Genomic DNA, 67,451 nt, shown 5'->3' with positions numbered 1-67,451 from the left:
ACCAGATATTAAATTTGGTTATTTCTGAGTGGTGAAATGTGGGTGATGTGTTTTCATCTTTGTACTTGTCAATTCTGATTGACCACTTTATGACAAGCGTCTCAGATTCTTTTTTAAAACAAAAACCATTACTCCTTTAAAAAAAAGAAAAAAAAGGACACATGGTAGAATGAGAAAAGGGAAAAGAAAATCATCCTCTAGTTAAAAAGTAGAGCCAGGGCTTCCCTGGTGGCGCAGTGGTTGAGAGTCCGCCTGCCGATGCAGGGGACACGGGTTCGTGCCCCAGTCCGGGAAGATCCCACATGCCGCGGAGTGGCTGGGCCCGTGAGCCATGGCCGCTGAGCCTGCGCGTCCGGAGCCTGTGCTCCGCAACGGGAGAAGCCTGCATACCGCAAAAAAAAAAAAAAAATGTAGAGCCAGCTAAGAATGAAAGAAAGGACAGTACTCACCTCGGGGATAGGCGAGTTCAGCCCAGGGATTTTCAGGTTGGGGTACGACGGGGGTGGTCCATATCGCTGCATGGCAATCAGCCACGGGGGAGGGACCTTGTGGGCATTCTGCAGGAAAAAGAGGACAGGATACCATCTGCCCAACCCTATACCCTTGTCTCTCTCCTGCCCCAATTCCCAACCCCTTCTCTACTTTCCCAGTCAGATAACTGGCACTCACTGGTCCTACTGGCATCCCCAAGGAAATCCTCAGCTCATCAGACAGATCTCCTGGCTTCTTCTCCTTCAGTCGTGTCTCAAACTCCTTCCCCTGAGGAAAAAGCCAAGCATGCTGTATTGTGGACACCAGACACACGCTGGGAGGTCAATTGCAAGAGGACGTGAGAACAAAGACGAGATGTCCCAATCCACATCAGACACAAAGTCCCACTGAGGGCTACCCAGTTCCCACTCTGATTCTCATCACTTCTTTCCCTGGCTAGAGTAGGGAAAGGAATAAAGGCCAGGAAGTAGGGAGAAAGGCAAGACTCCCAGTGCAGTCACTAACCCACTATGAGAACGTGGCCAAATCTAAGGACAGGCTCTCTCATCTGCTAAATGAGGACGTTCGAGAAGATGATCTCCAAGGTCCTTCCACTTCAAAAACTGCACGGTGATTATTTCAAGCCTCAGAAAAAAAATACTTTTCTCCTACCCTCAATACTAAACGTTTCCTAAAAGCATCTGCCCTTGGCCCCTCTGTTCCTGAACCACCCACAATAAACAATGATCACCTCAAAGACATAGTCTGCATTTCTCTTTCAGAAAACTACCTCATTCCAAACTCTAAGGCTGAGGGGAGGGGCCCCGTACCCGCTTCCAGCTTCCAAACCCCTTTTGACCAAGAGTTACACAGCCATGCCCAAAGGCCCAGCCTTGCCTCCCCGCCCCCTCTCGGACCTCGTAGTACAGGTCCCCGTGGATGGTCAGCTTTGGCTTGGTCTGCCACTTGAAGAAGGCGTCATGCAGTTTCTGGTAGTCAATGTCGATCTTCCCCATCTTGGGCCGAACCTTCTCGCGCATCTTTGACTTCATGGTTTTCTGTTCTTCCTGTGGGGCATGGCAGAAGACACACAATAAAAGGTATTCACCAAGTTCAACTCTTGGTAGGTCTAAATCCCCACTCCCAAAAGAGACAGAGGGAAACCTCATTTGGCTCATTCCAAAAGTCACCAAAATCCTTCCTGCTCAAGCCCCTCAAAATTACATGATCCACGCTGAACAAAATAGATGTAACATATGCAATCAGCCTCAGCTATCTAGGTCAAATATTTTTTAAGCCATCTGATCAAGAGACTGAGCTCATCAGTTGCCTCTGCAGAGAGCTAGGTGACTAGAATCTAACTGGGAGGCAGTTTTCACCATGTGCTTTGGTACCTCCTTAATTTCTGCACTACACGCAACTATTACCTAATGAGAGTATTTAATTAAAAATTTTAAATTCATACATTTCTAGCCACAAGTGCATCAGGGGTGCATCAGGTTCACACAGGGGGCAGAGAACTACAGACACAGCAACCTGCAGAGGGAGGAGTCACCGTGTGCAAATGAGAGAGTTGGCAAAGTGCAGGCAGGGGGACAAGGAGACAAAGGGGCAAACCGAACCGCACAGAACCGGAAGTCTCAGCGGGGGCAAGACAGCGAGCTCTGAGCATACAGGTGAGGTCTGCCTTTTGTGAGATGTCCTTCCCCTCCTGCCCTCCCTGCCATGTGTGACATGCAGTGCTGACTTCTAAACTGAAGAATAAATAATCAGACAATTAATGTGTAGGTGGGTTTGGGGAGCCAGCTGCAATTTTGAAGCCGGTTGCTGCTAAGGACGTGGATCCCCCAGGGCAGATCTGAACCCCAGCCAGGCCCTCACCTTCTCCTGCAGGGCCTCCCGCATCTCCTGGATGCCTGTGCGTTTGATGAAGTCGGGTAGCTCGAAGGGGGGCTTCTCAATGCCTCGTTTGCCCTGCAGGTACTTGCGCTTAAAACACCAGTGGCGAGGCACGGGCACAGAATTCCGAGTGGCCTTGAGGTGAACCAAGAGCTTGGGGTCCTGCGCAGTCACGTCATGCATCTCCACAACGTCGGGCCGAGCCACAAGCTGGAAAACACAGCAGCATCCCTCTGGAAAGCCTGAACTACTCAGATCTAAAGCTCGCTTGCTTGCTCTTCCTCAAAGGGCCCGTCCCGGGCCTCCTTCAAAGCCCTCCTCCCCACCCCGAGAGCAAACCCCCTGAGAGGTTCCGGGAGCTCCTCGTGTGCTCTCCCAGCTGGGCTCCAGGCCCTGATGGAGCGTCTCAGCTCTCACCTGCTTGAGTTCGGCCACAGTGAAGCGATTCATTCGGCGCAGCTTCTTCTTGGACAGCTTGGGGGCTTCTGGCTTCTTTTCCTAGAACAGGACATTTTTTCTTTTTCTTGGCCTCACTGCACGGCTTGCGGGATCTTACTTCCCCAACCTGGGATTGAACCCGTGCCCCCTGCAGTGGAAGTGTGGAGTCCTAACCACTGGACCACCAGGGAAGTCCCAGAACAATCATCTCTTGTGAGCAGGATTCTTAGGTGTGAATCAGACCGCCCAGCTTACCCTGAAACTAAAGCCACCAAAGGACTTCTCCCCTGCAAGAGTTCCCCATGGCCCCTCGCTGGATGCACCTCAGCTACTCGTCCCCAGAGTCCTTGTTTCCCCAACAGGAGAGCGTGGGCCTCACCTGCTCGTCATCACTGCTATCATCATCGCTGTCTTTGTGCTCCTCCTCAAAGCCCTTCTTCTTGGGGGCCGCAGAGTTCTCCAGTTTGTCAAGTTTCTCTGGCTCCTTCTCCTTCTCCTTCTTCACGTCATCAGTGAGCTGAGGAGGCAGACAGCATGGAAACCCCAGCCCTGGGCCCCTCCCCGGTTCCTGAACCTGGCACTGAAGAGGTGCCCTCCTCCCCTCGTCCTGCCCCATCCCTGCCCCTACTCTGCTAGCTCCGCCCCTTCCGAGGGCGCTCCTCCTTGTACCTTGAAAGCCTCAAAAATCCTCTTGAAGAAGATGAAGTTGGGCTCATAAATTTCAGGCTCTTCAGTCACGTACTCAATTTCCACATCAGCCGCTGGGGAGTCAGAGCCACGGGAGCGGCTTGACTCTTTGTCTCGGTCCCCAGAGCTCTCAGATGATGCCCCCCGCACCCGCTGGGGCTTTTTCTTCTTCTTTCGGTTCCGACGCTTCCGGTTTTTCTGCCAAAACATGGAAAACCAACTGGGTCAGGGAATCCAAGCACCATGCTTGCCTCCCAACCGCCAATCTCACCCAATTTCCCCAAGTGACTGAGAAAAGAGGCCTCGAAGTCAGACCACAAAGTTCTACCCCTCCCAAGCTGTGTGCCTCTGAGTACATTACTGCATCTCTCAGAACCTCAGTTATTTCAGCTCTAAAATGGAGGCAGGCATCACACTCAGAACTCAAAGGATTTAGCCAATTGAATAAAAAATACCTGTAAGACGCTTTGGACAAAGAACTGGCAAGAGACAGCAGCTACTGCTTATTGGACACTTAGAATAGGGGTTATTTTAGGGCCCAAACCCTCTCTCTGACATCCCTTCCAGATCCAGCTCCATCCATACCTCTTTTTTAGATATGGACACTGTGTCCTCCTCAGTCTCTGACGCCGAGTGGCCCAGGGACGAGCGAGTATCTGTCTCCATTTCCTCTTCGTCTGTAAGGGAGGAAGGAGGCCATCAGTCTCTTCACGGTAACCCCTCTTTACCAAGAGCCAGTTTCTCTCTCAAATCCTCCTCGGGGGAGGGAGGAGGGAAGCACACTTGGCTGCAGCTCTGCCGGCTCTGTCCCTGCAGCCCTTGGGACACGGTGACACACTCACCCTGCTGAGAGTTCATCTCTTCCTGGCGGCTCTCCTTTAGCTGCAGGATCTTTTCCAAAGCCTGGGGGATCTTGGGGCCCACAGAGGGGTCATCCATCTGCCAGAGACAACCCAGGCAGAGGGGGTGATCACAGTGCCCTTTTTCCTCCGACTCCTACCTCTTGTACTCGAAAGCCTGCTGGCCAGGTGTTGGGAACAGCAGATAGGGGACAACACCAACTGAATTCAACCATCCCTCAGCATCCCTCAAAGTGAAGCCCAGAACCCTACCCCAGAAACGTCTCCCAGACCCTACTTCCTGCCCTACCTAAGTATGTTTTAAGTAAATATGGCTCCCCGCACCCAACCCCAACCCCAGAAGTTCTCCCATCTTCTCTGGAATCCTTCTCAAAAAATCTAGAAATAGTCCCCTTCTAAAACACACTCTCCTGTCCCTAGGAGGAAATCAGCAATCTCACCTCTCTGTTCTCATCTCCAGGAGGTGGTGGGGGACCACGAGGCCGAGGAACAGGGGCCCCCATAGGCAGGACAGTGGGAGTGGGACCCACTGGAGCAGCCACTGAGAGGAGAAAAAACAAAATCTCAAGTCAGAAAAGACAAATCACACATTTTAAAAATTACCTTCCTTGGGGCTTCCCTGGCGGCTCAGTGGTTGGGAATCCGCCTGCCAATGCAGGGGACATGGGTTCGAGTCCTGGTCCAGGAAGATCCCACGTGCCACAGAGCAAGTAAGCCTGTGTGCCACAACTACTGAGCCTGTGCCCTAGAGCCCGCAAACCACAACTACTAAGCCCACGTGCCACAACTACTGAGGCCCACATGCCTAGAGCCCATGCTCCACAACAAAGAGAAGCCAACGTAATGAGAAGCCTGCGCACCGCAAAGAAGAGTAGCCCCCGCTCGCCGCAACTAGAGAAAGCCCGTGCACAGCAATGAAGGCCCAATGCAGCCAAAAATAAAATAACTAAATTTTTTTAAAAAGAATGATTTGAAAAAAAAATCAAAACATAAAAATTACCTTCCTTGCTTCAAAGTCAGGGTAATGGTTACCCTTGGGAGAGGGGGTGGCTAGAAGGGTGCAGGGCTTCTAGGGTGCTGGTAGTTTTGGTTCTTGGTCCAAGTGCTAGTTGTATGGATGTATTCAGTTTGTGAAAATTCACTGAACTGTACGCTTACAATATGTGCACCTTTTTATGTGATATATACTTAAGTTAAAAATTGTCATCATCTTCCTTGCCCTTCCCTTCCATTTCCACGGTCTTACCTCGAGGACCCAGAGGAGTGCGAACACCAATTTGGCCCATGTCTTGTGGGGGCCGAGGGACTGGCGTGCCCATCTTGGCAATCTCCTGCTGCCGTTCCTGCTCCAGTAACACAGCTGCCTATGAGAGGGAAGTAGGAGTTGGAGACACCGCTTTGGAAATCCATTGGGCAGGCAGCACCTGGCAAATGCAGCCTTTCAGCCAGGTAACTGGCCCAAGGAGAACTGATTAATCAGGTACCACCCGTGTTCTGACATCCTCGCCACACCCACACTTCCAGGCTATTGATCCAAGTGAAGGAGCCCTCTCACCACAAAAGAAAACCCCTGGAAATTACACCAGTAAAAACCCTGAGAAACTTCTGGTTCCTAACAGAGAATTTAATACTTAATAAACACTACCTTCTGTTTTTTAACAAGATTTTTCTTCCCCAAGAGATTAAGTTATTTCTAAGGACACTGAATTCTTTTCTTGTACCTACCCCTCAAGATCTAACACAATCTGGGCAAAGACAGTACTCTGTAAATATTTCCGTATTTGTTGCTGTTAATGCTTATTTTCTAATACTCCTGAGTAACGTATGGGGTAACAACTGATATAATGCGTCTCTGTGGCTGAATGTCTTATGTATCATTCCCTAACTCAGAGCTATCACGTTTAAACTAAATCTGATACAAATAACTAAATTAGCCCAGAGTTCTCTCCAATGTACCTCAAATGATATCATGTAAGACTAGTAGGGGTCAGGAAACCTTTTCTGTAATGGGCCAGTCAGTAAATATTTTAGCCTTTTCAGACTGTCTGTACAGACTCTGTTGTGTATTCTCCGTTTGTTTTTTGTTGTGTTTTTTAACGATCCTTCAAAAATATAAAGACCATTCTTACATCACAGGCCATACAAAAACAGGCTGTACTCCACAGTTTACCAACCCTTGGGCTACATGAAAGAGAGAATTATTTAGGAGATACTGGAACTTAGATGAGGACGAGGTAACCTCCACGGAAAACTTTTTTTTTTTTTTTTTTTTGTGGCCATACCATGCGGCTTGCAGGATCTTAGTTCCCTCACCAGGGATCGAACCCAGGCCCCCAGCAGTGGAAGCGCAGAGTCCTAACCACTGGACCGCCAGGGAATTCCCTCCATGGAGAACTTGAATGGTACTTCTCGTTTTAGACACTAAGCACTAGAAGTGACAGACAACGAATTGGACCCTGAGGTCAAAGGTTAGGATGAGGGAGGCATTACCCGCTTCTGCTGCTCCAAAAGTTCATGTTCCTTCAGTGAATGATCTCCCTGCTTAAAAAAGAAAACAAGCTCATACCGGCACCAATACCCCACAGGCCAGTCTGCCACAACTCTGCTTCCTGGCGTCCTCTTCCAGCCTAGGGCCCAAGTCTTTGGTTCAGACCTTCCCAGAAGCCTTGGCCCCAGGATCCGGCTCTCTCTGAGGCTCCACTCCCCTTTCAGGACCCTGATGAGATCCAGGCTCAGGCCGCCACCTGCCCTACCTGCTTGGCACGCTCCTCCTGCTGCATCAGCAACGCCGCCTGCTGCTGCGCCAGCTTTAGCCGCTCTTCCTCTGACAGCGCCACAGGATCGCCCACCCGGAGAGGAGGAGGGGGCCCCAGGTTTGGTGGGCGGGGTCCAACTGCCATAGGAAAGCCAAGGCCAAGGCCGGGTGGGGGTGGTGGGGGTGGCGGAGGAGGTTGCAGAGGAGGGAGTCCCATGGGGGGGGGTGGCATGGGAATCCCAGAGAGCTGTGGGGAAAATAAGACCGTTAACTAGGCAGCATTTATCTAACTGCAGACATTTGCTGGGGAACTGCTATAAGCCAGGTGCTGGGATGTGAAGTCAAATGACGCATAATTCTTGCACTCAAGAAAAGAATACTCTACAGCAATATCAAGGATATCGAGAATACTCTATAGCAATGTTAACTCTGGGGCACCAACTAATGGAAGCTATCAACTCGCTCTCCAGAAAAATATCACGAACACAGACTTTGCATACAATTTCAGGAGATTCAGGGACACCTCAAAAGGCCATCTAAGAACTCCTCATCCCACACATAGAAGTCCCTGGACCCCAAGTCAGAGCCACTGCTCTAAAGAAAGAGAGTCAAATCCTGGATCAGAAAAGACATGGAAGTTGAGAGGAGCTGGAGCCACTGTGCCCCCAAGGACTCACTAAATATAGAGAGTATGAAATCAAATCAGGGAGTAAGCCCTAGTTTCTCACTGAATAATATGGCCACTGTGTGCTGGGAGGGCAGAGAAGAGGGTGATTACGTTCCACTGGGGGAGGAGTAAATCAGGCTTCCGGATATTTAAGCTGAATCTTAAATGACAGGTAGTATTTGGAGGAGCTGACACCGAGGAAAGAGGCAAGGATCAGGACCAAGGGAGAATTGAAGAGTTCCCAATACTGTCATCACAGTACCTCCCTGCCCAATCGGCTAGTTGCATCCCTCCCGTACATTCCATGTGAGAGCATGGGCTACTGTGAGTAGAAACGGATCTTATCAAGCCGGACAATCTCCTTACCTGAGCTGACATAGGAGGGGGAGCAGCTTTGTCCCCATCTTCACCTCTCAGAACGGGCCGATTCAGGACGATGCCAGTCTGAGAAAGAGAAGGACTCTGAGTCAGCCCAAAAGGAGTTCTTCCACTGAACAACATTCGCTCTGTTCAACAAAATTTACCCAGAGCCTGTCTGCCAGAGCTCGGACTGGACTCTCAGGAAGACCGATATATCTGAGCAGGCAAGAAGAGGCAAAAAGAGCAAGATCCCACTTGCTGTACGGAGATACGTTAAGAACGAAGACCGAGTTGTGAGGGATCATTAATGCCTCCTCGAAAAGCTCGGCCTACCCTGATGTCCCGCCACCAACACTTACCTGGCGGGTGTAGGTCTGCAGCCGCTCCACCAGCTCCTCGCGAGTCCCTGCTGGGCAAAGCACAGGATCAATGGGGTAGGTCAGGCGGAGCAGGCCCAAGTCAGGCCCCCACGACCAGCCTCCACCTCCGCCCCCGAGTCTCCGGGGTAACCAGCTCCGCTTCCCCGCAGGCCTGCACTTTCCCGCTCTTGACCTCCCGTGCTCCTCACCCTGGATCGGAGCTCCGATCTCTGCTAATTTGGCCTGAAGCTCCTGGGCAGCCCAGGCACCATAGTGCCCAGGGGGCGGCGGCGGCGGCAGCTGCAACTCCCCTTTAGGGGGTTCGGGATGCTCGGCCGCCATCTTAGCCGCAGGAAGGCGCGCGACCAACCCGGAAGCTCGGGCCAGCCTCCCAGCCCACTTCCCGGAACTTCCGGCAGCGCTCAAGGGTTGTTAGGCCTTTCCGATTAGGGCCCACCCCCTGCCGTTCTCCAATGGTGCTAAGCGGCCTGGTCGCGAAGCCTTCTGGGAGTTGTAGTGCGCAGGTCACGGTCTTTGAGGGTCAAAAGCCGGGAGGGGAGAACAGTGGCCGGCCACGGCACCGGGAACACTGGGGGCCGGAGCTGGGGCGGGGCTGCGGCGAAAGATGGACCTGCCCGGAGGGCGTGCTTTCATCGTCTCACGGGTCGCAGCACTGACCTCCCGCCTTCCGGCCCGACTCCCTGGTCGGGCGTGAGAGGCCCAGACGCTTACGTTCCGGGAGGACTCGTTCCCCCGGCGGCCGCGCGCTGTGGGCGCCAAGCGGGAGGTTGCAGCCGATGCCTGTGATAAAACAGTGTCTGATTGTCTGCCCGCCCACCCCCGGCCCAGGCATGGATGAATGGGCTGAAAGGGGATCGGAGCCGGGAGCGAAGTGGGCCCTCCCGGCTGAGCTCCAGCTGCCGACCTGGGGGAAGGGCCACACTAAAGCCCCTTTTTCCACCTTCCTGGCCGGCTCAAATGTCATCTCCTCTAAGCTGTCTCCCGCCTTTCCTACCCTGGAGTGCCCGTAACACGTCGAAACCTCCACCATTTGTTTTGAATTCTTTCTTGCCCTTTCTCCGCACTTCCAACTCCAAGACAGGAGTTTTTACTGGCTCGCAGTACCTGGCGTTAAGGAGGCGATCAATAAATGATTACTGAAAAAAACAAAACAAAACAAATGTAACAGTCTTTCTGGCTACAGGATTTGGGTATTTTTTAGTCTTGAAAATAACTCAGTGGATTCCCTGGCTGTCCAGTGGCTAGGACTCAGTGCTTTCACTGTGGAGCCGGGGTTCCATCCCTGGTCAGGGAACTAAGACCCCACAGGCCTCACGGCGCAGCCAAAAAAAATAAAGAAAATAAACTCAGGACCTTTTCTTCCCTCATCCCCACCAGCCTACCATTGCAGCTGACCCTGTCTGCTGCTCCCCTACCTCACCAGTGGCCTGTGCCCCTGAGGGAGGGATGGGCGGGTGCCCCATGCTTGCCCACCTTCTACTTCTCCCTGTCCTGACCAGTCAATTCAGTTAACCTTCCCCCCTCTGCCACTAGCTGTGAGGTCCCTCTCCCATTCTAGCTCTGCTCTCTCACTGACAGCCAGGCTCCCGTCCTGTGTGAGTGTGTGTTGGGTGAGAGAGCTGGGAACCTCAGAATGGTCTCCTTTCCCCCTGACACCCACATCTTTCAGATCTTCTCTCTAGCATGCTCTATTTCACCAACCACCCCCAACAGAGGAGTAGCTGGGAGCAGGGAAAAAAGAATGGGATGTCAGGTCCAGGGAAGGTGAGATTTTGGAGAGACAAAGAAAAGGACTGGACCAGGAAGGTTGCTCACATCCTAACCCAGGCTAGGAAATTCTCTTTGCTCCCACCCAAACCTGGACCTTCCCCTTTTCATCACTACCACCATCCCAGTCTCCTGACACTCCCAGAGGAGAAGCCAAACCCAGAAAGGACAGAAGAAAGAACAGCAGTGCCCTCCCCTCCAGCTTGTCAGCCCACTCAGGCAGCACCATTCCTGACCCAGAGGAAGTGTCTTTCTGCTCCCTGTAACTGGAGAGCCACTGCAGGTCATCTGAGGCCAAAGGCCCCAAAGCATGTGTATGTGCTAGGGAAGAGGTTGGGGGTCTCTGAGGCAGGATAAACTAAGGGCCGATGGGTGAAGATGCAATGTAGCCAGGGCCAGAAAAGGACAGGCCAATTGGGGCCTCATTTTCTCCCAACAGCCCTGGGACCCAGGCAGGATATGACCCTCCTCCAGTTGTGCGGAAGGGAAGACTGAGGGGCAGAGAGACACTGATGTCCCCAAGGGGTCAAACTGGGACTACAAGCAGTTCTCTTGACTCTGAGAGTCCCCATTCCCTTCTCCTTAACAAGGACCCTCACACGATACCTATCTGTGTGGGTCTAGCACGGAATCCAGTCCCCTCCTTCCCATACAAGGCAAGGTCCCAGTTTGGGGTGGCTACCCCAGCTCCAGGATCCTTGCCATACCAGGCCAGGAAGGCAGGAGAAAGCAGGGGTTCCTGAGAACCACATAACTAAATGTGCGGCTGGGGCTCTTGGTGTCTGGTACGACTTTGGGAGCTGCTGCTGCTTGGCTCCCAGGTGGCTGGAGCTAAGGACAAAGAAGGCAGTAGAAAATTCAGGATCCTCACACAGAGTTCACACAGAGCCTTCACATGTATCATCTCTGCAGCCTGAGAACAGCTCCAAGAACAGCTCCCTATTGTAGAGCTGGAAGCATCCAGGCCCAGGAAGTTGCCTCTTGACTCCGGAACTTAAGTTCAACCCGGGTTGAACTTGGGTTCTCTGATTCCCAGCACACAAGTGCCTAGGCAGGGGTCCCGGGCCCATTACAGTTCTGGCCAAGAGTGAGTGGATCTGGACTCCCGGTGCAGAGTAGGAGTGGGTCAGCAGCAGGGGCTGGAAAGGAAAGGGTCCCTAGGGGTGTGAGGACAGATGGGACCAGACCCCAGGCTGGAGGGTATTTCTCTGCTGGAGGTGGAAAGAGGAGAAGGGGGTGGGGGGAAACCATGTAGGTACTTGTACATGTACCTGTGTCTCTAACTCTCCCAGGGCCTACCCCGCCCAAGGGTGACCAGTGGGGCCCAGCAAAGCCGGAGTATCCAGATACCGTCCAGGCCTCAGTTTCCCCTCCTGTAGAGTGAGGGCAAGCAGCTGGCCACCTTGGTGTCCAGACTCTGCAAAGGCTGCCCAGGGAAGATGCCCGCATGCGAAGACGCCACTCGGAGAGTGTTCTCGGGGATCCTGCGAGTCAGGGCTGCCCCCTCCCCTTCCCACTCCTCTTCCCCTCCCCCTCCCCTGCTCGCCGGCCCCCGCCCCCGCCCCGCCTCCGCCTCCGGTGTGCGATGGGGGGCGGGCGGCGGGCAGAGCCAAGAGCAGCGGAGCTGAGCTGACGCTGCCACCTGATCCCATCCAGGCGCGGAGAGGCGAGCGACCAGCACTCTGCTCGCAGGGCCCCCAGCGCCCTCGGACCCTCAGCGGATTTCGCGGCCAAGGTTGGGAGGTAGCGGCGACCACCCTCAACCCGGGTCAAAGCAGAGCTCGCTCAGCGTAAGTACTGCAGCGGGACGGCCTGGGGCTGGAGGCGCGGGGGTGGACCGGACCAGGATGGGGGATGCCGGCTGGGCGGGAGGGTGCCGTGGGGGCCAGTCCCCGAAGAGCATGAGGAGGCGGGCTCTTGGCCCCCTGCAGAGCAGGAGAGGACGCGGGTGAGAGAGAGAATCTGGCCTATCCCTTATGGGGACCAGATCCCAGTGACCGATCCCTGGGGGAGGCTGGGATGCAATTGAGGGAATGGGGGCTGGGAGGGTGGGCAGTAGTGATGAAGAGAGGAGGATGAAGGGAATTCAGAGGCAGGGAGGACGTGGGGGTGGATGACAGGGAGAGGGGACTGGAGGAGGGGGGGCTGACCTGGCGCAGGCCGGGGGTTGGGGGGGAAGAAAGGAAGGAAAAGAGGAAGGTTGAAAAATATTTGATCTCCTGGGCCACTAATTTGCAGCCCGCTCAGCCCTTGGCCCTTTCCTCTTTAGTGCACTGGGCAGTTACCCTACACAGTGGGCTGTGCCATCCTCAGGTAAGGATAGAGTCTCCAGGTCATCCGACGGTCAGATGCGGGTGGTCCAGGCCAGGGTGCCCCCCCCCTCCTCCAAAGGCACCAATATCAGCCCTAGAGCTTACAGGGAGAGAGCAAAGGGCTTATGTGGGAGTGGGTGGGCATCCAGGCCGGTTTGCAAAGCTTTGGCTAGCTAAACCATTTCTTCTTTGGTTCCCTGGAGAAAGGAAAGCAATTTGCAAAACCAGGCAGCAGCCTGAGGTTGATTGTTCTGACTAAAATTAGCACTGATTTTCTGATGAGGCTGGGCACCCTGACTTGTCTCGGACGACTGAGGGAAACTCTGTCTCCACAGAGAAGGCACCGGGGATGCCAGGGAGTAGTCTGAAACATGTGAGGGGCAGGAGCCAGGGCTGTTGCTCTAAATTCTGGCCCCAGCAGACTGCCGCCCACCCCACACCGCCCCGGAGGTTACAAAGAGAAACCCAGCCCCAGGTGGCCCCCTTCCTGGGTGCCAGTGACCTGACTCCATCTCCAGAATAGGCATCACGGAGTGAACTTGCCAAGGGAAGGGAGGCCTCCTCCAGTGTCCGAGCAGCACCCTCTCTCGGGACCTGGAATGTTTAGCCTGGCCGAGTGCCCACCCAGAGGAGACAGGGTTACTGCTTTGAAATACCTGAAGGTCTGTCATGGAGAAAAAACGGTTCGTGTGGTGTAGCAGGGCAGTACTAGCAACCATGAGAGTGGGAGGTGGAAGGGGACAAGGGGAGGAGGGCGCCGCCAGTGGCAGGCTGATCCCAGCTGTCCCAGAGAGAACTTCTGAACAGCCAAGGCTGCTCAGAAACGGACCAGGCTGTATGTGAAGGCGGTGAGCATCCAGTCATTGACCGGGAACACGCAGAAGCTGGTGCCCACCTTGGAGGGCTGGCATCCAGGGGATTCTTGTGGTGATGATACCCTGTACCCAGTGGGCCTCAGACTGGGGTCTGGCTGGCTGCCCAGGGCTAAGCCATGGAGGGGAGTGGGATGGAGGGGGCTACCAAGCACCCCATCACCCTTCTCTATATGGCCTGGCTGAAGCGTCTCCCAGGGAAAGTCCCACTGCAGCTCTCTCCAGGCTTGACCTCTCCTTTGGCTGACCCAGAGGCCACTGAAAAATAGGGTGGTTTCAGTGAGTTGAGCAAAGATGGGAGTAGGCTGGCCCTCCACTTGGCCCCCTTGGGAAACTCCTGCCTGGTCACCAAGTCCTCTAGGCAGGATAAGTGACAGGGAAAGAAGGTGTGCATCTCGAGAGGGCCTTGGCTGTGGCTCCCTCCTGCCGGCAGCCTCACGTGGGCAGCGCCAGCCCTCCTCTGCCCTAGCCATCCTTGAAGACAGAGGGACCTTAGCTTGGTTGCCCTCTGTGGCTGGACCTTTCATACCCCTTGGCTCCGGGAGGATTAAGGCTATCTGCAGGGGTGGAGGAAATCAGGTGATGGGAACTGGAGAGAAGGGAAAGGCGTAACCAGTACACCTTTCCACCCAAACAGGTTTAAATGTAATCCAGGATTAATTGGGGGAAGGGGGGGCTAAAGGAGAAGGATTGGAAGCCAAGTGCAGGGGCCTAGGGGAAGGTCACGGTCAAAAGAGTTTTACCATTACCTCAACCCTCCTGGGACTGAGGTGTCCTAGTTCCACACACATGCACATGCCCATAACATTCCAGGCTCCCCCTCCCCTTTGGAGACGGGTGTGTGCGAGGATGAAGCCAAACCTGAACCTGGAGACTGAGGCTGCTGAGACAGAGAGCCCACCCTAACTGGGGGGCAGTCATTGCTACTGAAGCTGACTTTCCCCTGGAGCTGCCCTTGACCCAAGACAATCATGTGGGGATGGGTAACTGACCAGAAACCAGGCCCTTCTCCTGCCTCTCACTGCTGCCGCTCAGCTGGGATAGAGGCCCACCTCTCCTGGAGAGTCTCAGCAGAGCAAGCTCTGTATTCCCCTCCCCTCTCCCTTGGCCAGGCACCTCTCACTGCAATCGTCTGATGAGGTGGCCAGGGTTTCAGGTGTCTGGGGATGGAATCCAGATAGGGTTCCAGGATTTCAAGTCCTCCTTTCTTTCCCTCGTGGATTTATTGGTCTTGGGCCCTCGGGGCTCAGAAGCATGCAGGATTGCCAGAGTCCAGGGCAGGGATGGGGAAATCAGTTCTCTGTAGAAGCAGCACACATACTGTCTGAGGGCATGGACTTTGGAGCCGGAAGGAACAGATCTGAATCCAGACTCTGCTAATACCACCTGCATGACCACGGACAAGTGACATCATCTCTTAGAGCCTCAGTTTCCTTGTCTGTGAAATGGGAATACCTATGTTAGGCTTGCATCGAGGATTAAATGGGATTAAGTGTGTGGTAGTATAATATGTAGAGAAAGCCTCTTCCTCATGTCAGAGACTCAAGAAAGTGAACACCTGGTCAGTGTTTCTGAGGAGCTCAGCGTCTGGGGAGTCAAGACCAACTCGTTGGCTGAGGCAATGAGGCAAGGAGTCCTAGAGGAGAGGAAACCCCGAATTGAGACTTCTGTGCCCTGAGCCAAGTGCTGGTGCTAAGGCACATCTACAGGGGAGACAGACACAAATGGCCATGAGACAAAGACAATTAGGGGCAGGCAGAAAAGCAGAGACAGGGCTCAAGGAAGGGAGTGGCTACAGCCTGACGGGCTGGCCAGACCCCAGAGCGTGTAATTCCACCCAAGACTAAGTTATCTGGAGCAGTGTGGAGATAGGGTCATGGTAACAGGAGGTAGGAATCTGATCTTCCCTGGCCTCTCTGCTCACCCCACCCTTTGCAGCTCTCCTTTGCAGCAGTCCTGTTGGGGCTCGGAGCCCATCTTCTCTGCCTGCTACAAACCTGTTTGCCTCCTTCTCCTGCCAGGCCTCACAGGAACACTGGCCCTGCTACCAGAGCCCCAGGAGCCCCCATGAGTGCCGGCGAAGGCAGTCCTGGATAGTGAGGCCCTGGCTGGTCCAGCGGTGGGTACCCCATCATGCCACCCATCCTCCAGCGCCTGCAGCAGGCCACCAAGATGAGCCGCAGGAAAATCCTGCTGCTGGTGCTAGGATGCAGCACCTTAAGCCTCCTCATCCACCAGGGGGCGCAGCTCAGCTGGTAAGGGGGCGGGGCCTCGGTGAGGGGGCGGGGCTCGGCAGTTGGGGTCCTCTAGAAGTCAGCTGCCTGGTTAGCGTAGCAGACGGGGAGCTCTCCTCGTTCCTTAAAGCTGCCAGAAGAGTCCATCTTCTAATGGGCTTTGCTCCTTCCCTCTGTTCTGAAAGCGCTTTCCATACATTCTCTTTAGATTCACACAACCTCCCTGGGCAGGGACTTCACTGAAAGGGTTGAGTGAGTAATCTGGGATTCTATTCCAGCTCGAGTCTTCCCTCGGCATCTCCTTCTGAGTGCCTCCCTGTCAGAAGGCAGAAATGTTGAATAATATTCTCCAAAGTGAGAAGGAACTTTAAGACCAAAAAATGAAGTGGGCGACTCCATAAACTGCAACTATGAAGTTCATTGTGGGTAACTTACATACAGGCAGGAAAGAACGATCGGACAGTCAATCCAGAGGCCTCCGCCGCATTCGCCGCGGCACCGAAAGGGGTACAGGGGGGTTTAAAGGGGCCAGAGCTAAAAACAGAATCTGACTATTAGGGAGAAGCACATCCGCGTGGATGGGAAGGATGGGGTTCCTCCCCGCCCCCGGGGGGGTGGGTCTCATGGCCATTAACCATCTGCATCAGCAAAAGACACTCTTGCAGTTTTCACATGGGATGAAGGCAAGCGTAAAGGTTGGCAGGGAACTTATTGGGCTTGGACGCACCCCTTGTTCGTAGGCTAAAGCTCAGTTTCGCAGAAAGGGGAGGGGGTAGGACTGTGGCCCTACGATGGAGCTGACAAGATGGAGACAGTGTGTTTCAGCCACACACTCCCAGAGAAGTGCAAACAACTTCTCACTACTGTTGTGCTGGCCAAGCCTCCTCACTTCTCTGAGCCCATTTGCTCATCTATGAAATGGGAATGATGTATGTGTGACCCAGCCAGTCACCCTGATACAGGATACCATGTGATGACTAGTAGCAACCCTGACCCTGCTCCTGGCTCACTGTGAACCCAGTGAATCCTTGCACCCCCTCAGGGCCTCAATTTCACCATGTGCTACATGGTCTGCCCATGAGAACAGTGTGAATGGGCCCCGTCCCTCTTGCCAGATGATTTGCTGGTCTTCAGGAGCATCCATGCAGACGTTATCCTGAACCCAAACCAGCCACTGATAGGAAGTCTCAATGGTATTCTCAAAGCTGCTTAGAGTTGTCCTTGTTACATGACGCTGAGGATGGCAGAAAAGAAACAGGAGAGTGACTCAAAGTCTGAAGGGAACTCACAGGTCACCTGTAATCCCGAAGGCCCTTGTTTCAGGAATGAGGAAACAGAAATGAAAGCTTCATGAACGCTAGGATTATTATGTTTTTTATACTATCATATTTCTTGAGCCTAGAACGGTACCTGGCACATAGTAGATGCTTTAAAAAAATACTACTTGAATAAATGAATAAGGTTCCAGAGGACTTAACAGAATCACATAACAACAGGTCCCTTCAAAGCCCATGCCACTCACCTACAATGTGAGTAGCCAGTGGAAAGAAGACAGAGAGCAAGAGGATTTGGTGACTTAATCTGAGTTGCCAAACTTATAGAAATGATTTTTCTCCTTCTGTTCCTCAGTTTGTACACCTGTGAAGTGGAATTCCTCAAGGATCTCCAAGGGCCTTTGTCCTTGTGTTATCTTTTATGTGTAACGAAGTTACCTCAAAACTTAGCAGCTGAAAACATTAAACATTTATTATGTCACTCCTGTGGGTCAGGAACCCAGGTGTGCCCTAGCTGCATACCTCTGGCTCAAGGTCTTTCACGGAGTTGCAATCAAGTTGGCTGCTGGGGATGCAGTCTCATCTGAAGCCTTGATTGGAAGGGCTCCACTTATAAGCCCATTCAAGTGATTGGTGGCGGAGCCTTCAGCTCTTCAAGCAGGCTGATGGACTGAGGGCCTCGTTCCTTGGGGACTGTTCCCACCTGGTACCTCCTTGTCCCCTGCATGAGCTGCCCTAGAGAGAGTGAAAGATACCAAGACAGAAAACATAATCTTTTTATAATGTAATCTCACAAGTGACATCCCACTATTTCCGCCCTGTTCTACTCCCTAAGAGGCATCAATAAGTCCCACTCATATTCAAGAGAAGGGAAATACACAAGAGCGTGAATGCCAGGAGGTCAGCAGGGATCACGGGGGTCATCTTAGAGGCTGCCCACCATACGCCTCTACTGTTCTGTGGGTAAAGCCCAGGATGAGCCCTGGCCCATCCCCACCATCCTTGGGGAGAAGCAGGGTCAAGCCGCACCCTTCTCACTTCCTCCTCCCTGCACACCCCCTGAACCCTGCAGGTACCCCAAGCTGTTCCCTCAGAGCTGCCCGCCTCTGCAGGACTCTCCGCCGCGCCCCAAGCACATGACCGTAGCCTTTCTGAAGACGCACAAGACTGCGGGCACGACAGTGCAGAACATCCTGTTCCGCTTCGCCGAGCGCCACAACCTGACCGTGGCCCTGCCACACCCGAGCTGCGAGCACCAGTTCTGCTACCCGCGCAACTTCTCGGCGCACTTCGTGCACCCGGCCACGCGGCCACCGCACATGCTGGCCAGCCACCTGCGCTTCGACCGCGCGGAGCTGCAGCGCCTCATGCCCCCGGGCACCGTCTACGTCACCATCCTGCGCGAGCCGGCCGCCATGTTCGAGTCGCTCTTCAGCTACTACAACCAGTACTGCCCCGCCTTCCGGCGCGTGCCCAACGCGTCGCTCGAGGCCTTCCTGAGCGCGCCCGAGGCCTACTACCGCGCGGGCGAGCACTTCGCCATGTTCGCGCACAACACGCTGGCCTACGACCTGGGCGGCGACAACGAGCGCAGCCCGCGCGACGACGCCGCCTACCTGGCGGGCCTCATCCGCCAGGTGGAGGAGGTCTTCTCGCTCGTCATGATCGCCGAGTACTTCGACGAGTCGCTCGTGCTGCTGCGGCGCCTGCTGGCCTGGGACCTAGACGACGTGCTCTACGCCAGGCTCAACGCGCGCGCCGCCAGCTCGCGCCTCGCCGCCATCCCCGCGGCTCTCGCGCGGGCCGCGCGCGCCTGGAACGCGCTCGACGCCGGCCTCTACGACCACTTCAATGCCACCTTCTGGCGCCGCGTGGCGCTCGCCGGCCGCGCCTGCGTGGAGCGCGAGGCGCGCGAGTTGCGAGAGGCCCGAGAGCGCCTGCTGCGGCGCTGCTTTGGTGAGGAACCTGTGCTGCGGCCTGCGGCGCAGATCCGCACCAAGCAGCTGCAGCCCTGGCAGCCCAGCCGCAAGGTGGACATCATGGGCTACGACCTGCCCAGCGGCCGCGCCGGCCCGGCCACCGAGGCCTGCCTCAAGCTGGCCATGCCCGAGGTGCAGTACTCGAGCTACCTGCTGCGCAAGCAGAAGCGCCGAGGTGGCGTGCGCCCCCGGCCCGAACCGGTCCTGGACAATCCCCCTCCTCGGCCCATCCGGGCGCTGCCCCGGGGCCACTGAGCTCCGGATGGGAGTCCGGACCCTGCCCACCAGGATCTTGCCTAGGGCTGCCTCCAGGTCCCACCCCATCGGGGCCCTTTCTCCTGAGAGGGGCTGCAGCAGTACTTGGGGGCGCAGCTCCCTGTCTGAGCCCATCTCCCGAGGGGGAGCTGAACCCCGCCTTCGGGGAGGGTGCTGTTAGGCCCGATCGAGCCCCGGGCCACCCTCTCCTCCGTCCTAACTGGTTGGTGGCTTTGCCAAGAGGTCTGAGACCCGTGCAGAACCGCCCACCCTGCCTTTTTATGGGGATTGAGGACCCCCACCTGTCTTCCCCAAGTGGATGAGCCCATGCCACAGAAAGGGGCTGAGCCCTGGGGAAGGCTGCGCTGCCTGTCAGCCTCCCCGGCTCTTGCTCTTCCTGCCAGGGGTCAGAGGCCCCCCACACTGTCCGTCTTCCAGGTTCCACCCTTCCCGCAGACCTAAGCTGCTCCCAGACCCCCAGAACCCAGAGTTCTTGGGTTGAGCTTTTTGGTTGGTTGGTTTTCCTTGTTTTTAATAAAATATTTTAAAATGTACAGATTGCATGTCACTCATTAAAAGCCAGATTCCCCACGTTTGAGGATGAGGCAGATGCCCAAGAATAGGTGTGGCTGTTACCATGAGGATGGGGCCCCAGTGAAACCAAGCAGGACGCTGTAGGGCTCCTGGCACAGAAGCCTTTTCATGTCCCCCATTTCTTGTTTGTAGGGGATGCAGACTCCCACCTCCATGACCTTCCCTGAGTTCCAAAGGGCAGATTCTAATCAGGGAAAGGAGGGGATGTGGGGACAAGGGAGGAGAGCCAAGAACAATAGTGCAGCCTTGGGGCAGGTCCTGGTTCACCTCAAGGGACACACATAACAATATCTTTTGAGCTTTATAGAACTAAAACCCCCAATAAATGGAAGATGTCAGCATTCTTCATTCCAGAGAAGACTGCCTGAGGCTGGAAAGAACAAGAGAAGCTCATCAAGAGATTACCTGAGACCAGATTAAAGGAGTGCAGGCCCTGCACACACACTTATCAGCAACCCCGCCCTTGAATCATTGCTATAAAACTCCTTACCAAATCCTCCCAGGTGGGACACAGATTTTGAGGGCAGGAGCCTGCTGTGTCCCCCCTTTGCCTGGAAAGGAATAAAGTTATTCTTTTCTACGTCCCCCAAAACTCTGTCTCCAAGATTCGATTAGGCACCGGTGCACAGAGGCTGAGTTTTCGGCGTCACCAGGCTCAATCACTGCCCTTCCCAGACACTGCCCTTCTCACGACACTCATCAAGCCCTTGATTGACTGGGTTCACCAGACTGGCCACCCCAGCCCCACTCACTTCTCTTTGAGAAGATCTAAATCATGCCTTTTCATTCATTTCAGCACCATGTATTGAGTGTCATCCCCCTAACTTAGGGACACAGGGGAACAAGGCAGATAGGACCTTTGTCCTCATGGGAAAACACTGACAACCCCTCCTTGGGCAGAGCAGAGGCTGGAAGGAGGATCGTTTCAGGTCAGGAGAGGCTTAACTCAGGACTTTATCTCCATTTTGAGTCACTGACTTCACCACTGGTCTTCCTTCCCCACAAGAAGACAACACTGACTCATGAGGACCACTCCCTGCCTCCAATGTCCTTTAGCACAGTAATACACCCAGCACTTTCAAATGAAACCTCCGTTAAGACCAGCAGAGAATCAGGACTTTTCCTGTTACTTTCTTCAGTGCTATATTGACACATCTGGACAAGCAATAAAAACAATAGCTTGGGCTTCCCTGGTGGCGCAGTAGTTGAGAGTCCGCCTGCTGATGCAGGGGACACGGGTTCGTGCCCCGGTCTGGGAAGATCCCACATGCCGCGGAGCAGCTGGGCCTGTGAGCCATGGCCGCTGAGCCTGCGCGTCCGGAGCCGGTGCTCCGCAACGGGAGAGGCCACAACAGTGAGAGGCCCGCGCACCACAAAAAAAAAAACAAAAAAAACAATAGCTAACATGGTATACTATGTGCCAACTGCTGTTGAAGGGCTTCACGTGTATTAATTAATGAGATAGGTACCATTTTATGGATGAGGGAATTGAAACTGGGAGAGGTTAAGTGATGCTCAGGGTCACACAGCTAGAGTTTGAACCCAGACTGATAGTTCCTAAGTGCTCTCACACTGCCACTAGAATAAAGAAGTTCCCACTCCCCAGGCTAGGCTGATGCCCAGGATCTTCCCCAAAAGAATGATAAGTGAAGAAACCAAGACATTGCTGTCAGCTCCTCTTCCTTTTATGTTTCACAGAGACAATCGTTGGCCTGGTTGGGCAATGGAGATTGCAAGGTTTAGTTGGCAGGTTATATGACTCTCCCTGGGCTTGAAAACACAGCACTTTTTACAGTGGCACTCTGGAAAAGGCAAAAGACAATAATCAGAGACCTGCAAAGACATAATTAGGTTTCTGGTGTTAAGCAGCTTTAAAGAATTGTACTAGACTCGGGCTTCCCTGGTGGCACAGTGGTTGAGAGTCCGCCTGCCGATGCAGGGGACACGGGTTCATGCCCCGGTCCGGGAAGATCCAACATGCCACAGAGCGGCTGGGCCCGTGAGCCATGGCCGCTGGGCCTGCGCGTCCGGAGCCTGTGCTCCGCAACGGGAGAGGCCACAGCAGTGAGAAGCCCGTGTACCGCAAAAAAAAAAAAAAAGCATTGCACTAGACTCAAAGTCATCTATCCAAAAACAAGCAGACAGACATGCTGTGGCCCTCAGGCCAAGAAGATGTCTGTCCACTACTGTCCCCCACCCCTGCTCCCCCCAGCCCTAGCCTCTGGTCGTACCTTTGCCAGGAACATCCTTCACCGTGCCCTGTATCCTCCTGGAAAACTCATACATGCCTTTAGATTTGCCTTCATAGGCCTCTCCTGCCTTCCTTCATCCTCAGGCAGGTGGGCCTCTTTTATAGACCTTGCCCCACTTCAGCAAAGAGCACAACTCTGGACTCAGAAAAATCTGGATTCAGGGACTAACTGGAATCATCTGGAATTATCAGGCCACAGGAGAGGGTTTCTCTGTTTGCGGTAGGAGCAAGGGCAGATCCTAAGCAGACACTGAATCAAAGATTAGCCTTCAGTGGCTGAGACTCTGGTCTGAACATCTCTCCAGCGTCAGCCACAACCCAGAGAAACAGGCCCCGGCCCCTGGGACCCCAGTGCCCTGCAGAGAGACTCCTTCCATCTGTGCCCTTTGTACATGTCTCCTCCTTGAGAAGCTCACGCTCAGGTCTGGGACAGATGTGTAAGCAGCAACCTGGGTGACAGTGACTTGACGGAAGCAACTACCTCCATCAGTGCTTTGGAATTCAAACCCTGGCTCTGCCACCTACTGGTTACACGACCTTGGTCTTAGCATTTGAGCCTCACTTTCCTCGTCTGTGAAATGAACCCTCCAGAGCTTTGTGAACAGTAGTTGAGATAAGGCACTTAGCACGGTGCCCGACACATGGAAATGTCCCCAAAGTGGCCGCTCTGGCATCATCAGGGCTCCTTCGAGACAGACACCCTTCACACTGTAGATGTTATAGGTTGGCACATCTATTCCAAGAGTTTTCCAGCAGATGGGAGAACGCACTTTGAGGTAAGGGTGGCTTTTTGCTCAAAGGCACTGTATGGACGAGCAGCAGCTTTGACTTTTATGATTATAGAAGGATGTGCAAAGCACGTGGGTGATGCCAAAAAGTCGGCCTCTGTGCATCTGTGCCTAATAAAATCTTGGAGACAGAGTTTTGGGTGAAGTAGAAAAGAATAGCTTTATTGCTTTACCAGGCAAAGGGGACACAGCGGTCTCCTGCCTCGAAAAATGTGTGTCCCTTGGGCTTCCCTGGTGGTGCAGTGGTTAACAATCTGCCTGCCAATGCAGGGGACATGGGCTCGAGCCCTGGTCTGGGAAGATCCCACATGCCTTGGAGCAACAAAGTCCGTGTGGCACAGCTACTGAGCCTGCACTCTAGAACCCGCAAGCCACAGCTACTGAGCCTGAGTGCCACAACTACTGAAGCCCACGTGCCTAGAGCCTGTGCTCCGCAGCAAGAGGAGACACTGCAATGAGAAGCCCGAGCACCGCAATGAAGAGTAGCCCGCGCTCGCCACAACTAAAAACAAAGAATAGCCCCCGCTTGCCACAACTAGAGAAAGCCCACGCACAGCAACGAAGACCCAACACAGCCAAAAATAAATAAATAAAATTTATATATATAAAAAAAAGAAAACTGTGTGTCCCAACCCCGGAGGATTTGGAAGGAGTTTTATAGCAACAGTTGAAGGGTGGGGTTGCTGATAAGATTAGTGTGTGTGCAGGCCCTGCCCTCCTTTAATCTGATCTCAAGTAATCTCTCTCTCTGTCTTTTTTTTTTTAAATATATTTATTTATTGGCTGTGTTGGGTCTTCCTTGCTGTGCGTGGGCTTTCTCTAGTTGCGGTGAGTGGGGCTACTCTTTGTTGCTGTGCGTGGGCTTCTCATTGCGGTGGCTTCTCTTGTTGCGGAGCACGGGCTCTAGGCGCACAGGCTTCAGTAGTTGCAGCACGCAGGCTCAGTAGTTGTGGCTCAAGGGCTCTAGAGCTCAGGCTCAGTAGCTGTGGCTCACGGGCTTAGTTGCTCCGCGGCATGTTGCTCCGGACCAGGGCTTGAGCTCGTGTTCCCTGCATTGGCAGGCGGATTCTTAACCACTGTGCCACAAGGGAAGCCCTCAGGTAATCTCTCTTTTTTTTTTTTTTTTTTGCGGTAAGCGGGCCTCTCACCGCTGCGGCCTCTCCCGTTGCGGCGCACAGACTCCGGACGCGCAGGCCCAGTGGCCATGGCTCACGGACCCAGCTGCTCCGCGGCACGTAGGATCCTCCCGGGCCACGGCACGAACCCGTGTCCTCTGCATCGGCAGGCGGACTCTCAACCACTGCGCCACCAGGGAAGCCCCTCAGGTAATCTCTTGATGAGCTTCTCCGGTTCCTTGAATCTGGTCTCAGGTGGTCTTCTCTGGAATGAAGAATGCTGACTGACCTTGTTGGGGGTTTTAGTTCTGTAAAGAGCTCAAATAAATTGTTCTGTGTGTCCCTTGAGGCGGAGCCAAGATCCTGCCCCAAGGCTCCACTATTGTTCTTGGTTCCTCGTCCCTTGTCTCCGCATCCCCTCCCTTCCCTGATTAGCAACTGTTTGAATCTGCCCTTTGGAACTCAGGGAAGGTCATGGAGGCTGGAGTCTGTTCCCTACAACAAGAAATGGGGGACACGGAAAGACTTCTGTGCCAGGAGACCCACAGGGTCCTGCTCAGTTTCATGGGGAGCAGAGGAGGACAGGAGTGTCTGCCTGAGCCGTCTGGAGAGGCGCCCTGGAGAAGGTGATAGGGATAGAGTAGGATAATCAAATAGTTAGTTTAGAAATCCCACTAGGGGACTGTAGATAGACAGGGAACTTTAGGGGGCTTTGGGAGACCACAGTAAGTTAATGATCACTGAGGAAAGCAATGGGGAAATCCTGAAACAATGTGGGCTTGCTTGACTCAGGGAGCAGAGCAAGGTGCTTAGCAACAACACTAAGCAATGGAGGCACAAATCATGCCTCAAGACAGTAAAACAATAGTAGAAAAATAATGCCTACATCCTGCCCAGTGATGTCAACAAGATAATGACCTCTAGGGCACACTCTCTGCACTCATAAAAAACAATAATTTAGGGAAAGGTGACATTTCAAAGTGAAAGACCCTCATTATACTGAGACCTGAAATAATTTTTCCATAGTGCCATGACAGTCCCAGATGGGCCATATAGGGTCAAAAAAATATCCCGCCTGACATGTCGGAGGAGTTAATGATGGAAGACTCAAAGGAGAACGAGGAAGAAGGTGGTCTTCTCCCCCACCCCTCTTTTCCTTTGATTATAAAAATGTAACCCACTAAGTACTTGGGGCAGTGCAGCGAGATGCTCACCTGCCCGCTGGTAAGCCTCACAAGCATCCTATTCTAATTAATCACTTCTTATCTATCACTTTGCCTCTCACTGAATTCTTTCTGTGCTGAGACGTAAAGAACCAGAGCCCCTTGGAGTTCCCTGAGGCATCACCTGGCAGTTTCAAAGCTGAGAACAGGGACAGGGAAGGGTGCTCCAGGTAGAGAATGCTGGGCTACCAGTGTGGGAAGAAGCATGCCAGTGTCCGGTTAGGAAAGGCCTTGAATCTCACGCTTAGAAGTCCAGCTTGTTCTGCACCGGACACTGGAATAAATGGAATGGCCAGAGATGACCAGCAGGAGGTGCTGGGCTGTCCCCAGAGGGGAGGGAGTCACCGTCTCAGCCCGTCTGTAGCCCATTCCTGGCACAGCAGTGTACCAGGTAGGGAGCTCTGTTATAGATGATGGAGCCACTGAGAGAAGCAGGAGAAAGGCCTTTAATAAACTGCAGATGCTGCAGGGAGAAGGCACGGTAAGGAGGGACGTGGCACCAGCTAACATTTATTGAGCACTTGCTACGTGCTGGGCGCTTTTCTCCATGCTTTCTGCATTTTAACTTATGTGCTTCTTAACAACAACCCCGTAAGGTAGATGCTATTCTTATCTTCTTTTCACAGAAGGGGAAACTGAGGTACAAAAAGGTGATGGGCCCAGGCTCACCCACACACTCAGGGAGAGCCTGAGCAAGGACCGAAACCAGAATGCAGGCTCCTTGTTAAAGGGCCTCTTTATAAAAGCCCCCTGAGAGTGGTTCGAGTGGGAGGGAGGGGCAGGGAGACACTTTGGGTGTCGGAGGTGAGGAAAGCAGGGATCTGCCAGCGCAATTGGCTGGCGGCGTCTGGGGCTGTGCGAGAGGAGTGGAGAGGGGCTGCAGGGCAAGAGAACCTGAGGAGAGGGGACAGCCCCCCAGGCCATCCAGAGAGGGGGATGCAGGGCAGAAGGGGAGGTGATGGGGGGGACCTGAGCTGGGCTCTTCTGACCCAGCCAGGCCTCAGGAATCTGGCTGGCCATCGTCTCCTTCCCAGGAGTCCCCCAGCACCCTCCAGCAGGCCGAGGACAGGACAGGAACAGCGTCCTCCACCGCCCCTTCAACCCGCACCCCGATCTCGCGGGATTTTCACAAAAGCCAGGCAACAGGAGTGCAGGAGTCAGGCCCTAACCCCCCACTACAAATGGGGAGACTGAGTCCCCGAGAGGGAATGTGGCTCAGAGGCGGCCTGGAGCCAGGGCAGAGTCAGGAGTGGGGACACTCCCATGAGTGTCCTGCCACCGGAGCCCCAGGAGGCAAGGTCCTGGGCCCTCTTTCCCAACTTGGCCTCCAGCCCAGGGCTCCCCTCCTGAGTGTTCCCGGGATCGTCAAACCCACTATGTGCAAACCGAACACTCATCTTCTGCCAAACCAGCTCCTTCTCCAGCATTCTCAGTTTCAGGGACCTGCACCCCAGTTCTTGAGGATGTTCAAGCCCCAATCCTTGATGTTCCCTTCATGTGTCCCTCACCCTTTCCCCAGCACCACCTATCCGTCGTTGCATCCTATAGATCCAGGCGCCTGAATAACTGGCATCAACCCACCTCTCTTTCCCAACACCTTCTGTAGTCCCAGCCATCAGAGTTTCTCTGCTGGTTATGCCAACAGCTTCCTAACTGACCCACCGGCCTCAGGATCCCCACAGCAAACAGACTCCTCTCTGTGTGCAAGCATCCTTCTTAGAGCCATCTGATCTGATCTCATCACTGTTTGAAATGCCACCCCCCTTTACCAGCCCACAAGGCCCAGCCTAGTCTGACCCTCCAAAAACCTTTCACCTGCATCTCCCATTGCCCCTCTATCTCCACCCCCCATCTTGCTCACTCTGGATTACACACCATTTCCTGAATGCAGTGGTATGCCAGGTCTGGCTCTTACTGGCTCTAGAATGCTGAATTTTGCCAGCTGGTTGTTGAACACAATTAAATTGTATTAAAAATTAAATTAAAAATTTAACTAGATTACATAAACTTACTATTAAATAAAGTATATTAAGAACAAAGGTAATAAATACTCACAACTCATTACTTCCTAATTCGTTTACTAGATTTTACTATTATTTCTGCTCTTAAGGTTATGTAGGTCTATTGTATCTGCCTGGTGGAAATCCTAGAGAATAGGATGCTCCTTATTGTCCATTTCTTCCAGACAGTGTTCAGCGACATTACACTGGTAGCATGAAATCAGCCATGGTGCAAGTAGTTACACTGCAAATCAACAAACACTATAAATCAGATCGATTTATTGTTTTGTTAATCGTCTAGACCAGGGATAAGCAAACTACAAGCCAAATCTGGCCCACCACCTGTTTGTGTAAATAAAGTTTTATTGGAACCCAGCCACACCTATTCTTTTCCTTATTGTTCTGTGGCTGTTTCTGCACTACAATAGCAGAATTGAGTCATTGCAATAGAGACTGTGTGGCCCTGAAAGCCTAAAACATTTACCTCTTGGTCCTTCATGGAAAAAGTCTGTTACTCATTAACAAAACCAAAAAATAGCAACCAAAATTCACATCAGAACTACACATGGAGAGATAGGTCTCAAACGCTTCCCAGCACACCACTGCCTGAAGGTGTCAGGACAATTCACACCTCTGTTCTTGGCACATGATCTTCTCTTTGCCCTTAGTGCCTTTTCTTTTCTGATCCACCTGTAAAGTTCCTCACCATTCTTCAAAACGTCCATTTTCCCATGCTCCTGTATTAGTTAGCAATGTGCTGTGTAACAAACCACCCCAAAATCCAATGGCTTTTGAAAATGCATTCTATGGACTTCCCTGGTGGTACAGTGGTTAAGAATCCACCTGCCAATGCAGGGAACACGGGCTCGAGCCCTGGTCCGGGAAGATCCCACATGCCGTGGAGCAACCATGCCTGTGCACCACAACTACTGAGCCTGAGCTCTAGAGCCTGTGAGGCACAACTACTGAAGCCTGCATGCCACAACTACTGAAGCCTGTGTGCCTAGAGCCCATGCTCTGCAACAAGAGAAGCCAACACAGTAAAAAGCCCATGCACCGCAAAGAAGAGTAGCCCCCACTCAATGCAATTAGAGAAAGCCCGCGCGCAGCAACAAAGACCCAATGCAGCCATTAATTAATTAATTAATCATAAAAAAATAAAAATGCATTGTTTCTCATTAGAGTATGGGTCGTCTGGGTGGTTCTCCTGATCTGGGCTGGGCTTGACTGATCTCAGTTGTGCTCACTCGTGGTGCAGGATCAACTGCAGGGCGGGGAGGGGTTAGCTAGTCTGTGATGGCCTCAGCCCATGTGACTCAGCTATGCTCCATATGGTCTCTCTTATCTTCAGCAGAGGAGACTGGGCTTGTTCTCATCGCCCAAGTGTGGGTCCAAGAGAACAACGAAAAACGGGCAAGCTCTTTTGAGGCTTTCAAGAGACACTCCATCACTTCTGCCCCATTTCATTAGCCAAACCTGTTCAGATTTAAGGGGTGGGAAAGTCGATATTTCAAAGTCACATTTCGTGGGGCATTATGGATAGAAGCAGGAGAGAACTGGGGTTATTTTTACGTTCAGTCTATCATACTACCTTCCCCTCTTTCTTCAAGCGAAGGAGCTTACTCCTGATTCTGTTTTCATCCAGCACTCCTAAGAAGCAAAACAAAACCCAGCCCGTCATAAGCACTTTGTTACAATAAGGAAGATACTGGAAACATTGATTTGTTTACCTTTGTGCACAAAGGGGCAAGAGACGAGCTGTAAGTTTCTTTAGACACAGAAAATGGCAATTTGTGTATTTTTTAAGTTACTGGGGAATTCCCTGGTGGTCCAGTGGTTATGACTCTGTGCTTTCACTGCTGAGGATGTTCAATCCCTGGTGGGGGGGACTAAGATCCCACAAGGCCACATGGCACAGCCAAAAAAACCCAGAAAAAGCCCACCACCACCACCACCAACAAAAAAAAACACTCAAAAAATAAAGTTACTGTATCAGCCAGGATTTAATCAGAGAAACAAAATTACCGGGAGCGAGTATAGGCAGTAAAGTTGTATCATATGGATAAGACCCTACATAATTGTGAGGGCTGATCATATAAGACTGCCATCTTTGTTTCTGGTGCTGGAGCTAAAAGATGGCAGGCAGACAGCTGGAATGAATGTGATGTGAGGTGAGGGAGGCAAGAATGAACTTGCACCAGTGAGAATAAGCTAGTACCCACAGGATGGACCAGAACCTGTATCAGTCTCTCACTGCGTCTAAGCTTCCAACTTTAATGAAGCAGATGACCCACAGGAGAAGCTGGCACTCCACCAGGGAGCTAAACATGCACCTGAAACAAGAGTAGCAGAAGCTGGAGAAGCTGTGGACCCAGGTACTGCTCGATGCTAAAAAGGTGAGCTAGCAAATGAGGGTCATTGTGAGGGAGATGCAGCTGCTTCTGGTGCCCCTGCACCAACCTTCCTAGTGGAAAAAGGATACAACTCCTGTTTCACTTCTACTTCCCAAATCTTACACAAAATGCCACTCGTGGCCCACACTAAAGAGAACTATGCAGAGAAGGGAATTCTGGGAAGCAGTTCCAGCTTAGCTAAAATGACACGACAAATTCATTGCAGCTTCAGATGTTAATTCGAATATTATTACCCATGGAGACCAGTTAGCACTAAAGGCCTTTAGAGATGAAAGGTCACATTCCTGAGGCCCTCAGATTCACGCTGTGGTTAGTTCCACCATTCCAGAATTGATTGTGAGATTAGCACTCAGTAGCTGGCAGACTCTCACGTTGCTTCCCTTCCCCTGTAGTGTGGACGATTATGGTAAAAGGACCAAGTGGAAACCTCTGGAATTGTCCCCCCACCCCTGCGAAGTTATACATCGAGTGATACAACAACCTGAAGAAACTGCAGAGATTAGTGCCACCTTTAGGGGTTTGAGAGATGCAAAAGTGGTGATTCCAGGCATATCCCCTTCTTATTTGCCAGTGGAAAAGCAAGCTTAGTGATGTGGCAATGCCAATCACAGCTGCAATTCTAGATTTGAGATCTTTATTGGAGAAACTCAGTATAAACCCCAGCAACTGTTATGTGGCTATTGAACTAGTAAATGCTTTCTCTTACATTCCCATGAATATGGGAATTTACACTGTTTGCATTTACATAGCAAGGATAACAGTATACCTTTCGTGTCTTGTCCCTGGATTATGCCATCTTCCAGCAAACTGCAAGGTCCAAAGGGACGTTGATAGTCTTTTTTTTTTTCTTTTTTTTAACATCTTTATTGGGGTACAATTGCTTTACAATGGTGTGTTAGTTCTGCTTTATAACAAAGTGAATCAGTTATACATATACATGTGTTTCCATATCTCTTCCCTCTTGCGTCTCCCTCCCTCCCACCCTCCCTATGTTGATAGTCTTGACAACACAGAGAATACCATCTTGACACACTCAACTGAAGCTATTATGCTAACTGGACACTATGATCAGGAAACAGCAAGCGTTAAACATATGTGTGCCAGAGAGCTGGAGATGAACCCCATGGAAGTTCAAATTGCCTGCCACATCAGGAAAGTTTCCAGGGGTCCAGAGGTCTGGGGAATGTTGCATGTCTCTTCTAAAGTGAGAGACAGGGACTTCACTGGCAGTCCAGTGCTTAAGAATCCTCGCTTCCCCTGCAGGGGGCGTGTGTTTGATCCCTGGTCAGGGAACTAGGATCCCACATGCCAGGTGGCGCGACCAAAATAAATAAATAAATAATGTAAAAAATAAATAAAGTGAGAGACACGTTGCTGCCGCTTAACACTATATGTCACGAAGAAAGGGGAGCAATGTACGGTGTGCCTTTTGGATTTTGAGCCAACGTAGGTCCCATTGGGGCAAACTGCTTTGACTCATTTTCTGGGTAACCTGTAAATCTGACAATGTTCGATCTGGATCTAAAAAAAGCTCTGTGAAAGTCCAGCCTGTGGTGCAAGCTGCCCTACCACTTGGGCATTATGCCTAGTAGATCCAGGTGCCTGACTTAGGTGTCAGCCAAAGATGCCATGTGGCATATCTAGCAAGCCCCCATAGGAGGATCACAGCTAAGACCCATGGAATTTTTGTCATGCTATCCTCTGCCAACGACTATTCTATCCTCTCAAAAGCAGCCTCTGGCTTGCCTCTGGGCCCTGGTGAAGACTGAATGACTGATTTGTGGAACACCTAGTGATTATCAGACCCAAATGTTCATCAGAAACTGGGTGTTATCTGACCCACAGAATCATGAAATTGGATTTTCACAGTGGTATCCCATTAGAAATTGAAGTGGTACATATGATACTGGGGAGAAGGTATAAATTAGCAGTTTGGGATTAACAAATACACGCTAATACATATAAAAGAGGTAATCAACATGGACCTCCTGTATAGCAAGGGAGGTCTGATCCAGAAGACACAAATGAATTACATGAGCAGGTGCTTCAGCCTACCGTGATGTCTGTTACTAATGCTTCATCTCCTTTCCCTCTGTTTACACTCAAAGGCTTCAAGGGGAGGAGGAAAAAGGACAGGCCTGATTTATGGAAGACTTTGCACAGTAAGCCAGCGACAGCCAGAAGTGGACAGTTGCTGAACGACAGTCCCATTCAGAGTTGGCCCTGAAAGACGGTGGTGAAGAAAAATCCTCCCAGTAGGCAGAATTTCAGGCAATACATATAATATCCACTTTGTGTGGAAGGAAAGAGGGGCTAAGGTGCAGATTCATATGGGCTCTTGAGCAATATCTGATGGGCTGGTCATTTACAGAGACTAGGAAAGAACACAACTGGGAACTTGATGATATGATGGTCTAGGGAAGAGGTCTGTGGATGGCTTCTTAAAATGCTCACAAAATGGAAAGTTACTCATGTCCCATGTAAATGCAATGTAAGGTAGTCAGTGCAGGAGTCCTCACTAATTGGATGAGATGACCCATTCTATAGATTCAGCCAGCCTCCTTCCTCAACTAAATTGGTGCTTTCTCAATGGACCTATCACAAAGTGGGAAGCCACCAGATTTCTATATGTCTGTATAGGAGATGTCTGTGTTCTTCGTTCAGGTTTTCACACAGTTTTTTTTTTAATTAAGAAAACATTTATTGTGGTAAAATATTCATTAACATAAAATTTGCCATTTTAACCATTTTTAATGTACAATTCAGGGGCACTGAGTACACTCACACTGTTGTGTAACACTCACCACGGTCCATCTCCAGAACTTTTCATCATGCCAAACTGAGACTCTGCACCCATTAAAAAATAACTTTCCATCATCCCCTTCCCACAGCCTCTGGTAACCGTTATTTAACCTTCTGTGTCTATAAATGTGCCTATTCTGGGTACCTCATTTAAGTCGAACCATATGATACTTGTTCTTTTGTGTCTGGCTTATTTCACTTAGCATAGCGTCTTCAGGGTTCATCCATGTTGTGGTATGTTATCAGTAGTTCCTTCCTTTTAAGGCTCAGTAATATTCCATTTTATCTATGGACCACATTTGGCTTATCTCTCCATCTGTCCATGGACATTTGGGTTGTTTCCACCTCTTGGCTGTTGTGGATAATGCTGTTACAAACAGGGGTGTATGAATACCTGTTTGAATCCCTGCTTTCAATTCTTTTGGCGCATACCCAGAAGTGGACTTGTTGGATCATAATCACAGGGGTTTTTTTGGTTTGGGGGAGTGGTTTGGCCATGCACGCCATACCACGTGGCTTGCAGGATCTTAGTTCCTTGACCAGGGATGGAACCCACTCCCTCAGCAGTGAGAGTGTGGAGTCTTAACCACTGGACTGCCAGGGAATTCCCCATAATCGCAGTTTTTTTTGTTTTTTTAAATTAAAAAAATTTTTTTTTGGCTGCATTGGGTCTTTGCTGCTGTGCGCGGGCTTTCTCTAGTTGCAGAGAGTGGGGGCTACGCTTCATTGTGGTGCGCGGGCTTCCCATTGCGGTGGTTTCTCTTGTTGCGGAGCATGGGCTCTAGGCGTGTGGGCTTCAGTAGTCGTGGCACGCAGGCTCAGTAGTTGTGGCTCGCGGGCTGTGGAGTGCAGGCTCAGTAGTTGTGGCGCACGGGCTTAGTTGCTCCACGGCATGTGGGATCTTCCCAGACCAGGGCTTGAGCTCGTGTTCCCTGTATTGGCAGGTGGATTCTTAACCACTGCACCACCAGGGAAGCCCACAGTTTTTTAAACATGCTCAAGTTAAGTCTTTGTTTCATCAAGTTAACCATTTTGCGGCATCATTCTTTTTTTCATCTCCAAGAGTTTGTGACGCCTGTTCCTCCTGTAAGGAAAGTAGTGTACGTGGCAACAACAGGTTTTTGTTTGTTGAGTTTTGATTGGTTTTGTTCTTTTTCTTTTTCTTTTTTCTTTTTTTTTTTTTTTTGGTCACACACGGGGCATTCAAGATCTTCCCCAACCAGGGATCGAACCTGAACCCCCACCTGTAGTGGAAGCGTGAAGTCTTAACCACTGGACCGCTGGGGAAGTCCTGCTTTTGTTTTTTTATACCAGCAGTGAAAACTCTTATGGAGCCAACTTTTGATGGAAACACCATCAGTTCAAATGCCAAGACAGTTCTTCCAAGACAGACCTTCTGATTCTAGATATGAAGAAAACATTAATCATATCTTGGCTGTTTCTATGTAAAAGCTGTTTGCCACAGAAAAAAAAAAGTCTTGATTACCAGCATCATTTACAAATCTTAGAAGTGGCATTTATCAGTGCCACTTCTAAAAACATGGCATTTATCAGTGAAATCTGTTGACTCATCAGCCTGGATAAAGAATCTGTTATTTTTCAGCTAATTACCAAGAAAAAAAAAAAAAGTTCTTCAGCATCACGTGACATCAATACGTTGTGTTGTCACTCTCTCTGAGACTAGAACACTTACACTCTTTTGTTGAGCATCTTGCGCTAACACGTCACTCATATAATTTTACATGCCAGCATTATTGGGTTCTTTTTCTGGACAATTGGTCTGTTACAAATAACTTGCTCTTTGAGCCTTTGTACTAAATGTAGCCTATAAAAGCCTTACCCTGTTTGTTTTGAGATACGATAGGTTAAAAATTAGCACATTTATTTGTCAAATGGCTGTAATTTGTAATTTAGTTCTCTTCAATTTTCCTGAAGCCATTGCTACACTTGTAAATTGTAATTCTTCATCGCTAACCCTACCAGATTTGTCCACAGTCCTAAGCTCCTCCTCTTTCACTTCACACCTGATGATAAAACAGCATCACATGGAATCGCTAGACACATTTGTAAAACACAAACACTAATAAGACATACAATAGAAGGGCATCATATATAACTAAACAGGAAACTTGCAACAAGATATGAAATCATGCTGAAATTCACCTCTAACCTGCATAATTCATGTTTCACAGTGTTCGCATCAACAGCAAAGTGGCAGGGAGGCCGCTACGTCGAGGCAAAAATGATTTCCTTAGAAGAAAAATTTCCTCTGATTTTCTATCACACCAGAGTGTTTGCGCCCCTAAGTCAGTCATCTGTGCCTAAGGGGAGGTGGAGGGAGGTAACCAGGAGGGCGAGGCTGAGGTCACCTTCTTTACCACCTCCTATCCGGGCAATACCGTGTTCACACATGATCGACAGACTTCCTGATCTCACGCTGAAAACTGAGCAAGGCCCCACCCAATGAGCACTGCAGATGGGGCTGAACAACGTTTCACAAATGGTTTCCGAGGCTGCTCGATTACTGTCCATCACTGAAAGCGCTGGCATCACACAGCACATGAGTTTCAAAAATAATGCTGAGGGTTTTTTTTCCTCATCACAAGACAGAATCCGTAAACTAGAAAGATCTCAAGGCTAATTCCGTGGTTTTGCAGAACGCAGAAATCTCTGCCCTAGAATATCGATCCTGTCTGCTTGTTGAACCACGCTCTAGCCTATAGGAACGGTGGGAAACAGAGGTTCCTGGCCCAGTGCTTTAAATCCAAGACCCGGAAGTTCTCACATTACTTCTGCTCTCACCCTTTGGCCAAGCCTAGGTGCAAGGCACCCTGGGAAATGTCATCTCTAGCTGGGAGGCCACGTGCCAGGAAGAGGAGGAGAATGGATTTGTGGAACAATTAGTAGTCCTATCACAAACTTTTGCCTTGTCTGCTACTGGCGACAGACACTGAGCCCTTTGAGGGCTTTCATCACTGGGAACCTGATACCCAATGCTGCTATGGACTTGGCTGTGACCAAGCACTCAGGAAGCAGCTGTAGTCAAACGAGGGACCTGAAAGCTTCCAGAAGATTGAGCAGCTCATTTATACTCTTTGAGCCACAGTACCTTCCTCTGTAAACTGGGGGTAAATAATATCCATCCTGTGAGGTTATTGTGAGGATTATATTAAAAGTGCATACAAACCCATAGAATATACACCACTAAGAGTGACTCCTAATGTAAACTATGGAATCTGGAGGATGCTGCTGTGTCATTGTAGGTTCATCAATTGTAGTAAACGTACCACTTTGGTTGGAATGTTAATAATGTGGGAGACTATGCATGTGGTCGGGGCAAAGGCATATGGGAAATCGCTGTACCTTCCCCTCAATTTTCCTGTGAACCTTACATTGCTTTAAATGAAGTCTTGTGGGCTTCCCTGGTGGCGCAGTAGTTAGGAATCTGCCTGCCAATGCAGGAGACACGGGTTCGAGCCCTGGTCCGGGAAGATTCCACATGCCGTGGAGCAACTAAGCCCGTGCGCCACAACTACTGAGCCTGCTCTCTAGAGCCCACGTGCCACAACTACTGAACCCCGTGTGCCTAGAGCCCGTGCTCCTCAACAAGAGAAGCCACCGCAATGAGAAGCCCGCGCACCACAACGAAGAGTAGCCCCTGCTTGCCGCAACTAGAGAAAAGCCCGCGCACAGCAACAAAGACTCAACACAGCCATAAATAAATAAATAAATAGATATAAAAAGAAAAAAAAGTTCTTAATGTAGGTCCTCAGTAAATAATGGCTGACGGTTTTATTTTAGTAATAAGCCAAGAGAGGTATTTCCTCTTCATCCCTGTCAATGATGAAGGAGAGAATAACGATACTAATTAACATTTATTGTGCTGCAAGTATAAGTTTTACATATCTTAACTTTTTTGATCCTTTGAGGTAGGTGTTATTATCCCCATTTACAGAGGAAGAAACTGAGGCATAGGAAGATTAAGCAGCTAGCCCACGGCCACACACCTACTTACAGTGGAGTTGGGCAGTTTGAACCTTAGAGCCAGTTGGTATCTAGGTACAACTGGGGACTAGACCATTTGGCTTCTTGAAGTTTTTTCCAGTAACAGAGCTAAACTTGCTAAAGCAACTGCTGGGGCCTATGGTGTCACCCCAGAATTCTCTGTCCAGCTTTCCCATTGACCTGCTGGGTCACCTTGGGCCAGTCCCTTCTCCTTTCTTGACCTCAGTTTCATCCTTTTACATTGAGGAGGTTAGACACACCGATCCTTGATTCTGGACTGTAGCCCAGGAGGAGGCATTTGGGAATTAGGTCTACTAAGGGGCCTGTTTGTGACATCATAGAGGGGAGAATTCCATGAGAAGTCAGGCTTTCCTAGAAGCACCAGTGCCACGGCTTAGGCGAGAAAGGCAATCCAGGAAGGGCTCTTAGGCCCACATCTTGAGCTTTCCTCAATCCGGGGTTCACAGCATAGTCATGGATCAACCCTCGATGGCTGAAAAGGCTCAAAGTGAGGCAGACACTGATGACTCGGATGTGTTCTCTCACCCCAGTTCACCAACCACACACCACAGGCCAGGCCATGGTGGAGTCCACCGCCATCACCGAAGGGTGTCCCGTCCCCATGGTGAGTCCCACCATCATGGCATATCCCCTCATCGTGATGGATCTCAAGACTTCCATGACAATGCCTTCTCCCGCCATTCCCACCGCTTCCACCGCTCCTCATCCCTCTTCCCGGATACTTCCTGTGGCGCTTTCATCTCCCACCATTCCTATGGTGAGGACCACTGTGATGACGAGCACCACCACAGTAGCAGGAGACATCACAGGAGGCCCCACCAACAGAGGGAGTCCTACCACCACGGGAGACTCCAGCAGCACAGGGAGTCCCAGCACCATGGTGGGTTTCACCACCACAGTGAGGTTTCCCACCATAGTGGGCTTTATCACCAAGGTGTGCCTTACAACCATAGAGACTTCTCCCACTCTGGTAGCCCTGCCCAACACAGTGAGGCCCATCACCATGGCGGGCACCACCATCATGAAGCCCATCACCACGGAAGGCCTGCCTCCATGGGGTCCTACCACCATGACGAGCACCAGCACAGAGAGCACCAGCACGGTGCACATCCTCGTGACTACCTCCACCGAGAGCACCGCTATGGGGAGTACCGTCGTGGTAGCTCCCAACTCTTTGGCCCACACACGTCCCACAGTGCGGCCTCAGCCTCCCTCGGCTCTGCCTGTTCTCGTCAAGTAGCCCCCCAACCTAGCAAGCCAGATAGACAGAGCTCAGCCTTCAGCTTGGCTCGTTCCCTGAACACAGCGTACTCACACCCTGCCCAGACCTCCAGCAAAGTCCATCCTCGGGGCTCCTCCTCTAAAACCTCGGAAAGCTGGCCCGGAGAAGACGAGCAGATTCAGAAGCACAAAAGTGAGTCTTGGCTTGCCCCCCACCCCCCAACTCCAGCTGCCTGGCCCAGATTCCAGACCTGAGTCGGGCCCTGAACGTCCTTCCGCAGATCACGAGGCTTGCTCTCACCTGCAGGTGTATCCCATTGGCTATTCACTCGCCTGACTGTTCACCATCCAATCTTTTATTCCTGGGATTTGGCACTTCTCCAGACTGTCGGTTGTTGGTTCATGCAGTCACTGCTTTATTCATTCGCATGTTCACTTCTCGAACATTTCCTCTTCTCTAGTATGAAAGCTGGGGGTGATCACTTATACAGCCAATCCCAGACTACCCAGTGAGAGGGGTCTAGCATCCGTATCAGAACATTTACCACCGTGGATTCTGTTTGTCCATGTTTCCCCCACTGAACTGTGAGCTTCTTGAGGCCAGAGGCTGGAACCAGTGCCTGAATGAGGGCCTGGTTAGAGGGCAGGGAGGGACTTTGGCTGTTAACATATGATCCCCCAAACTTGGCCCCTGGTAGTTCCATAAACACGGCATCAGCTTCACAAACAAGCAGTGAGGGATGAGTGTCTAATTGTTTGTGGGCAGAAAAGTCAGCCAACAGGGGTGACGTTTCAGCAGAATCTTGGAGGGAGAGGGAGAGTTTACCAAGAGGATGGGGTGGCGAGGAGGATGCGGTCTTCCGTGTGTAAGTTGCCATGTGACTTAAAGAAAAGCATGGAGGTGTAGGAGCATGAGCTCAAGCAGACCTCAAATCCCAAGCAAGCTGGCACCTGTCGGGGAAGGGGTCAAGCCTGCGGCTCCTATACCAGCGCAGGACTAGCACGGAGGCACCTGAGTGAGTTCATGGCAGGCAGACCTGGGAGGGAGACCGGATCGCCGTGTCCCCTTCCCCCATGGACTTGGCTTTCTGGCCCTTTCACAGCTGGCCGAGCCCCACGAACCCACAAGAAGCTGCACACTGTGAACCTCTTCTATTTGTTGTGGGAGAAATTAAGCCACCTCATGTGGGGCCTTTCGAGAATGCTCAGGAAACTGACTGACTCCTTGGCCTTTGAAGCCTTCGTCGTCTTCATCGTCTGCCTCAACACCATCATGCTCGTGGCCCAGACCTTCGCTGAAGTCGAGGTCCGGGGTGGTAAGAGCCAGGGAGCCCTGTTCACATGGAGAAGGCCACTGATGTTGTCCCAAGCCTCCCGTGGGCCGGATCAAGTGCCGGGGGATTTATATCGCTTATCCCATTTGATCCTCACCCTGGGAAGTAAGCGGCATTGCCCAGCAGTAGAGTGAGGCTCAGAGAGTTTTGCTGAAGTCAACCAGCCCGCCGGAGGCAGAAAAGCCCAATAAATTTGAGGTTTGCTGTTTTGGACTATAGCCACCAGGTGGCGCATCAGCTCTAAGTACGCTGCTTTGCGGGAAGGATGCCCAGAACCCAGGTCAGCTGCAAGGGCCAGGAGACTGTGCAAGCAGGAGGCCCTGGAGGGATGAGGGTGGGAAACCTGGGAAGATGGTCCCTAAAACCCTGGGGAGCAAAGTAAAGGTAAGGACCTGCCACAGGGCCCATAAACTAAGGAGAGAAGAAGAGTGATGTTTCTTGCAAGCTGTTTCAGGCTCCATTCTAAGCCCTTTACTATGTGAAAAGCATTTTTTTTTTTTTTTTTTTGCGGTACGCGGGCCTCTCACTGTTGTGGCCTCTCCCGCCCGCTGCGGAGCACAGGCTCCAGACGCGCAGGCTCAGCGGCCATGGCTCACGGGCCCAGCCGTTCCGCGGCACGTGGGATCTTCCCGGACCGGGGCAGGAACCCGTGTCCCCTGCATCGGCAGGCGGACTCTCAACCACTGCGCCACCAGGGAAGCCCGTGAAAAGCATTTAATGCTTGTGAAAATTCTATCAGGCAGACTGTTATTATCACCATTTTATAGGCAAGAAGAGTGAGTCACAGAGCAGTTAAAACACACAGCCATTGGGCAGAGTCAGCTTCTCCCTAAATGGCTGAGTGTGAGGTTCCAGTGGGGAGGAGGAAGGAGAGGCTGGGTTGCTGGGGAGACCCCTGAGTGAGACCCTCCTCCCCCGTGTCCCCCACAGAGTGGTACTTCATGGCCTTGGACTCCATCTTCCTCTGCATCTACGTGGTGGAAGCTGTGCTCAAAATCATTGCTCTGGGCCTCAAGTATTTTTTGGACCCCTGGAACAACCTGGGTGGGTAGGGATGGGGCGTGTGTGTGTGTGTGTGTGTGTGCGTGTAGTGGGAGCCCCTGAACTGCCCAGGGGCGACAGGAACAGGGGGTGTTGGCACTGGGAGGTCCGTGAGCCTGGGCAGGAGCCCATTACACCCAGGTGCCCCTGTTTCTGTAGATTTCTTCATCATGATCATGGCTGTGCTGGAGTTCATGCTCATGCAGATCAACTCTTCCTCCATGCGCGTGGTCTACAACCAAAGCATCTTCCGCATCTTCAAGGTCTTCAAGAGCCTGCGAGCCTTGCGAGCTATCCGGGTCCTGCGGAGGCTCAGGTCAGCGGACCCACAGCTGCCCACAAGGAGGCTGCAGACTCCAGCCTGCTTTTCCTGCCATCCACTAGGATCAATCTCTTTATTTTCCAGAGAGGGTCTGGGACACCCCCCGCCCCAAGTCACTAGCAAATCAGGGACCTCCCACCCCTGTAATCAGCAGTCTGAAAGCTGTAATCAGCTCCGACTGCTAGACACTGATCCCCACCCCACTGACTCAGCCTCTCTCTCAACCTCTGTCCACAGCTTCCTGACCAGCCTCCAGGAAGTGACCGGGACCCTGGCCCAGTCCTTGCCGTCCATCACCGCCATCCTCATCCTCATGTTCACCTGTCTCTGTATCCTGTGCCACGGGGGCTGGGGTGGGAGAGTGAGATGTTGCAATGGACGGAGTTGGGGGGAGAGACCAGGAACTGGGGGTGGCAGGGAGAGAGGAAGAAGGGGAGAGAGGACCCTGTGAGCCTGGTTTGGTCCTCAACAGCCAGTCCTGTTCTCTGTGGTGTTCCGGGCACTGTTCCGCTACTCTGACCCCAAGCGCTTCCAGAACATCTTCACCACCATCTTCACCCTCTTCACCTTGCTCACCCTGGACGACTGGTCCCTCATCTACCTGGACAGCCGAACCCAGGGTAGGGCAGGCCTCAGGCTGGGTGGAGGGCAGGGGCTGGCTGAGTGGGCAGACCCTGAGGGCTCAGTTACCCCATCTGCAAAGTGGGGCCTCTGAGGCTTGCTGGCAGGGGTGTGGTGAGGACCGGCAAGGAACTCACAGCTCGAACGACCCCCTCTCTCCCAGGCGCCTGGTACATCATCCCCATTCTCATGATATATATCATCATCCAGTACTTCATCTTCCTCAAGTGAGGCCCCCACACCTGTGCTCCCCAGCTTTACTTCCCCCAGCCTAACCCCGGGGCATCCCCTCCCCTCCCCTCTCACCATGGCTCTGCCACGATGAACCCAGAGGAGGGTTCAGGGCCTCCCCTCCAGCCTCCTCCTGTCTCCCGCCCCAGCCTGGTGATTGCCGTCCTGGTGGATAACTTCCAGATGGCCCTGCTCAAAGGCCTGGAGAAAGTGAAGCAGGAGGTAGTGAGGGAGTGGGGCAGGGGGACGAATCAGGAAGACACGGGGAGGGGGACACATAAGCTGGGGGGAAGGAAGGAAGGTGCTCCAGGGATGGGCAGACATGGGACGCTGGCAGAACTGAGGCCTCTTCTTCGCAGAAGGCCTCCCAGATCCATGAGAAGCTACTGGATGACTCACTGACAGAGCTCATGGAAGCAGGTACCAGCAGCCTGCTTCTTCCCAGGCAGGCACAGAGCTCCAGGCTCAGCCTTATTTATTTATCTACCTATCTACCTATTTATTTATTTATTTTTGGCCATGCTGCGCGGCTAGAGGGATCTTAGTTCCCCAACCAGGGGTCAAACTCAGGTCCCGGCAGTGAAAGCGCCAAGTCCTAACCACTGGACCTACTGCCAGGGAATTCCCGACGCCCAGGTTTAGAGTCTTAGAACCTGAGACTCAGGAGAACTTTCAGAGCTTAGAACTTCGGTCCAAAAAGCTCCACGACTAACCGTCAACAACCAATTAAACTGATAGTCAATTCTTGAAAGACCCATTTGCAAAACAGCTAATTAGCCAAATTATGATTCACCAAACGTTCGTTTCTGTTAATAACGTACAAAGTTTGTAGCAGTTGGTCTTATATGAAGTGGCTTCAACTGTTTTTGAGGCTTTTGTCAAGGTGTTATACCCACTTGTCCAGAGTCACTCAAAGTGTCTATAAAAATTGAGTCTAAAAAAAAAAAAAAAAAAAATTGAGTCTATAAAAATGAAGTTTTCTGTACATGTTCATCTTTACACACCTGACTTTCTGGGTAAACAGATTTTGAGCCAATTGCTTTGCCTCCTGCTTAAAGACCTTCAGAACTTTAGAATCTGAGCTCTAGAATCCCACTCTTAGGATCATCAACACCAGAGGACTAAGGGCCCTCAGGGGTCACCTGGACCCCCACCTGCCCTCTCCATCATGAACACTCAGTGCAGAAAAGCTTAAGCAAAAAGAGGAATTAACTGTCTTAAATTATTAGCAACTTGAGAGTTCATGGGCTTTCAGGAACGGCTGGATCCAGGACCCAATGATGGTTGAGATTTGGTCTCCTTCCAGTTCTCTGCTCTGTGGCTCTCTGTGTGGTTTTGTGCTTAGGGTGCTCTTCCTTTGCGGTGGGAAAGTGACCACCTGCAACTCTAGTCCCAAATCCTCACAGTTTAAGTATCCCAAGCTCTCCCAGCAGGGGTCCCCTTCTCCCACCGGTTCGAACAACATCCCAGAAATGAATCTCCTTGGCTCAGGTTGGTCACCTGCCTATTTCTGAACCAATCGCTATGGCTGAAAGGATAGGCTATTCTGCTTGGCCAGGCTTGAGTCATATGTCCTTAGAGCTGGGGGGTGGGGTCAACCCCAGCTAGGCAACGTGCACCGAAAGGGGTGGGAGTGGTTCCCCAGGAAAATTGGGAAACTTTTACCAGAAGAAGAGGGAACGCATGCTGGATGAGCAAACAAACAAAACACACTCCATGCCCGGAGAAACAATCTCTTTGGGGTCATCCTGGACAAAAACCCCTTTAGCTCCTGTTTGACTATCTCCATGACACACGGGGTTTCCTCCACCTTCTCTCAATCCAGGCAGCATCTTGACCTCCCCCTTCTTTCCCTACATGCAGAGCCTGAAGAGGTGATAAGTGGACACACTATACAGAAGCAGCTCATTGAGAAAAAATTTGGAGGCATGACTGAGAAGTAAGGAGATGCAAAGGGAGGGGAGGCCTCAGGTCTAAGGGGAGAGGTCCGGGGGCCAGACCGGTGGACTGCCGTGGGAAAGGGGCATTGCCCACCTCTCTGGAAGGGCGGTAGAGCCCTAAGGCTTATGTAGAGCCTGTGGGTGGGATGTGGAGGCCTTGAGTGGCTTCTGCTCACTCAGAGTCACCTGGTACCACCAAGAGAATCCCACCAGCAGCACCTGAAGGGCCACGAGAGCCCCTCTGAGGCTGAGGGCCCAGGGCAGGGGCAGCGGACAGAGGCTGCAGGAGCAGGGGTTCTGCTCATCTTTTTGCTCCAGAAGCATCCCTGATCCTTGCTCTGGGCCAGGTTCTGCGAGGACTCCAGAGGCCCAAAGCGGACACAGACTAGCACCTGCCCGTGAGGGCCCCCTCTAAAGACCTTGGCGGGGCCACGTAGGGTGGGTGGACTCCAGCTGGCTTCAGGGATGGGGAGGGTGGGTCGGGAAACAGCTTGGTAAAGGCCTGGGAGGCAGATGTCAACGCGAGTGGCCGGCTGGGCCAGGACAGCTGGGGACTAGTGGCTGTGCTCATGGCCAGGGGTCCTTGGCACAGACTCCTGCGCCCTGGCTCTCAGGCCTGGCTCCCCAGAGAACCAGCCTGACTGCTGGCACCTTCCAGGCTCTTCTTGGCCACCGACAGAGCTTGAGCGCCAAGCCCTCCATGATCACGGCCCCACCCACACCTCCAGCACATCCTGGCTTTCCGTACAGCACAGCACATACTTCTCCACCTTCAGGCCTTTGCCCACACTGTTCTCTCTGCCTGGAATGTTCTCTGGCTGCCAACACCAGGCTCAGGTGATCAAGAGCCGGAAAAGCTGAGATCCAATCCTGCTCGTTTCATCTCCCGGCCGCCCTCCCGGCCGCCCTCCCGGCTGCCCTCCACGTTCCAGATCCTGGTACCTTTGCCTGGGCTCCTCTGTGATGCTTTCCCTGGGGGTTTCTCGGCCTCCAAACTCTTCTCCACTGGCCCACCTCCACCTCCACTGAGAGTGGTCTTGTTTTTGTTGTTTAGTTTGTTTGTTTGAATCTTTTTTTTCTTCCTTCCTTTTTCTTTTTAATGATTTAGAGACTGATCTTTGTTAAAAGTAGTTTTGGCTTTCCCTGCCTTCCCCGAGTTTACAGCCCTACAAGGCCTCCTGTCTCCCTTAGCTTAAGGTCCGGGCGCCCTGCTTTGACCTCCCCTGGATGTCTCCACCTTGAATTCATCCGTCCCGAGGCGCACTCCGGCCCCCAGTACACTCCCTGCTGCTCACAGACCTTGGCGCACCAGAAACCGGGTCTGAGCTCAGCAAACCCTCAAGTGTCTTTCAAGCTCAGCTCAGTGACGCTTCCTCCAGAAGCCTTTCCTGATCCCCAGTACTTGGGTGAGGTTTTCCTCCTCTGGGCCCCTCGATGCCCTCTGTTTATACTTATCACAAGTGTAAACACCCTTGGTTTGCTTTCCTGGCTCTGCCACAGACTGAGCTTCTTAAGGGCAGCGGCTGTTTCTTATTTGTTTCTATGTCCTTGGAGCACCGTGCAGTGTTCATGGATTTCAGGGTTATATGATGGCTGGATTGATAAGACAGGCTGGCAGTGAAGGAGTTAATGAATGGGTAGTGGGTGGGGCTGGGGGTTTAGGTGGATGGCTGACTGTGAAGGGGTGGGGGGCGGGGCCGGGGAAAAGCAGGTGGATGGAGGGATAGGTGAGTGAGGGAAAGGGCGGGGCGGCCCCATGGGTGAGGAATGGCTAGATAGACGGGCGGGGATGCGGGTAGGTGGTTGAGCGGGTGCAGGAGTCAGCATGGGGTAGCTTGGACACATGGAGGCATGGGCGGTTTGGAGGTGAACAGTTTAATCGTCAGAACCCTCTGTGGTACCGGCAGCTGGTGGCAGCAGGGGCGCGGATATGTGGAAAAGGAAATATACCGTGGAGGGCCACACACAGAGAAGTGGCGCCCGTGGCTGGAAATGGAGGCATGGGGTGCTGTGAGTGGGGGGAGGAGGGGGCTCTGGGGGCTGAGATGGCCCAGCCTTGCCTCCCCCCTGCCCCCTCCCACTTCCCCCCTCGCCCCCCCCCCGTGCCCTCAGGCAGCGGGAGCTCCTGTTCCACTTCCTGCAGCTGGTGTCCGGGGTGGAGCATTACCAGCAGAAATTCCGCTCCCAGGCAGCTGTCATCGATGAGATTGTGGACACCACGTTTGAGGTGAACCAGGCAGGACCTGGGAGGAGCCAGATGGAGGGGGAGGGCACTGGAAGGCCGGGCCTCGGGGGGCTTTGCCTGGAAGCCGCCCTGAGTAACAGTGGTGTGGGCCTCTGGGAGGCAGAGGGCTGGCGCCATCACCTGTCACCCACCCCGCAGGCTGGAGAGGAGGACTTCAGGAAGTGATCCCCAGAGTGGCAGCCCGAGTCCAGGCTTCAGCCTCTGGCAGGCTCTCCCCCGGGTCGGGCCAAGTCCCCATCTCTGCTGGAAAGATCACTGGGCCTGCAGGGCTGGGCCCCAACAGAGCTTTAAAACCCCAGGTGGCTCCGTGTCCTCCCTGGCTGGGCCCAAGCCGCAAGGGAACCTGTGGGCCTGCACGCACGTGCATCCTCGAGCATGTGTGTGCGAGTGTTTCAGGTGAAAGGCTCTGTCCTTGGATCCCTCCCTGCCCCACTGGGGCCTGGCATCCTGGCCTGGCAGGGCCTTAACAGCAGCCAGCGGGGTGACGTGGCATGTGGGCCAGGCTCAGTGCTGGAGGGAGAGGGAGCGGTCACCCTGCTTTGGGGAGGGAGGCCCGTCTGGCCCAGGAGACAGGAGAACAAGAACAGGACGGTTGTCAGGGCCCGAGGGACCAGGATGCTCCAGAAACGAGGTCTCAGAGCCCAGGGCTACCGGCACCGTCAGCATCCAGCAGAAGGGCGCCAGCTCGATGCGGGCAGCCTGAGCTCGGAAGGCAGAGGCCATCGCCATGCCCTGCCCTGCCTGGGGTCAGGCTAAAGAGCCTCAGTGAGGGGAGGGAGGGTGGAGGCTGCTCAAGTCCTTGTGGCCTCGGGGTGGGGGGCCGGGTGTGTGTGGAGTGGACAAGCCTCTGTTAGAGGGAAGCAAGGGATGAGTTCCCCTGCTTTTAGCCTGAGCCCGGGCAGGATGCCCAAGACGGCGGCGGGGCACTGAGCACTCAGTCAAGCCCAGCCAGAGGGAGGGAGGCCTCCCGCCGGGTGGGGAGTGAAGCTGGCAGAGTGAAGCTGGAGGGCACCAGGACGGAACCCAGGAGTGGGAGCTGAGAGGTGACAGACAGTTTTGCCAGCCACCCCCCTACCTCCAGTGCGGACCAGACAGTGGTGACGTCTACGGGCCCCCGGACAGAAGCAGCGCGTCTCCTCCCTGGCCCGGCCGAGGGTGCGGGCTGGCCCAGGGCCCGGGCATTGACTGTGCGGAGGAAATGCCATCTGGGATTTGGGCACAGATTCCGGGGGTGGAGAGGCCACCCGGCCTCACCTCACCCCACCACCTCACACACTGATTCAACAAGCATTTCCTGCCACTTCTCACCCCGTGGCAGCCACTCAGGAGGCTCCTGCTGGGTGGCACATGGGAGCTCTTCCAGCGGCTGCCCCACCGCAGGCCCCCGGGCTGTCTGCGAGGCCATATCCGACAGGCTTGAGCCGCTGGGAGGCTGGAAGTTTTCCCTCCATCCCTCATTCCTGTCACACTCAGCCCCTCAAGCTTCCAGGTGGGAATCAGTTCATTTGCCATCTCCCCATCGCCACCCCATATGGCCTCCCAGGGCTCTAGAGGGCAGGGCCTGGGAGCTGGGGCTGTTCCTCAGTAAGTGCCAGCATTGGCAGGTAGCCAGGCAGGCACGAGGCCTGGCCGGCCGGGCCCTAGGGTGCTCTCCACAGCCACCCTGTCCAGCCGCCTGGGGTACCCACACCTCGTGCTCCCACAGGATCTGCTTCCTGCCCATCCTGTCTCAGGCATGGGTGTGTGTCTGTGCATCTGAGGAACAGCTCCGGCTGGGGCAGGTGTGTACCTGGGGCTGTGTGTTTTGCGGTGTATTCTCCAGGTTATCCTCGGGATGGGGGTGTTGCTTCTGTGTGTGTGTGTGTGTTTCCGGTTTGCTAGGTTATGTGTGTCTTTTTCTGGATATATGTGTGGTGTCTGGGAGGAATCTGAGGGTGCATGGTGGGTTTATGTGTCTGTCTGGTGTCTTGCGAAGTTCTGGATGTGTGTGTGTGCATGTGTAGTGAGCATTAATTCCAGCCACAAATTCAGGTGCGCAAAAAATGTTCCATCTTTTCTTTAAATGACATTGAATTGCATCTGTCCCCTTATCCCTCCTACGGACAGTGGATTTGACCTCGGTCCCCTTCGCGCTCCCTGCCAGCCCCTTGCAGGCGTCTTGCTCAGGACAAAGCACTGGGGAGTCCTTCCGGCATGTGGTCCACAGGGTCCAGCCTTCGTGGTCTCTTGCCCTGCAGGGGCTCTGCCATGTCTGGGCCACATGCTGGTATAAGAATCTCACAGGCTGAGAGCTCAGTGCACTGGGGCCAGGCTGGCTAAAACTCTCACGCGCCACTCTGAGTCGTCCTGGCAACTGAGAGGAAGCAGAACTCAGGTGCGGCTCAGAGCCTTCACTGGCTCCCGTCCCTTTCCAGTCTTGGGGCATCATCCCTCTCCTGTGACTTTGTCTCCGAACCCATAACTCTGCCAATATTGGGAGTCTCTAGAGGTTCGTTCCTCTACGTCTGTGATGCTGGGGTGTTCAGGGGACCCCAAATTTGGGAGCTGAACTTTGCACCCTTAGCACCGTCTGGGCTGAGACAGCAGAAGCTCAGCTGTGGGTGGTGTGGGCACCCTGTCAGGGGGGTGTTGGGAGCTGGAGGGGGGTGTTGGGAGCTGAAGGGGGGTGTTGGGAGCTGCCGAGAGTGGGACTGGGGAACAGGAGAGGGAGGAAGAGTGAGGCACTCAGAAGAGACCAATGCAAGAAGCAGTGCTAGCAATTTATTGCTACATATATGGTCCAGAAACCTGACATGCCCTCCACCGACGCGCTCACTCCTGCCCAGACCCGCCCGCTCCCTCCCTCCCCCAAGCCCACAGGGGTCTACTACAGGGTCACACAGTCGTGCTTTAGAAGTTGGAAGGAGTTCTGCCAGGGAACCGTAAGGATCTCAAAGTCACAGAGCAGCTTCTGCAAATAGATCATGAGGAAAGAAGGAGGGGTGAGCCCAGGCCCCAGGCCGCCTGCTGCCCACAGTCAGCCCTGTGCCTGCGGTGCTCCAGGATGCAAGGAGGAACATCAAGTTAGATGCCAGGACCAGAGCCCAGATCTTTCCAGCCCAGCCCCTCACTCCAGGGGGAGCCCCAGTCTGCTCCTCTCTGCACCTCACACTGCTCTCAAGGCTGAGTCATCCAGGAGGCAGGGACAGGGCTAGCCAGACCGATTCGAGCTGTACAACCCGAGGGCCCGGCCGCTGGCCACTGGGTGAGCTGATGCCTGGCTGGGGGCAGGGCTGTTACCTCCTGCTGCACCCCTGCGGCCAGGGGGCAGGTGGTGAGGTCTATGTGGTCTCCAGCCATGGCATTCTTCCGACAAGCCGTGCTTCCCATCTCCACGGTCAGGTAGTACTTGATGCCCGCCACCAACTGAGGCAGAGGTGGGGGCAGGTCAGGGGTGCCGGGGGACAACCTTTGACCTGGACCTCTCACCTCCCTCCATTTGCTCCCATCTCCCATTACCTTTCCTAGGACATATCCGGCACACTGCCTTTGGGATTCAGGTCTGGGAGGAGGGGAGAGGAAGGATGGGGAGGGGGCGGCAGGCAGTTCTGGTGGGGAGCCCTGGGGAGAGGGGCAGAGACTGGGCCACGCAGGAGGCTGAGACCCAAGTCCACACAACTGCCCCATCTCCCTCTCCCCCCCTCCCCAACTCGCCCATCCCGGCAGGGACTAGTGTGAGGCTAGTGAGGTAGCCATGCAAATTCAGGGTTGGATCTTATTCGAAATTTAGATATTCTGTTCCGCAAGAAGTTTTGGCATTAATTGGATTTTGAAAAATATGTTGTATTAAAATGCCATGCTGATTACTCTTGTGTCGCCCCCTCCATCTGCTGCCCGGCTGGCGTCGCGCTCGCCTCCCACGGCCCGGCCCCGCCCCGCCCCGCCGGCCGGGCGCACCTGGCTCTGCGCCCGGAGGATGGTGGTGTCGCGGAAGTAGTAGACGCTGTTGCTGCCCATGTTGTAGCTGGCCATGGCCGCCTGCGTCGCCTTCCGCACCTGCGGGTCGTTGGGCGACAGGTCCTGCCGCTCTCCGACCTCGCGATCCCCCGGCCGGGCCCGGGCGTCGCGGGGCAGCGCCAAGAGGCAGAGCGCGAGCAGGGCCAGGCCCAGCGGCAGCAGAAGGCTCGGACGCGCCATGGTTGCCGGCGTCGGTGTCCAGCCGCGGGCCCGCGCCGCTTTTACGGGCTGCGCGGCCCCGCCCGGCCCCGCCCGCCGCGTGCCTCCACCGGCGGGGAGGGATCGCCGGGCCTGGGCAAGGCCGCCTTCCGGGCGCCGAGGGGGACAGCGGACAGCCCCGAGCACACCTGTGTATCACGACGCTGCGTGCCCTCCAGGCACACCTAGTCCGGTGAGGGAAAGGGCAAGGACAGCCCCCAGCAACAAGTGCCACCAGTGGGACAGTTCACAGAGGCCCATCACGTGTGAAATACCAACAACAGCTACCAGCAAGCTCTTAACTGTCTCCACTGTGTAGCCTTGGAGAAGTTACTTAACTCTCACGGCCTCAATTTCCGCCTCTGTGAAACGGGTTGCTGTGAGGATTCAATAAGTAAAGGGCTTAGGGGAGGCCAGGAGCTGTATAAACAGCAGGTAAGTAGGAGATGTTACTGCGCCGAGCGGGGCACTGTTTAACCCTCACAACCAGCATGACGTGGGGATCAGTAATGTTTCCACTTTACAGAGGAGTGAACAGGAGAAAGAGGGAACAACTGATTTTGCCCAAGGACACCGACTGGTAAAGAGTAAACGGTGACACTGGCTTTTGAGCCCCAGCAGTCTAACCCAAATCTGTGCTCTCAAGCCAGACTGAACCCAAAGAATGAGAACTGGCCAGAAGGAGGTGTGTGGGTGGTCCCAGCTCTGCCGTTTACTGCCGGGGGGACTTCCAGCAAGTCCCTGGACCTCTGGGAGCCTCAGTGTCCTCATCTGAAGAAATGTGACAACTCTTGTCTTCTAAGGTTGTGCTGACAATAATGGCCTGAGACTGGGTCACCCATAGGTAAACTGGGCCTGTGCTGGAGGTACCAGCAATATAGGGCTATGATGTTTTTTGGAATAATCTGACAATCTATAAAAAACAGCATTGAAGTAGTCAACACGGGAAAAGTGTGGCTTTTGTTGGGATGTTTTAGAATTAGTATTTTAGAGTTCAGGGTCGTTTGTACTTTTAATCACTTGTTGCCAGGGGGAGGTGGGGCTTTTTGCTCCTGGGACACAAAGATCTTATTAGTGCTTAGGGCCTCCAAGGATCTTACCTGGGGTTTGGGACAGGCTGTGGTTTTCAGTACCCAACAAAGTGTTGGTGCTTAATAAGTGGTAGCTATGATTGTGATGAATATTATGAGAAAGCATCCAGCATGCCCCCCGGCACCCCCACCAATTCTCGGCCTCTCAGAATCCCAGGGCCAGGAAAGGCACTGATTTCTCCCAGGGAGACCAGGACCAGTGTGGTCACTGCCCAGTCCAGCTACTACCCCACCCCCTCAGCCCAGCTGTGAAAAACAATCTTTGGATGCCAAGGGACAGTCTCAAGTTTGTTGTGGGCTCAGGTGTCTGCCTTAAAGGGACAGACCCATTTGTGTGAGAGCTGGCAAGAGCTTGGCTTGATGAGGAGGCCAAGGTCAGGCAGGACCCCAACCCGAGAGAAGCTGGGAGTGGGGGAGTAAGAGGCCCAAGCCCACAGCCCAGGGGAGAGGTGGAGAGGTAGCCCCAGGGGGCTAGGAGTCTCCTTGGGTTCTCCCGGATCTGCTCTCCTGTTACTTGGAACTCAGCTGTGGCCACACTTAAACTCCAACAGCTCCCTGGGAAATAAGCCAAGGCCCAGTCTCTGACTCACCAAGGGCCAGTGGGTCCCCAGCTCACTTGCCCCTACTCTACCTGTTATTCCTTTGTGCTGACACCAGCAAATCTTTTGCATGCCAACCTAACAATTTTCAAAGACTTTTCACCCACTGGTCTGTTCTCGTAAGCACCCTGAGTAAGCATCATCCTCATTTTGCAGATGAAGAAAGTTAATCAGAGAGGTCAGGACACTTGTCTAAGGTCACTCACTCAACTAGATGTGGTGTCCTGGTGAGAAAAGAGGGATGGGGAAGGGAAATTAACAATTATCAGGCTCCTGATATGAGCCGGGCCTTGCACCAGGGACTCAACATACGTTCTCTCATCCTCATAAGAGCTCTGCAGAAGCAGTGATTATTACTTTTTACAAGGAGGAAATGCAGGGTCAAAGGGGAAGGGTCAGGGGTGGGCGCTGGGGGGCAACCATGTGCCAGCATCCTAGTGTGTGAGTTCTGGACCACTCCACAGGGATATGAGGTCTGCTGTGCAGAGGGAGGCTCCCTGGGGGTGCGGGTGCCCCGGGAAGGGTTTTCCCAGGGCTGGGTCTCATCTGGAAAAGAGTCTTAGCCTGGACTCCATTCATGCTTAGTCTGGACCACTCTGGCTTCCAGAAGGAGGCCTGGGCCAGGTTTGAGCTCGGATGGGCCATCCCCACTGGCCACAGGACACGGCTTTCAGTTTTGCTGTGACCCAGACATCCCAACCCGGGTTGCCCACGGCACCCCTCTCTTGTCCCTGGCTGATGGGTCTTGCTGACCAGGGTGGGCCCTCGATATCCCCTTCACCCCAGGATCATGTTACCCTGGGCCTTCACGCTGCTCCCAGAACCCTCTTCCTTGAACCTTGAGCTGGGCCGCAGTTATTCCCTGCCCAGGGCTCGTCTCCCCTTTCCTGATGGATCATGTCCTGGAAAAGGGGCTGTGTGGCAAGGAAAGCTGCGATCCGACCGTGATTAAAGCTGCCCTCTGGGGAGAAGCTCTCCCAAGTGCCCTGGGTTTTGCGTTCATTAGCTGGTTGAATCTTCACAAACCTGCACCAGCTGACAGAGGAGGAGACTGAGGCTCAAAGCAGTGAAGCAACTTGTTCCAGGTCGCACGGAAGGAACTGAGCACAGAGCCAGGCCTGGCGGGCTCTTTCAAGCTACCATCCTTCAAGGCCAGAAGTGACAGTAGAGAGCGCCCTGGGTCCCTGCAGGGAGGAGGCAACATGGAAGGGAGGTGCATGTACTTCACACCTTCTGGGCACGTACTTCACACGTACGTGTGTGACGGTCACGAGCACGTACTTCACACCTTCTGGGCTGCTACTGGGGCAGGTGGCAAGGTGAGTCTTGGGCTTGGGTTTGCCCTGTAGCCTCTCCCTACTTCCTCCCCAGGGGCAGCAGGACCCCTTCAGGACCCCGGAGTTCATGGGTTGGGTCCACCTCAAGCTTTGGGGCAGATCTGAGAACTCGTGATAGACTGGTTCAGGGCGTCAAGCTCTGGCTCGGGTGCAGCAGGGAGAAGGAAAACCAGGTCAATATTTGCTGATTTCCAGGCCCACCCATGTCTCCGGCCAGGCACATCCTGTCAGGCAGTGTGGGCTGACATCTAGATAACCCACCTCCTACCCATCCCCACCCAGGTCTGCTTTCTCCAACGTTCCAGGCCTCGTTCCCTTTGTCCTGCTGGCCGAGGTGGGGCTGGGTCTCTGAGAGGCTGCTGTCACAAGGAACATTCCAGATGCCATTGGTCTCCTACAGCTCCAGGACTGATGCGGGAAGTTGGGTGCGACGCACGAAGAAGACCAGATTGAGGGTTCGGGGCCCACCAACCTGTCACAGATACTGCCTGGGCCCGAGGGTGAGATGAGAAGGCAGGCTTCAGCCCCTTCAGACAAAGCCTGTGCATGAGGCAGGGAAGCCTGTCCCACAGGGCTCCGCTGGGCGGCCCCCAGCAACCAGCAGGGACAGAAGCCGCAGGAAGGGTGTCGTGGAAGAGGAGGGAGTCTCCATTACCTCACAGAGTGCCAGTGACCATCTGGCAGTACCAAGGCTGAGCAGGGAGAGGCCGTGGCCCTGCCCAGCCCCTGCCTAAGCACACCAGGCCTGTGTGACAGCATCACAGCACATGGGTCAAGGCTGAGGGGACTCCAAGGTGACCCTGGACCCAACGAGAGTAACATCAGAAACACAGTATGGCCTGAAACTCCAGGGACAGCCCACATTACCACCTCAGTCTGGTCTTCAGACTGGCACCCTCCCAGGCAGCAGCCTGTTAACACAAGCTGGGCCCAGGTCCGGCCACCTGGTGACCTTCCAGGGGGGCTTCTCACACTTCCCAGACCCAAACTTGCACTGAACCTTCATCTCTACTAATAACCATCATACTTTCTGAGTAATCACCTACTTGCTCTATCCTCAGGTCTTTTTGGTTTCCCTTTTATCTTTCTTCTATTGTACTGAGACGTAGCTAATGTGCAGAGAAGTACACAGAACGTATCTGATCACCACCACACAGGTCAAAAAGTGGAAACTGCCACTCCCGGCCCCAAGTGCTCCCAGGCATTACACCCGCCTCCCTCCCCCAAAGGCAATCACTCCCAACTTCTTTTTCTTTACCATCGACTTTTGCAATAAGCATTTTTTTTTCCCTCTAGTTTTACCACCCACGGAGATCCCTACATAGGGATCCAGCTGGGGGCCCTTATATACAAAGCTGCTGTGAACAGTCGCTCAAGTGCTGGTGCAGCTGTGCGTGTCCTCAGTCACAACCCTGGGAGCGGAATTGCTGGCTCACAGGGTGGGTCTTCAGTTTTACTGGCAAACACCCTTTTCCCTAACTGTTCATACCAATTTACGCTCCCACCAGCTGGGTATCTGATCCTGTTGCTCCACTTCCTCATCGGCACTTGGTATCGTCCGACTTACAACTATACGTGAGCGTATAATGGCATCGTGTTTGCATTTCTGACTACGAATGTGATTGAACACCTTCTAACAGGCTTATTCACCACTTGGGGATTCCTCTGTGGCTGCCTTCCACGTCTTTTACCCATTATCCTGTTGTGTTGTCTGCTTTTTCTTGACTGCAGCTCTGAACTTGCTCTAGAGAGTCCTTTGTTGTCGATGTGTGTTGCAAATATTTCCAACCATGGGTTAGGCTCCTCACTCGCTTTATGGTATCTTTAGATGACGGAAGTTTCTATAATGGAGTTGAACTTATCAACTTTTTCTTAATCTTTCCCTACCCTGAGATCATGAAAATCTTCTCATATTATCGCAATGTTTGTATTTATTATCTGTCATTTCTCTCCTCACCACACTGTAAACCCTCTGAGGATAAACAAAGCTGCTGTGAACATTCGCTGAGGTGCCAGTGCAGGTGTGCCGGTGTCCTGAACAATTCCAGCACTGCATCTGATCCTTACAGCATCACTTTCCAGGAGGGGAAACTGAGTCTCAGAGAGGCCAAGCGCCATGACCAAGGAACACAGGGCTCTCAGGTTTCCATATTATGTTTTGAGGACCAGTCTTCCTCACCCGTAGAAGAGGAAACAGTCACTTGTTACTGTGAAAGAAACAAGTGTTTGCAAAGATCTTAGCTCTGGACCTAGTTCATACCAAATCTTCAACGAAATAAAGATGAAAATATACCAGATAAAAGTGTATCTCACTCAACCCCCTACCCCAGTTGTGATGCTCACATTCTTTCTGCCTCCCTAAGAGAACAGGGCAGACTGCAAGAGCCCTGCCCACTCCTCCCAGAGGCCAGGAGAGCACAGGACAGTTGGCAGGTAAACCTTCACCCACATCCCAGCCACCCTTTTCCTAGTAGCTCTGACTGCCACTGACTTTTCCACCAGGTGCTACCTAGCCCAGCTGTTGACCACATTGACATCTGGAACCCAGGAAGGGATCAACCCACACTCTCTCCCACATTACTAAAGGACTGAGACACGCCAAGCCACCTGCCCAAGGCCCGTGTGGCCAGGATGGCTGCCCTCCAGAGTGGGAAGGAAGCTGCCAGTTTCGATCTGCACTGATAAGGAGGGCAGCAAACCTGGTCACTCCCGGAGGAATAGGCCACTCCCAGCCCGCCTGCTTCTCATATACAAAGCCCAGTCATGAAGGCCACTGACTTTATTGATTTAAAAAACTTTACAAGGACAGTGACTGTTTTGCCAGAAAGAGGGCCAAATGGCATAAAACAGACCAGAGGTGGGAGCAGGGGGGCGGGGACAGGGCCAGGAATCACTCAGAAAAGCTGGTAACTGCTGTCACGAAACTGGCAGGGAAAGGAAAAGGGGGATGCATGCAAGGATAAGAATTCCAAAAAAGTTGAAATGGTGAGGGGAGAGAACTCCCAAAAGACCCTGGAGTCCATGGGACGTGCGCACAACAACAGCAATCTTTTCCTTTGTAGAGGACGGGGGAGGAGTCCTCACTTGGCTGCAAACTCTGGAGACTCAGTGCTGGGGCTCGGGGTCGGGGGCTCCCCAGAGAGCATCACAAGAACGCGTCGCACCACTCTCGAAGGCACCCGAAGCAGTCCCGGGACTGCTTGGCGTTCGCACCGCACGTGTCCTTCAGCCATTCCCGGAAAAGATCTTCATCTTTCTTTAGCACCAGAAACTGACCAAGGACCACATAGGCCTGCAAGATGGGCAAAGCAAAAGGCGGGCTGCTGAGCGCTCTGTAGGACTAAGACAAGAAGGCCACTTCCATGCCGCTCCCAGCACAGGAGCCCAGGAGACGGGGCAGGCTCCAGCCTGCGGGCTCTGCAGATCTCACACCACCGCCCATCCCCAACAGGTACACGCACTCTCCTCACTCCCCAGTTGCGGGGAAGCACTGTAGTCGGCCACCCCCAGCCCTCCCCGGCTGCACGCAGCCGCCCCACACCTTGTCAAAGCCCCTTTCCTCCAGCTTCTTGCCCAGGACTTCGCCAATGCCGGCCAGGCTTCCCACTGGCTTTTCCCCCATGGGCTCTGCCACGAAGTCTCGGTGCTTTTGGGAGGTTGTCATCTTGATCAGGCTTAATCTGGGAATCCTAAGAAAAGGGAAGTTACGGCTAAAAACCCGGGAACTCTCGAAGGCCCACTGGCAATCTCACAGTAAGAGACAGCTGGAGCATCCGTTAGGAAGGCTTTCTCGATTTCCCCCAGTTTACGGATGAGAAAACAGAATCAAGAAAAGTCTTTTCCTCACTGTTCAAGAGAAAGGTCTCTGCCACTCCCTGCGGGAGCTGCGTTTTGGTACCGCCCCACAGAAGAAACTATCCTGCCCTAACAGGTGGCGCACGCAGAACAAAGAGCGTCGCTCAGTACCCAGGACCCATCCTAAAGCTGTCACTGCTGTGACCTTGGCTGGGCAAAGGCGGCACTGACCCAGAATGGAACGACCACCTGGTCCGAAAAGCAAATGAAGGGCTCTCCCACCCGCCCCACTGGCTGTTCACAGAGCGAAGGCGCAGCGGGAGCGCACACACCCGCTCAGCCAGCCCCTCAAGCTCCACGCCACCAGCCCCCTCCGCGTCCCACGCCGCCGGGCCCGCCCCAAACGCGCCGCGCCCCGCCCCCTCCCCGTGCCGCGGCCGAGCCCTCCCACAGGGCACGTCTGAAAGCGCATCCTCTGGCCTGTCGCAGCACTTGCGGCCCCTCCTCTCTCCCTCCTCCCTGCGCGTCCTCCGACCTCCAGCCCGGGCCTTGCTCCGCGGCTCGCACTCACCCACAGCTCCGGTTTCGTAACGGGTTCTCCCGCCACCCGGCTGCTCCCGCCGATCCCTCAACCCACTAGAAGTTTCTTCCACTTCCGCTTCCGGGTCGCTTCAAGGGCCGCCTTAAAAAAATAAATCTACATTGGGCACTTCTAGCCGCTTAGAATCACCGAGTTGAGGCACCCCCGGACCTCGAGGGCGCCCTTAGTAGGCGCTCCTTTCCGGTTCCTTCGCGGGAGGCCGGGCTGCCTTCTGTGGTCTCGCTTCTCGGGAAGCATTTCCGGTCTCAGGGAGCAGAGGTCTGTGACAAGAAAACTTTATTTCTCTGCTGCACGGCATCCGGAACCTAAAGGACTTACCCTTGGCCGACCTGATGGTGGGAAGAGTTAGAGGGACGGACAAGGAGAGAGGCGTGGCCGGGAGACTTCCGGGAGAGCGCCGGAAGTACGGTGTGCGACTCAGGCTGACACGCGCCGTTCTCCTCGCCGTCGGGCTTGCGAAAGTCTGACGGGAACCGGAGGCGTAGGAGACCCGAGTCCAAGACGACTCCACTGTCGTGACCGCCGACAAGTCCTTTTTCTGGGCTTTCATTGGCTCAGCTGCGAAGTGAGTCGTGGACGAGTCGATCTCAGCGTCCAGCCTGGAGAGCGGGGTCTTTTCAGGCAGCGCCCGTGGGATTCGAGGGCCAGAGAGTAAGTATGGGGCTTTCTCTCTGAGCGTTTTTCCTCCGTAATAGGGAGGCAGGAGGGCAGGGGGCGGCAGCTAGGGATGACACGTCGGAGTTTCCTTTGGAAGCCATCAGTCTCCTGAGTACGCATTAGTCCTTGTTTTTTCAGTACCCAAGTCAGAAACAGTAGATGTCGAAGACCAAGCCAGCCTACCCTGACCTTTAATTAACTCGTTCCTGACTTGGATTCTCCTAACTTGTCTGTGTCTGTACTGTGTTGAGAGATTGAGCATCTGTGTTGTGTGGTTGTGCTGCACCTGGGATGTACAAGCATGTTGAGGAAGAAATGGTTTATCTTACTCCTTCCCCAAGTGGTTGCCAGAATGATTGATTTTTCTAGAACACGTATTTAGTTTTTGTGGTTATGTCAGTACTTAAGAATAATAGGAGTTTTTTTACGTGCCTCACACTGTGCTAAGTGTTTTGCTTACGATTATTTTGTTTTAATAACCGTGTTCTGAGTTAGCTACTGCTTTTCTCTGAGGTCTAGAGAAATTGAACAGCCAGGAAATAACCAAGGTAGGGTTTGAATCCAAGCAATTGGATTTCAGAGCTCATGTTCTTAACCAGGACACTGTGTCACTCCTCAGTAAAAGGCCTCTCCCCATGTTCAAAACAGTCGTGCACTCTGAGCCTGCCATCCAAGAAAGTCAGGAGGAGGAGTTGATAGTCTCTGCATCCCTCACCGTTCTGGGACAGGACCCAACATGTCTCAGGCCACCAAGAGGAAGCATGTGGTGAAGGAGTTGCTGGGGGAGCACATGGTGCCCTCCGACCAGCAGCAGATCGTGAGGGTAAGTGACATTGGGGACCAGCTGCTCTGCCCCCGCTCCTCCACTCCTGTTGGGCCCCTGGGGTGGGGGCAAGGTGCACCACAGCTCAGTGGGTGTTGGAACCGGCTGATGAGGCTGACTGGTAATTGGTCTCTCCTGGACCAGGTACTCAGGACCCCAGGGAACAATTTGCATGAGGTGGAGACAGCCGAGGGGCAGCGCTTCCTGGTGAGCATGCCCTCCAAATACCGCAAGAACATCTGGATTAAGAGAGGTGAGAGAGGCAGCCCTTTTGGAGACAGAACCGTTTCCTATGGCCTCAGCTTCCACCACTGCAAGCAGGACTGACTGTGCTTTTTCTCCTCTCTACCTGCAGGGGACTTTCTCATTGTTGACCCTATTGAAGAGGGAGAGAAGGTGAAGGCCGAGATCTCCTTTGTGCTCTGCAAAGACCACGTGCGCTCTTTGCAGAAGGAGGGGCTCTGGTAGGATGGTCCCCTTGGTCACTGGCTGCCCTACTTCTCTGGAGGATTTACTTCCTAGTTGTGGATTTAGGGGAGGGAAGATCATGGCATCTCAGGCAGGAACAGCTGGAAACAGCTTTTTTGCTGAGGAGTTTCTCTGTCCTTTCTGACTTCGGCTCTTCTCTTGGCACAGGCCTGAGGCCTTCTCCGAAGTGGCTGAGAAACACAACAACCAGAACAGGTGAGGCACAAGTCCTGGGGTAGGGAAGACAGAAAATGGGGCTTCAGGCCTTGGTACCTTGAGGGGAAATAGAACCTTCCTTCATTCCTACATAGGGTCCCTGGTGAGAGCTTCTAAATTTGTGGTTGAAAGTATGATTTAAAAGTCAGATCCCCTGGGTTAAAGTTTCGGCCTTGTGAGTTATAACTGAGTGACCTTAAGCAGGTTAACCTATAAAATGGGAACTTTGTAAGGGTTAAAGAGAATAACGCTTGTAAAATTGCTGAGCATAGTACCTGGTGAGCAGTGTGGGTTTATTGAGTGTTGGTTGTAGTAGAATCATTATTATTAAAGTCAGTAGCTCTAGCAAATTTTTTTTTTTTCTAGCAAATTTTTGAGGTGGGGGTGAGGAGGAGGTAGTTTCTTGCCGCTTTTTCTTGGCCAAGTTTCCTGCGATTCTCTCTGTGTCTGACTCGCTGAGCCCTGACTGCTTGGCCATATGGTCCTCCTTTTTGTGGGGCTTCTTGGTTTTCCCAGAAGGCCTTGGGCTAATTGTCCTTTCCCCCCACCCCGATGCAGACAGGCTCAGCCAGAACTCCCAGCTGAGCCACAGTCATCGGGAGAAGAGTCCAGCTCTGAAGGTGATGCTGACCTTTTTGTTAACACCAACCGCAGACAGTGTCATGAGAGTGAGGAGGAGAGTGAAGAAGAGGAGACAGCCTGAGACCCCGGGACCCTCTTCTCCTCCTGCTCAGGGAATAGTCCTTGGCTGCTCTGAGCTTGGACATGCCCAGGAGCCTCTGTGGATCTTTCCCCCTGGATGGGGACAAGGCAGGGCCCTTCTCTGAACTGACTTTCTGACGTAGGAGAATTAAACCCCTGGTGGGTGGTGACTTACGCTGGTGTCGGAGTGGCTCTTTGGAGGAAGGAGGGACATGTGGTAAAGTTAAAAACTGCTCCTAGGTGGTGTCCTCATGGGCAGGTGGGCTGAATGGGTAGGAAATGGGAAATGGCTGGAATCTTTCCTAGTTTCTCCCTCTCTCATCGGGCACTTAGTAAGTGCCAGGCCCTGTGTGCTTCCTTGCATGTACTTAGTAAGTGGGAGCATTTCCACCTCATTGCCTGCTTGCAGTTAGTACTGGTTCAGGCATTCAGGATCACAGTGGGGCTTAGTGCCCATCTGCCTTTACGAGACCCTCAGGATGAATTTCACAGTGCCTCGTAAGCTGTTCTCCCTGCCTTTCTAGTGACTTGTGACTGCAGGAGCGCCCACCTCCATGCTGCTGTGTACATCCCCTGGTTGATGGCCTCCTCATGGCTACTCAGACCATCACTCCTCAGCCCTCGTGCAAACCACATCATCCCATTTCTCCTTGGAAGCTTTTTACCTCTGACTGTACATTCTCCCTCTTCATTGCTGGCATTCACCTTTTAGTCACTGCTCAGACGTTGAAGTTTACCTCCTGGCTTAGAGTCTTCTACTCTTGCTTCCATCATTGTTTTTCTACATCCCATGGATGGGCCTGTTCAACACTATGGCCACCTAGGTCCTTGATGTCCCCATCACTAATGCCCTTGTCTTCTATTTCAGGCCTGTTGCCTATATCTGTAGTCACTCTCTGGACCCCTGACGTCACTAGAAATTGCAACGCCATTTGAATTCAAAAACCTGTACAATCACCACCTCCAGGCCTCCTTGCTCAACTACCACCCCTCCCGCCTCCCATAGAAATTCTTTATCTTCATCTTCCAGCCCTGCCACATTCTCACCATCATTCTCCTATCTTCACTTCCTTCCCTGTGCAGCATCAATTCTGTGGTCTACACCCTGTACTCCCTTTCTTCCTCCATCGTGTTCATCTAGTAAAACCTAACCTTGGGTCAACCCAGTCATTCACCTCTGTGCCTGTACGCAAGTAACTGTTAGAGAAAATAGCCAACCTGGTTCATTAGTTTTACCTTAAATTCGTAATTACAAACCTCAGATGGCCACGCAGCACTGCCTGGCAGATCTACCCTGGGATGTCGTATTAGAAAACTTTTTTTTTTTTTTTACCAAATCCCTCTTAGCCTGATAGTTACAGACTGCAGCTCATTCTTCATTAAGAAATAGTAACCATTGGAGGGAACTTTTACCTCTCTGTTACCAACCCTACAACTGTGCTCATGGATCTTCCTGTCATTTTACTGCCCATTGTAATCCAGTGGGACTTAAGCCTTTCCTCTCGTGCTTTGGAGCCTGTCCCTCTTTACTTAAGGAGTTTTTGTGAGTTTTGGTTTTTGTCATCCTGTGTACTGGGTATGTTAGCATCAAAGGTGCTATACAATCTCCCATCTGAAAAACAACCAGAAAAAAAACCTGTCACTGATCCCACATCCTCTCCAGCTACCACTTCATTTACCTGCTCCTCATTCACTCTTTTACGCTTGCTTAGTGTAGTCTTAAATACGTATATACACGTGTGTGTATGCTTACATGTGTATATACGCACATATAGAAATGTGTGTATATACATTCGTGAGCAAAAAAATTAACCAGGTAAGTTGAAGATGTGAGTGTATTTTTAACTCATCTGAAGTTTATTTTTGTATGGAAGATGGCTAATTTTTTTCCCTAAAGGGCTAGCCACTTGTCCCTATACCATTTATTGAGTGGTTCATTCTTTGCTCACTGGTTCAAAATACCTTTTTTAAAATAAATGAAATTCCTGCATATATATGGATCTCTTTGGAATCTGGCACACTGATTGTGTGTGCACATGCCATATTTTATAGCATGATTGATAACTCATTCTCCCTCACCCTTGCCCCATCGTTCCTTGGAATTTTCCTGTTTTCTTTTACATAAAAACTTTAGGATGAACTGGTCATTGCATTTAAAAGTTCTGTTGCAATTTCCATTGGCGTGGTTTTAAATCTCATAGTTTGATTTGGAGAGGAGTGGTACTTAACGGTTGTTTTTGATCTTCCTATACAGAAATTAGTTATGTGTGTTCTTTTATAAGATGTTATCTTCTGGGAATTCCCTGGTGGTCCAGTGGTTAGGACTCCACACTCCCACTGCAGGGGGCACTGGTTTGATCCCTGGTTGGGGAACTAAGATCCTGCAAGCCATGCGGCCAAAAAAAAAAAAATGTTGTCTTCATATGGGTCTAGTTCAATGTAGTCTTAAGAATTTTAGAGCTATTTGTTGTTATCAATGTGTTCTTTTGAAATTACATTTCCAACTATCACTGGCAGGTAGGAAAGCTGTCCATCACTGTGTGCCCACCTATTTATCTAACTGAATTCTCATTAGTTCTAAGAGTTCTTCAGTTGATTCTCTTGGCTTTCTGGATAGAGTGTCAAATCATTCTACCAGCGGCAGTTTCATCCTGTCCTTTACACTCATTTCTTTTCCTTGTGAATTGTGGAGGCCAGGACTTCCAGTATAATGTTGAATGGCACCCTTGTTTGTTCCTCTCTTAGTGAGAATTGTTCTCATGTTTCATCATGAAATATTATTCTTGCTTTGAGTTTCTGGTTGATAAACTTCATTAGGCTGAAGATGTTTCCTTCTGTACCCAACTTACTGAGTGTTTTTTTCCTGTATTCAACAGTGATGAATTTTGACATTTATGAGATAGTCAAAAGATTTTTTTTATTATTGCACTGATTTACATGATTAGGTTTCCTGGTGTTGAACTATTCTTGAATTCTGATGTAAACTCTGCTTAGTTTTATATTTATTTATTTAGGATTTTTGTGTCTATCCTTGGGCCAATTTCATTTTTTATTTTAATGATTTCTGTGTCCCATATTGACAACAGCATTATGCTAGCCTTGTAGAATGGGTTTGGAGACATTTAATCTTTTTCTTTGGACTGGAGTAATTTATAGAAAAGGAGTTGTTTTGGGACTTCCCTTGTGGCACAGTGGTTAAGAATCCTCCTGCCAGTGCAGGGGACACAGGTTCAATCCCTGGCCCAGGAAGATCCCACATGCCGCGGAGCAGCTAAGCCCATGCGCCACAGCTACTGAGCCTGCGCTCTAGAGCCTGCGAGCCGCAATTACTGAGCCCTCGTGTCACAGCTACTGAAGACCGTGGGCCTAGAGCCCGTGCTTCGCAACAAGAGAAGCCCCTGCGACGAGAAGCGTGCATACTGCAACGAAGAGTAGCCCCGCCTCGCCACAACTAGAGAAAGCCTGTGTGCAAGAATGAAGACCAAATCTAGCCAAAAATAAATTTATTAAAAAATATATTTTTTTTTAAAGAAAAGGAGTTGTTTCTTCAGGGTTTGATTGAATTTTAATTATAAAATCTATGCTTGATTCCTTTTTTAAGGGTAGATCTTTGCCTTGTAATTTTTCTGTGGCATTTTATTCAAGTTTTCTATTCTTGAGTCAGTTTTGATAATGTATATATTTTTAGAATTGTGTGTTTTTTGTATATTTAAGCCTTTTTTTGCAAAACATCATGCGTACTATTTGTATCATTTGGGACTGTCTTACTTAAAAGTGACAAAAGTCTAATTCAAACCAGCAGAAGCAAACAAGAGCTCATTGTTCTGCAGTCTCAGGGCAGAGCTTTAGGCAGAGCTGACCTAGGCCAGCATAATTTCGTCAGGGCTCTCATTTATTTCTTGGATTGTCTCTGCTCCTCTTGGTTCAGCAATCTCTTTCTCCCTATAGGTTTTTTCTTCAGGAAGCTCCAGTTTGCACTTGGTCCTGACAGACAAAGAGTTACTTCTTCAGGATCCATGAACTTCAGGGAAGACCAACTGGTCTTGCTCTGGTCACTTGCCCTCTCCTGGCAACCACTCTGGCCACGGCTGAGTAGGGGGAATAAGGGGAGGCGAGATGAACCTCCCTGATCCATATGACACGCGTTTCCCAGGGAATAGAGAGGTTCTTTTACCCAGAAAGGGGGCAAGGGGTGAGAGCAGATAAAACAACAAACATTTGTGGCTTTTGTTTTGGGGAGGGTTTTTTTTTGGCCATACTGTGCAGCTTGTGAGATATTAGTTCCCCAACCAGGGATTGAACCCCAGGGCAGTGAGAGCACCCCGGAGTCCTAACCACTGGACTGCCAGGGAATTCCCAAAACAACAAACGTTGTCCTGAATTCTGTGTATTTTGTTTTCTTTGACTAGCTTTGCAAGATACCTGTCTACTTTATTAGCCTTTTCCTTCTGTTTCTTTGGGGTTATGTGCTCATTCTGACTTTTTGGGTTGTATGCTTAGTTAATTAATTTCAGACTTGTTTTCGAGTACATTTAGGGCTAAGAATCTTCTTTTAAGTACTCCTTTGTTTCCTGCTTTTTTTTTTGGCCGAGCCGCATCGCTTGTGGGAATCTCATTTCTCCGACGAGGGATTGAACCCAGGCCACGGCAGTGAAAGCACTGAGTCCTAACCACTGGACCAGCAGGGAATTCCCTGTTTCCCATTTTATCGGGTGTACTTGTGTGATTTGGGGGGGCATTGTATCTAAGCATGGCCTTCTGTTTTTCTCCAGCCCTCAGTGATTCTGTGATCTACCTAATAACCTCTTTTTTCTTCCTAAAACCTTTTAATCTCGACTTCCTCTCTTATCAGCCATTCAACTCCTGGGGGTCATACCTAGGAATTCTGATGGAGGTAGAGTCCTTGTATTCTGTATACTGTTCCCCTTTGTCATTCTCCAAAGTTGAATTCCACCTCTATTCTCCCAACTTAGTAGGGAGTCCAACCATATATGAATAGATGTCCCCGAATGAGCTGGCTTTTAGGAGCCCTCCTTCCCCAATGCCAATGCCAGTCCATGTGATCTGTTGCCTAATAGTACTGACCCCTGCTGCAGTTAGGTTTAAGACTTGTAGCCCGCCAGACTCCACACGTCTATCACTTTACGACCAACCTTTACAGCCAGGTCATGTCCATCGGAGCACCCCCCATGCAGCCCAGCTCGCTTTCCTCCCTTGTCATCCAGCCACACGTACGTGTGTGCCAAGGAGCACCCATGGCACTCTGAGCTAGCCGCATGGTTTTCCTCTTGTAATATGTAAACGTGGTGAGATATCTTGACACAGTTTCTCATGTTAAGACATCCTTGCATTCCTGGAATAAAATAGCCATGATACATTTTTCAGTGTATTGCTGGATTTGGTTTTCTGATGTTTGGGAGGATTTTGGCATCCAGGTTCATAAGTGAGATGGTTTAAGCTTTTCCTTTCCTGTGTTGCCCTTGTCTGGGTGGTTTTGTTTTGTTTTGTCAAGGTTATGCCAACCTCGTAAAGTGAATTGGAGAATGTTCTCTCTCATTATTAGTGTAAGATTGGGATTTTACACTTCTAAAATTTTTGGTAAAACCGCCTGTGCCTGGCATTTTCGCGGTAGGTTTTTTTGTTTGTTTTGTTTTGTTTTTGTTTTTGTTTTTGTTTTTGTTTTGCGGTGCGCGGGCCTCTCACTGTTGCGGCCTCTCCCGTTGCGGAGCACAGGCTCCGGACGTGCAGGCTCAGTGGCCATGGCTCACGGGCCCAGCCACTCCGCAGCATGTGGGATCTTCCCGGACCGGGGCACGAACCTGTGTCCCCTGCATCGGCAGGCGGACTCTCAACCACTGCGCCACCAGGGAAGCCCTCGCGGTAGGTTTTTAACTCTAGATTTTTATTGAGTGTAGGATTGCTCGGGTTTCTGTTCTTGAGTCAGTGATATTTTCAAGAAAAAATGTTTTCTTATTTTATCTGTGGCACAAAGTTATTTGTAGAATTGCCTTTTGTTCATAATCTTGACTGTATCCAAAGTTATATCCCCTTTTTTATATCTAATACTATTTTTTTGTGTTTTTTCTTTTTTAATCTTGTCGATCTTGGCAGAAGTTCATTTATTACTCTCTTCAGGGCACTGGCTTTTTTTTTTTTTTTTTTGCGGTATGCGGGCCTCTCACTGTTGTGGCCTCTCCCGTTGCGGAGCACAGGCTCTGGACGCGCAGGCTCAGTGCATGGCTCACGGGCCTAGCCGCTCTGCGGCATGTGGGATCTTCCCGGACCGGGGCACGAACCCGTGTCCCCTGCATTGGCAAGCGGACTCTCAACCACTGCACCACCGGGGAAGCCCAGGGCACTGGCTTTTTTGTTATCATTCCTCATTGTTAGTTTTTTTTCTATTTCATTAATTTCTGCTCTTACCATATTTCTCCTTATACTGCCTTCGGGTTTATTCTGTGGTTCTTTTTCTAACCCTTTTGGTTTGGTCCTTAACTCATTGATTTTCAGCTCTACCTCCTCCCTCCCCACAAAACTAGTTAGGGAATTTTCAAATCTGAAGAAAAAGTAAAATAATTATAAAATAAGTACCTGTGTACCCTTCAACAGGGTCACTAATTTATAACATTTTGTCATGTTCTACTTCTCTATACATACAAAACACATAGGTTTTGCATTTAGTTGTTACATCTCTTTAGCCTCTTAATTTAGAAGAGACTTCTTAACATTTTTTTGGTTTATTTTTCATAAAATAGACTTTTTAACAAGTTCAGGCCAGTTTTCTTATAACAAATGTCCTGGGTTTGGATTTGTGTGATTATTTTTGTATGCTTAGATTTGAGTTAAACAATTTTAGCAAAAACCTAGAGCTGATGTGCTTTGACCACATCACCAGGTACAGAGATGATGTTCATCTATTGCAGATCACAAGGCACGTGATACAGGATGTCCAACTATTGGTGATGCTAATTTTGATCACCTGGTTAAAGGGATGGCTTCTAGGTCATTTTCTTATGAAGGTATTATTTTCCCTTTGTAATTAGGTAATCTGTGGGACAGTCTTACCTTTTAAGGCTAAAATTTCCCTTAATGCAGCTCTATAAGTATTTGTATTTGGTTTTGTTTTTTTTGTGTGTTGAAATTTTTTTGTGTATGAATTTTTCATAGCCATTAACAACTCCCCATTTGCCCTTCCTCCAGTCTCTGACAACCACAATTCTATTGTACCTTCTGTTTCTTTGTTTTGTTTTTTTTTTTCTTTTCTTTTGGCTGTACCACGTGGCTTCAGGATCTTAGTTCCCTGACCAGGGATTGAACCCAGGCCCTTGGCAGTGAGAGCATGAAGTCCTAACCGCTGGCCCGCCAGGGAATTCCCTACTTTCTGTTTCTATGAGTTTGACTAGATACCTCAGATAAGTGGGCTCATTCAATAGTTGCCTTTTTGTGACTGCCTTATTTATTTCACTTTGTATAATGTTCTCAAGGTTTATCCATGTCATAGCATATGCCATAATTTCCTTCCTCTTTAAGACTGAATAATATTCCATTGTTTGTATGTGCCACTTTTTTTTTATCCAAGAGTCGGTGGAC

The 67,451-nt window shown here is 52.0% G+C and overlaps 6 protein-coding genes across 9 annotated transcripts in view; 3 read left to right on the top strand and 3 right to left on the bottom strand.

Annotated features, from left to right (window-relative positions):
* The window catches only part of SF3B2 (splicing factor 3b subunit 2), a 13,718-nt gene extending 4,845 nt beyond the window's left edge, over window positions 1–8,873 (bottom strand). Inside the window, exons 1-16 of one of the 3 annotated variants that reach the window (XM_027090115.1) lie at window positions 8,706–8,873; window positions 8,497–8,543; window positions 8,144–8,221; window positions 7,109–7,357; window positions 6,846–6,896; window positions 5,602–5,719; window positions 4,796–4,896; window positions 4,338–4,434; window positions 4,081–4,172; window positions 3,478–3,693; window positions 3,188–3,325; window positions 2,788–2,868; window positions 2,353–2,580; window positions 1,389–1,538; window positions 670–759; window positions 450–557 (exon numbers count right to left, since the gene is read on the bottom strand). In XM_027090115.1, the coding sequence (XP_026945916.1) occupies window positions 450–557; window positions 670–759; window positions 1,389–1,538; window positions 2,353–2,580; window positions 2,788–2,868; window positions 3,188–3,325; window positions 3,478–3,693; window positions 4,081–4,172; window positions 4,338–4,434; window positions 4,796–4,896; window positions 5,602–5,719; window positions 6,846–6,896; window positions 7,109–7,357; window positions 8,144–8,221; window positions 8,497–8,543; window positions 8,706–8,838 (1,977 nt within the window). In that variant the 5' untranslated portion in view covers window positions 8,839–8,873. Of the gene's footprint in view, window positions 1–449; window positions 558–669; window positions 760–1,388; window positions 1,539–2,352; window positions 2,581–2,787; window positions 2,869–3,187; window positions 3,326–3,477; window positions 3,694–4,080; window positions 4,173–4,337; window positions 4,435–4,795; window positions 4,897–5,601; window positions 5,720–6,845; window positions 6,897–7,108; window positions 7,358–8,143; window positions 8,222–8,496; window positions 8,547–8,705 lie in introns of all 3 variants that reach the window. The other 2 variants (XM_027090114.1, XM_027090116.1) reach the window with 2 other exon arrangements.
* Window positions 8,874–11,875: 3,002 nt separating this feature from the next.
* GAL3ST3 (galactose-3-O-sulfotransferase 3) lies at window positions 11,876–19,764 on the top strand. Its single transcript, XM_027090209.1, has 3 exons — window positions 11,876–12,074; window positions 15,490–15,723; window positions 18,049–19,764. The coding sequence occupies exons 2-3, from the start codon at window positions 15,602–15,604 to the stop codon at window positions 19,208–19,210; spliced, it is 1,284 nt and encodes a 427-aa protein (XP_026946010.1). The 5' UTR covers window positions 11,876–12,074; window positions 15,490–15,601; the 3' UTR covers window positions 19,211–19,764.
* Window positions 19,765–37,426: 17,662 nt separating this feature from the next.
* CATSPER1 (cation channel sperm associated 1) lies at window positions 37,427–45,648 on the top strand. The gene is made up of 13 exons (XM_027089881.1): window positions 37,427–37,571; window positions 37,730–37,837; window positions 38,748–38,960; window positions 39,909–40,022; window positions 40,179–40,335; window positions 40,579–40,670; window positions 40,818–40,961; window positions 41,126–41,189; window positions 41,343–41,415; window positions 41,553–41,613; window positions 43,057–43,132; window positions 45,246–45,360; window positions 45,517–45,648. Exons 1-13 carry the CDS (start codon window positions 37,427–37,429, stop codon window positions 45,541–45,543), a joined length of 1,389 nt encoding a protein of 462 aa, XP_026945682.1. The 3' UTR covers window positions 45,544–45,648.
* A 2,468-nt stretch (window positions 45,649–48,116) lies between these two features.
* Window positions 48,117–49,593, bottom strand: CST6 (cystatin E/M). The gene is made up of 3 exons (XM_027090787.1): window positions 49,315–49,593; window positions 48,658–48,783; window positions 48,117–48,328 (listed from the first exon to the last, which is right to left on the bottom strand). Exons 1-3 carry the CDS (start codon window positions 49,552–49,554, stop codon window positions 48,245–48,247), a joined length of 450 nt encoding a protein of 149 aa, XP_026946588.1. The 5' UTR covers window positions 49,555–49,593; the 3' UTR covers window positions 48,117–48,244.
* A 5,770-nt stretch (window positions 49,594–55,363) lies between these two features.
* BANF1 (barrier to autointegration nuclear assembly factor 1) lies at window positions 55,364–57,072 on the bottom strand. The gene is made up of 3 exons (XM_027090788.1): window positions 56,966–57,072; window positions 56,141–56,288; window positions 55,364–55,891 (listed from the first exon to the last, which is right to left on the bottom strand). Exons 2-3 carry the CDS (start codon window positions 56,261–56,263, stop codon window positions 55,745–55,747), a joined length of 270 nt encoding a protein of 89 aa, XP_026946589.1. The 5' UTR covers window positions 56,264–56,288; window positions 56,966–57,072; the 3' UTR covers window positions 55,364–55,744.
* A 131-nt stretch (window positions 57,073–57,203) lies between these two features.
* On the top strand, window positions 57,204–60,496 carry EIF1AD (eukaryotic translation initiation factor 1A domain containing). Of its 2 annotated transcripts, none has more exons than XM_027090785.1 (6): window positions 57,204–57,646; window positions 58,301–58,475; window positions 58,620–58,728; window positions 58,831–58,939; window positions 59,112–59,159; window positions 59,718–60,496. In XM_027090785.1, exons 2-6 carry the CDS (start codon window positions 58,389–58,391, stop codon window positions 59,860–59,862), a joined length of 498 nt encoding a protein of 165 aa, XP_026946586.1. In that variant the 5' UTR covers window positions 57,204–57,646; window positions 58,301–58,388; the 3' UTR covers window positions 59,863–60,496. The 2 variants fall into 2 exon arrangements, with proteins under 2 accessions (XP_026946586.1, XP_026946587.1); XM_027090786.1 differs by having other exon boundaries at window positions 58,272–58,475.
* Window positions 60,497–67,451: the final 6,955 nt, after the last annotated feature.

Source organism: Aethalodelphis obliquidens, unplaced genomic scaffold (genome assembly GCF_003676395.1).
Source record: "Aethalodelphis obliquidens isolate GAN/ISIS:26980383/991018 unplaced genomic scaffold, ASM367639v1 scaffold69, whole genome shotgun sequence".
NCBI lineage: Eukaryota > Metazoa > Chordata > Mammalia > Artiodactyla > Delphinidae > Aethalodelphis > Aethalodelphis obliquidens.
This window is presented reverse-complemented; position numbering and strand designations above follow the sequence as displayed.

Coding starts and splice junctions, on each gene's coding strand:
- EIF1AD (XM_027090785.1), top strand. CDS start 58,389: ATGTCTCAGGCCACCAAGAGGAAGCATGTGGTGAAGGAGTTGCTGGGG. Junction 58,476..58,619: donor ACCAGCAGCAGATCGTGAGG/GTAAGTGACATT, acceptor CTCCTGGACCAG/GTACTCAGGACCCCAGGGAA. Junction 59,160..59,717: donor AAACACAACAACCAGAACAG/GTGAGGCACAAG, acceptor ACCCCGATGCAG/ACAGGCTCAGCCAGAACTCC.
- CST6 (XM_027090787.1), bottom strand. CDS start 49,554: ATGGCGCGTCCGAGCCTTCTGCTGCCGCTGGGCCTGGCCCTGCTCGCG. Junction 48,784..49,314: donor TCCTCCGGGCGCAGAGCCAG/GTGCGCCCGGCC, acceptor CCTCTGCCTCAG/TTGGTGGCGGGCATCAAGTA. Junction 48,329..48,657: donor CCGCAGGGGTGCAGCAGGAG/GTAACAGCCCTG, acceptor ATCTATTTGCAG/AAGCTGCTCTGTGACTTTGA.
- GAL3ST3 (XM_027090209.1), top strand. CDS start 15,602: ATGCCACCCATCCTCCAGCGCCTGCAGCAGGCCACCAAGATGAGCCGC. Junction 15,724..18,048: donor CAGGGGGCGCAGCTCAGCTG/GTAAGGGGGCGG, acceptor TGAACCCTGCAG/GTACCCCAAGCTGTTCCCTC.
- BANF1 (XM_027090788.1), bottom strand. CDS start 56,263: ATGACAACCTCCCAAAAGCACCGAGACTTCGTGGCAGAGCCCATGGGG. Junction 55,892..56,140: donor AGGAAAGGGGCTTTGACAAG/GTGTGGGGCGGC, acceptor CCCATCTTGCAG/GCCTATGTGGTCCTTGGTCA.
- CATSPER1 (XM_027089881.1), top strand. CDS start 37,427: ATGGCGGGCACCACCATCATGAAGCCCATCACCACGGAAGGCCTGCCT. Junction 38,961..39,908: donor TGAAGTCGAGGTCCGGGGTG/GTAAGAGCCAGG, acceptor TGTCCCCCACAG/AGTGGTACTTCATGGCCTTG. Junction 43,133..45,245: donor TTTGGAGGCATGACTGAGAA/GTAAGGAGATGC, acceptor CCGTGCCCTCAG/GCAGCGGGAGCTCCTGTTCC.